Genomic DNA, 72,089 nt, shown 5'->3' with positions numbered 1-72,089 from the left:
TCACTCCTTAACTTGTGATATGTGATATTGTTGTGAATGTTGTACTTTGGTTTTTGTGAATGTTTTGCTTTAGTTTATTGCTGAATAAATAGAGAGTTTACTATATTATGTGATCAGAACCTTAAAGTTATTCACAGCAGCAGTCCTCAGGAGAGCTACTCCTAGTTGGCTTTACACTGTTGTTTATTTAGGAGAACATGATTACCAAATTGGACCCTTAACTCATATATTCTACCATGAATGAGGCTATGATAGTGAGTTCATAGATTCCAGAAGCATGGCTGATCCTATATCTGTTTCTTTTTGGCTTTATGTCTGTGAAACTTGTTTGCAAGATTTGTTTTCTGCAGGCTTAGTACCCTCCACCTTCAGATGCCTGATTGCTTAAGCCAGATGTCACCCGTCTATGACTATGATGTGTCATTCCTGGAACTGGCATCAACCAAGCTCAGATGCCAGCTAAATAAATAACCTTTCAAATGGGACCTCCTGGGCCTGGTATCAACCAAGCTCTGGATTTAGCGGACCTCTGGAATGGAATCTCTTGGGACAGGGACAACTCTATCTCCAATTTCAGCAGGAAGTAGCTATGGGAGAAGGGACCTTCACCCCTTACCCCAAGATTTTGAGCCCCATTCATTCGAGGGGGGAATGGTGGGGTGCTTGTGCTCAAGTCCCCACCCTAAGTTTTATGTGCTTATTTTCTGTTATCCCTGTTATATTGTTGTAAAGTTTTGTTGACAGCAGTTACCCCTAAACTGCCATTAACCTATGTAATGAAATGTATTGTTAATGTATTTTTGCTATGTAAGGAACATGAAAGATCTTGAACATCTTCCCTGCCCCTTAATAAGTCTAAGGGAATTTGAAGAGCTTTCCTTATTTGAAGATTTTCCCTGCCCCCTAACAGTCTGAATGTAATCACATGGAGCCTGTGGTGGGAGGAGTTTGCTGAAGGGTGGAGCAAAGTGCACAGGAAACTGGGAGTCAGAGCAGCTAGAGGGTGGGAGAGAGGGGATGCACCCAGGAAGACAGCTAGACTTGTGAGTGTGACAGTTAGGCTTGTGTTTCTTTGTGGGAAGGCTAAAGGAGGGTGTGGTTTCATGCTGTGCTATGGTGTATTAAAGTCTTTGTTACTATAATGGATTTGACTTTCTGGTGTTGGGATTTGGTTTTCTGGTGTCTGAATAAATGTTTTGCTGCTATCTTCTATGTGGAGAGTCTGTTATGTTTTGCAATTGAGAACTATGCTGCCATATTGACAGTCACTGTCGGCACTGTGAATATTGCATTGATGCTACAGTTAGATGCTTTTGCTACACTGTCTCTCCTCCTTCCTTTATTTTTTAATATTTCTTAAAAGGAATGACTTACTGGGTGAAAAAGGAGAAGAAGTTATTGTAGTAATATAGTTAGAAACAAATGGAACATAAAAATAATGAAATCAAAATATACTTATCCAAAAATGTAATCACAACAGCTTTAAGTTGAAAGGGAGAAAACTGCAAATGAATATTTAACACGCTAGATACCACAAGGAATACTCTATAGAATGAATAGTAGTAGAGTGACCTAGTAATTCATGGTAGACAAAGTCCAAGAAGGAAGCTAGCAATAAAGCCCAAGACCTCAGGCACCTTTATATAAATGTAAAAAATAAAAAGTATGGGCAATAATTTAGAGAATTTAGAAACCTAATACAAGGAAATTGGGCCTCCTAGTTCTTTGACTGAGACTGTTAGGTTGACACTCTTAACTAAAATTGGGCAGCTAGGCACAGTAGATAGATTGCTGGGTGTGCGGTCAAGAAGATGGATCTTTCTGAATTCAAATCTTACCATAGACACTTACTACTTGTGTGTTCTGGGGCAAGTCAATTAACCCTCAGTTTCCTCATCTGCAAAATGAGCTGGAGAAGTAAATGACAAACCACTCCAATATCTTTTCTAAGAAAACCTCAAATGGGGTCATGACTGAACAACAACAACCTGACTGAAATATGGGTTTGGAAGGATAGACCACATTTAAGGGAGAAAAAAAAAACAATTTTATTATTATTATTTTTTAAAGCAATAGGGGTTAAGTAACTTGCTCAAGGTTACACCGCCAGTTATTTCTGGGTGTGGTGCTGAGTATCTGAGCCCGGATTTGATCCAGGTCATCCCGACACTGGAGCCGGTGCTCTTACTCGCTGAGCCACCTGGCGGCCCCTAAGCAATTGGGGTTAAGTAACTTGCTCAAGGTTACACGGCCAGGTGTTTCTGGGTGGGTGCTAAGTGTCTGAGCCCGGGATTCGATCTCCAGGTCTTCTCAACACTGGAGCCGGTGCTCTTACTCGCTGTGCTACCTGGCTGCCCCTAAAAAAAACAATTTTATTGGAGAAAAAGCACATATTTTATATTAAGATATACATTACCAGATCTCAAATTATATCATGAAGTTATTGTTTTTTAAACTATCTGGGGCAGCTAAGTGGCACAGTGGATAGAGCACTGGGCCTGAAGTCACGAAGACTTGAGTTCAACTCCATCCTCAAACACTTAGTATGTGACCCTAGGCTAGTCACTTAACTTCTATTTGCCTCAATTTCCTTATCTGAGAAATAGAGATAATAATAACACAGGGTTGTTGTGAAGATCAAATGAGGTAATAATTGTGAAGTACCTAGCACAATGCCTGACTGTGACACAGACTGATATTTTACATTAGAGTATAATTAATTCCAAATAGATAAATGATCTAAGTATTAAAAAGTTATACCATTAAAAATTAGCATTAAATGGAAGACTCTACAACTACAGTTAGAGGGGAAAAAACATAGCAGATAAAGGATAGAAAAGATTATAAAAGACAAAATATACAACATTCATTACATAAAATTAGGAACTTCTGCACAAATTAATACATCCAGAAAAAGAATATGAACTAGAAAAAAAATCTGTGCATCAGACATCTCTAATAAAAGTCTGAGATCTAAAAAAGCTATGGAGAATTAACACAAGTCTATAAGACCTAATAGGTAAGTGGTCAAAAGATGTGAAGAGTTTTTAAGAAATGTAAATTATCCACAACCTTTGAAAAAATGTTCCCTATCCCTAGAAATCAGAGGAATGCAAATGAAAACAAGTCTGAGGAGGTATCACTCTCCTGCCATCATCAAACTGGCAAAGATAAATACATCAATGTTGGAGGGTCTGTGGGAAAAAAGCCACACTAACTTTATGCTGGTTGTGAATTGGTTCAACTAGTCTAGCAAACAATTTGAAATCATGGGCAAAAGTTACAAAAATGTTCATACATTTTGATTCAGCAATCTCTGAAGGATTGAGGATGCCAATAGCAGACAAGTTCCACATGTACCAAAATATTTATAGCAGCAGCATTTGTAATAACAAAAAGTTGGAAACAAATTATATGCCCAATAATTGGGGAGTTGTTAAACAAACTTTGGTATATGCTGTAATGAAATATAATTGTACCATATGGAAATGACAACATTAGAAGAAACCTATGAACTACTGCAGAACAAAGACAGCAGAACCACAAAAACAACATACACGGTGACCATTGTTTGGTTGTTTTTCAGCTGTATCTGATTCTTCATGACCTTCAAGAAGTTTTGGGGGTGCTGGGACCCTGACGACAAAGCAGAGTTGTCTGGAATAAATTCACACACTAAAGCCTTCTCTTAATCAAGTAGCAAAAAGTTCATTGTAATGTTGTAGCAAAAGTTGCAACAATTTATAGAACTGTAAGAGATTAAGGACCGTGCTGGGGTTTATATGGAAAAGGGACATGGGAAAAGAATACCAGGGATGCTAAACAGGTTTGCTAATCTAAGGATTTAGGTGTCTTTGGGAGCTATGGATGAGAAAGGGTAGGGAGAATACCAAACACTGAAAGAGTTGTCAGAGGTATGGACCTTTGGGATCTGGTGGGAGGAAGAGTCCTTGGGCCAACCAGGGACAAAAATCCTTGGGTCAGGCATCCCTCTGTTCTAAGACACTGTGTTCTGCAACAAGAGAAAATTTTCTCACAGGACAGGGGCTTACTAAGAAATTGGGAGGCTTCCAGAGACATGATGTTAGGGCTGGGGCCTCAGCACCCCATCAATCTCATTTAGGGTTTTCATGGGAAAGATACTGAAGTGCTTTACCATTTCCTTCTCTAGGTCATTTTATAGATGAGGAAACTGAGGCAAACAAAGTTAAGTGACTGCCCAGGGTCACACAGCTAGTTAACTGTCTGAGGCTGGATTTGAACCCACAAGGATGAGTATTACTGACTCCAGGCCCAACTATCCAATACACCACCTAGCTACCTTTATATACAATGACTATATTAATATAATTGAATACAACACTAAAATCCTACAGAATTCTTATCAAATAAAATAATATTGGTTTCAGATTACTGAGATTAAAAGACACTTCACTTCTTTTAAGAAATGGTATATATAAGAGTAGAAAGTGATGTGTCAAAAATCATTGTAAGTAAATGTAATTAATTAGTAATTGCTTGCTACGGATGCATATTACGGAATGATGGCATTATTGAGAACTGATTTATGTAAAAGCAAAATATCAATAATTTTTAAAAATATGCTCAAGACCCAAAAAAGGGCATAAATGAAGAGTTTGGGAAAAAGATTGGAAATATGATGTAATAGTGACTGGGGACATCAAATACCTGGAGTATTCTCCCTATCAAAAACTATAAGAATTATCAGTTGATAATTTCTTGGCTTTTCTTAATGTTAATTTCATCCTTCAAAAGCAGAAGAAATGACAAGGGGAAGCATGAGCAGAACACTCAGCTAATACAGTTGCCATATGGAAGAAGATGGGGGGTGGGAGAGTGGGGATAGGGGGTTCTGCTTCCAGAAAAGCAAGATAATGTGTACAGAAGGATCTTGTTTCCCTCCCCAATCTGAAGCATGCAGAGAGACATTCTATAACTGCTGGTGTCCTGCTAACTATGTGACGAAGAGAAACCTTTTTGATTGGCTGTGGAGATGGAATTGGATGCATTCAAAAAACACCAAATAGCAACAAGGCGTTCCTTGCTTTTCCTTTTCCCTATCTGGTTGGGATTGGAGCAAAGGTGAAGGAATAATGGAAATAACTATGACTCAGTGAGCTGCAGAAGGTCAAAATGGTGAGCCACTAGAGGACTGGGAGCTAGGGTCCATGCTGGGTTTTACAGTCACCTATTCCACCAGTGAAACCAGAGGAAGGACCTGAGAGGCACAGCCCAGAGGTAGCTGAAATGACAGATCCAGAATCTATACTGAATTTGGAAGTGAACATGGTGAGAAGAGCAGTATATAGAAACTGATTTAAATTTGAGCACGGTCTTCAGGGACCAAGATAGTATAGGGGAGAATGTACCCTAAAGTATTGGGGGGAAAGTTTATACAGTTATCCCTTCCACGCCTTGCAAGTTAGGATCAAAGTGCCTGATCGATCTGGAAAGTCCATGAAGTCCACATAAAATGTTTTTGTTCCTCCCTTTGTATCAGAGAAATCTGAATTATGATGGTATTAAAAGGCAAAATATGTTGATATTATATAATACTATACATATATTTTATGCGTTTCTAAACTTTTTCTGTGTCATCTGCTGGCTTTAGTTTGTTCTCTACAGCTTCCACAAAATTCCCCCCAAATTCCCATTTAATTTTTTATGCCTACCTGTGACATATCAAAACCTCTATGGGGAAAGTCAAGATGTAGAAGGGATAACTGTACTTCCATTCTTGCTATATCTTTGAAGTAAATATCTGCTCATAAAAGCTAATTGATGTTAATTGGTTAAAAGTGCCTGAGATGTCATTCACTAGCAGCTAATATCATCAAAATAGAGGCTTGAGTCAATAGCATTAAAGGAAGGCACCTCCAGTTCTTTAGGGGTGCCTCTAAGACCCCAAGGAGATATAGCTGGCATCACTCTAGAGAAGTGAGTTCAGGCTCCTAATACACACACAATGATAAGTTTCTTTTATATAGAATATATAGAAACAACATAGAGTACTGAGGAAAAAGAGGGCATTCTTGAAAAACTGATGTGGCTTATCATCAACCAGATTGGATTTTTTTAAAAAAGAAGCATAAAAAAGATGAAAGCAAGGGTGTAAATAAAGAATAAATAGCATCTAAGACAATTCCAAAAGACTCATGATGGAAAACACTGTCCACATCCCAAGAAAGAACTATGGAGGCTGGAATGCAGAGCAAAGCATACTATTTTCTTTCTTTTTCTTTTTTTTGTTTCTTCTTTCTTGTGGTTTTTCCCTTTGGTTCTAATTCTTTTTTATAACATGACTAATGTGAAAATATGTTTAATATGATTGTATGTGTATAGCCTATATAAGATTACATGCTGTCTTTGCAAGGGTGAAGCGGAACAAGGGGGAGAAAATTTAGAACTAAAAATCTTATAGAAGAAAATGTTGAAAACTAAAAACAAATAACATTTTTTAAAAAGAATATAGAGGCAGGGCGGCTAGGTGATGCAGAGTCAGGAGTCAGGAGGACCTGAGTTCGGTTCCAGACTCAGACACTTAACACCCACACAAAAAAACTAGTTGTGTACTGTGTAACCTTGGGCAAGTTACTTAATCCCAACTGCCCTCCAAAAAAGCAAAAAAAAAAAAAGAATACAGAGGCTTACTAGCCTTATGACCTTGGGCAAGTCACTTAACCCCAATTGCCCTGCCCTCCCCCCTCCAAAAGGCCAAAAAAAATGAATATAGAGGAAAAAGATAAAGGATAAATACAGAAATGTGGCATAGCTGCATAAGAATGGAGTCAGGAATGTTGGAAGCATAGAATGAACTGAGAAGGGCTTCAGTTTGAGGATTTGGTTTGGTTTTGGTTTCTGTTGTTGGTGTTTTTTGGGGGTTGGTTCGTTGTTGTTATTTGTTTTTAGTTCAGTTGGAGAAAAGGATGGTCAAAGAAGGGAAAGGTATTTACTACTACAATCAAGAGTTGCAAAGGGAGATGATTAATGATGTCCCAAGGGATTGGAAAGATTAATGTGAATAATTATCTCAGGAACCTTCTCTGTCTTACCATAAAATAGTTCTCTTGATAGAACTTCTGAATAATAAATCTTTATGTTCTCATATTTATCCTACCCTCTTCCCTCCCCCAATCTCATTTGGTCCATTGGAATATTCATACCAATACCTTTGGATGCTGCAACATGTAGTCCAGGGCTTCTTCAAAATATTCCAGATGTATATCATTCAACTCTTTAGGGAGATCTTCAAATCTGAAATAAGCCAAAGCTAGCACAGCAAAACCATGTCCAGCGAGCAAACTGGCTCTATATTCACAGAGACCACCTCCAGTTCCATATAGGTCAATGATTCCCGGGAAAGGCCCTGCTCCTGGAAGAGGTAACAAATTGGAAGGATTCCTTAGTCCCCAAAGACAAACTCAAATTACATTGCTAGGACCTGAAAGCAAAGACAACAGATTTAGACCATATCTTTGATTCTTAAAATTCAACATTTATGATATTTTATAAGGGTGAGCAAAGTCTCTTCTGGCATAGAACAAAATTGTTCCCCCATTTTAATAAAGGTCTCATGAATTGTTCAAGTCCCAAAAAAGTATCCTCTGGTGGCCAACGTTCTGCTCATGAATCTTTCTTAACTTTGTGAGGTTGGGCATCAATGGAGTCCATACTTAAAACTTGATAAGCTTACCGTGTTTCCCCGATAATAAGACACTGTCTTATTATTTTTTTTGGACAGAAAAACACCAGAGGGCTTATTTTCAGGGGAGGGCTTATTTTAATGAACATTGACAGCAATTTTAATAAACAGGTAAATGTGAACAAAAAAATGTACCTTTATTCAATAATGAATTCAATAAAGAACAGGATGATGCGCTCACTGCTGCAGCTCTGATTGGATGCAGCTCAGAGCGCATGTAGCCCAGGGGATCACCTTCACTACAGTAGCAATCTCAATAGGGCTTATTTTCGGGGGAGGGCTTATTTTAGAGGAATCTTACACAGTAAGGGGAGGGCTTATTTTCGGGATGGGTCTTATCGGGGAAACACGGTAGTATAAGAGCTGCCAGATCTTATAGCATACCTGCAAAGCCCTGGAAAACCCAGGGTCACCATGAGGTCCAAAGTTGGGCTTTAGTGAGGGGTCTTTAAATCACCTTCCAGAACGACCATGTGAATAGTTTCATTTGTATGTATTTTGTATCATCTGTGTACATATTATTTTATCTCATAGAGTGTAAGCTCCTTTAGGGAAGGGATGGGCATTTTTGTATCCCCAGAACCTAGTAAAATGCCTGGCACATAATACTTGTTGATTGATGTTGCAGAAATGTTGAAAGATTAGTTTAGGTGAAAGATTAGTTAAGTGCTTGCATGTAAATTGATGTACATAGTCATATTTCATTAGTAATAACTGTAGCAATAAGGTTAAACAATATAGAATAAAAAGTCAAGCTAATAACTTTTATATTAAGCTTCAAAGTTTACAAAGCATTTCATAAATACTATCTCATTTGATCCTTATAACAATCCTCAGAAGTAAGCACTATATATTATCTTCATTTTACATATGGGGAAGCTGAGGCAGTCAGATTTAGTGACTTGCCCAGGGTTATACCAGAATCTAAGTCTAACACTCTGTCCACTTTAGTTGTATTAATATTGCAATGTATTAATAGAAGCATAAAACACAAAGGGCCAGGAAAAATATTTCTGTCGTCATCCTCTGTTTGTTAGAGCTAAATTGTGGAGTGTTTCAAATGCCAGGATGGGGAAATTGGACTTTATTCTATAAACAATATGTAAACCATTGAGGGTGTCTTGTGGTGGGAATGGACATGGACAAAAGATACATATGCCTAGCAAAGTGTGCAGAAAAGATTGTAAAGGTTCAGGGGGAGAAACTGAGAGTTCCTTTAGTTTTCAAAAATGAAAAATCATAGAAAAAATTTTGGAGAAAAAGTTTCCTGTCTATATGCTGTCCCTCTGATCTCCTGCCTCTATCACACACATTCACATTCTACCTATGAATACCAAGGTGATCATTTATGTGAAAACTAAGTTTTATATAGATAAATGTCCCTAAACAGACAGTGCAATGTTAGGTCTCCCTAAAAGGGGGTAAATGGTTCCATATTTCACAATTTCCATTAAAAACAAACCAGGCCTTCCCCACCCATGATTTTTAATTTTCCCTAAGCCTTAAACCTTGCCTCAGTCTGATTAATAACAACTAAAGTTGTGAAAAGCAGATCTAGAGGAAGAAAAGAGACAACCATCTATTCTGAGTGGATTATATGTGTATAATTTAATTCCTGACAGGGATTCTCTGGACTTCAATCTCCTTGCCAATTTGGTCCTTAAGGAAGCAAGTATGGCATCCATGACTCAAATGATCATAAGAACATAGATTTAAAGTTGGAAAGGTCCTCAAAGACCATTGATTCTCCTTATTTTATAAATAACAAAACTGAGGGTAAATGACTTGTCCAAAGTCAGATAGGTCGTCAGGATATTCAATCACAGTATTCAATTGCAGATTAGATCTCTCTAGAAAAAGTGCTCTCTTCATAGTACCCAGTTATCTAAAAAATGGAACTGCTTCTTCAAGCACCTAATTAATAGAATCTGTTTAAGGTTCCTAAGAGAAGTGTAATGTCAGCAAGCATAAGGAATGAACTACACAATGGGATGCAGGCAGTCCTTCTGGGAGGAAATCAGAGAGCCTGGAGAATGCTTTGGTTGAATTTGAAACAACTACATTCCATCCCAGGAAAAAGAAAATGAGAAAGGCCAGATTCCAGCAACCCACCAGGAGGCAGGAAGAGGGTGCCCCGCACACTGCCCTCTCGCACCCGGATCCTCTTCACCCCTGGCCGCAGGAAGCTCCGCTCGTGGACCACCTGTGCCAGCAGCTTGGTGGGTTGGGGGTCTTGACCCTCAAACACCTCAAGGTCCACCAGGAAGGGGATCTGCAAGTCCCTCTTCAATAGTCTTTCAGAGGGTGTTTCAGGCTGCAGAGTCCGGAAGAGCCCCATGGGCTCCACGCCGCTGTAGCTGCCCCCCAGAGCAGGCGTCCGCGCCAGGTCCAGCTGCCCTCCCGCGTCCGCTTCGTAGTGGGCCGAGGCCCGGAAGAGCACCCCTTTCTCATCTCGGAGGGAGGCTCGCAGGGTGACCCGCTGGGCCGGGGCCAGACCGTGCACTGTGATCGCCACCGGCTCGTCCCACAGGCTGCGGGGCCCGGGAAACACGTTCAGTGTCACCGCCATGGAAACTGACCTTAGGTACCCAGGAACTCCTCCTAGACTTAGTGAAAGGGGCAGTCCTCTGTGTCCCATTGGACCCCTCTGGGGGCGGAATCTCTTGAGGGCTGTCCAATGGCTTTGTAGAAACGAGAAAGCTGCCCTTTTCCCGGCTTGCTGAGGCTAAGGCTCTTTGGACCCAAGAAACACCTGAAGCGCGTCGCCTCACCCAAGCACTGGATGCTGCAGAAGCTGATCCGCGTGTTTGCTCCCAGACGATCCACAGGCTGAGAGTGCCTGCCACTCATCATCTTTCTCCGAAACCGACTCAAGTATGCCCTCACAGGGTCAAGAAGATCTTCATGCAGCGCTTTATTAAGATTGATGGGAAGGTCCGCGCAGACACAACCTACCCCATTGGCTTCATGGTTTATGACACCAAGGGCCGCTTTGTTGTTCATCGAAACACAACTGAAGAGGCAAAGTATAAGTTGTGCAAAGTGAGGAAGACCTTTGTGGGAACCAAGGCCATTCCCCATCTGGTGACCCATGATGCCCACACCATCCGCTAACCCAGATCCACTCATCAAAGTGAACGATACCATTCAGATTGATCTGGATACTGCCAAAATCACAGATTTCATCAAGTTTGATACTGGGAATCTGTGTATGGTCACTGGCGGAGCTAACTTGGGTCGAATTGGTGTGATCACCAACAGGGAGAGATACCCAGGCTCCTTCTATGTGGTCCAAGTGAAGGATGCCAATGGCAACAGCTTTGCCACCAGGCTTGCCAACATTTTCGTTATTGGCAAAGGTAACAAGCCTTGGACTTCTCTGCCCCGAGGCAAGGGCATCCGCCTCACCATTGCTGAAGAGAGATACAAGAGGTTGGCAGTCAAACAGAGCAATGGGTGAATGTTGGGACGTTACCATGTATTTTCTCTGGCCAAATAAAGACCTTACAAAGTGAAAAAAAAAAAAGATGAAGAAGAAGCGAGAAAGTTCCTGGGAGGCGGGGAACCTGGGATAGACGCTGTGTGTAGTTCAAAGTCCTTCCCTTCTTTCCGTGGTTCTGTCGTTTTCAGGGAAAGCCCTGGAATTAAGAGTGCTTGGGAAAGCTTTCTTGAAAAGATGGGATTCTGCCAGGGAAGTCCGCAGGGGGAGGTGAGGAGGGAGAGCATGCCAAGCATTGAAGGCTGCCAGAGAAAACGTCAGGAGCAGGAAGGAATGGAGCGCTTAGTTAAAGGAATAACAAGGAGTCCAGTGTTACAGGCTCAGAAGATGGGAGGAGACTAGGTGCTAAAGGGCTCTTTGAATGACAAACAGGGCATTCTGCATTTGATCCCGGGGGCAACCAGGAGCCTCTGGGGTCTGTTGAGAAGGGAGTGAGGGTGTGACACCATCTAATTTGCGATTTAGGAAAAATCACTTTGGGGGCTGGAGAATGGATTGGATAGAGAGAGACTTAAGACAGACTGACCCTTTGACAGGTTATTGCTGGAGGTGCTGAGGGCTTGCCCTAGAGTGATGGCAGAGTCCGAGGAAAGAAGAGAGTGTACTTGAGATATGTTGCAAAAATGAAATCCACAGGCTTTGGCAACAGCTTGGGGTTCTGAAGAGGGTGGAGGGGGAAAAGGGGAGAAGGAGGGAAGTCCGTGGAAGAGTGAGCAGTTTAGCCTGACACCTAGGTTGAAAATCTAAGGGACTGGGAGGAGGGGATTGCCCTCCAGGAACAGTGAAAGAAGGAGCAGGAGAGTGTGCAGAGGGATAGAGTTCTGTTTTGAGCAAACTAAGTCTAAACTGTCTATTGGACAATTCCAATTTAAGATGTCTGAAAGGCAGTTGGAGAAGAGAGATTGGAGGTCAGGAGAGGATTGGGGCAGGATGAGCAGATTTGAAAAGCATCAGCATAGAGATGGTAATTCGACCCACGGTAGCTGATAAGATCACTGAGGGAGAAGAGAAGAGGGCCCAGGACAGAATCCAGAGGGACACCTACAGTTAGAAGCCATGATCTGGATGAGAACACAGCAAAGGAAACTGAGAAGGAACAGGCTGGTGAGTAGAAGAACCAGGAGAGAGTAGGGTTCCTAAAACCCAGAGAGAGGAGTGACTGACAGTGTCAGAGGCTTTGGACAGGTCGAGGAGAATGAGCATTGAGAAAAGGTTATTGGATTTAGCACCTAAGAGATCATTACTTACTTTAGAAAGATCAGTTTCAGTGGAAGGATAAGACCAGAAGTCACATTGTCAGAGGTTAAGAAGGGAGTGAGAGAGAGTGGAGTTGATGAGGGACGGAATCCCAATAGGTTCAGCAGGAATTTTGATCTTATCTAAGACCAGAAAACCTGCAGTGGCGTCTGGAAAGAGTTCAAGGTCTCAGGTTTAATTGAAGTGAGAGTTGTAGAAGTTTATTGTTGCGCTTCTATAAGAAGCGGGCAAGAGTCCTTTAGGGGACCAGTGAGTGAGAGGGGTACATGCTTTTACTTTTAAAGGGTAGGGCTGCCATTGTCAGGGCAGACTGGATGGAGGGAAGGGACCTCAGTGCATAGATGAAGGTTAGAGCTGACGGAGAGGAACTTGTGACTTTAGTGCATAGATAGTTTAGATCAGATTTGGGCCAGACCGGAGGAGACATGAAGAGATTAAGTAAGAACAAAGGAATCACAAGGTGCTGCCTAGGCAGAGTTCGGATAGGGGGAAGGGGCAGAGCCCGAGGCTGGGAAAGGGATTTTACAGATTACAATTTTACAATACAAATTGCAGTTACAATTGTACAAACTGGTTTAGACCCCAGGTACCCCATCATTGTCACCTATTGTAGACTACCTTTTTGAGGAGTTTAACTATTGTGTCTGTTCTTCCTTCTTGAAGAAAGCCATGACATCAGGGAGATGATGACATAACTTGCAGTTGGCTTTGATTTGAGTAAGGAAGGGCTGTGTAAGGTCACCAGTCTCACTTTCTCCTCCAGAACCATCTGGATCCAGTGGCCAGATATTCATCAGGATGACAGGAGATAGCCCAGGATTCAATGGGAGACACTGGCCCTTTTAGGCTAAGGTATTTGAAGGTTCTCACTTTGAGTGTGATAACACCCATTTAGTGAATAGACCTCTTTAAGAAGTGAGTCTAGGGAAGGTTCCCTTAACCAAACAAAATCAAACTGGGAGGGGAGACCCTTAGGGTTGTTGACCAAAAGAGAAACAGTTACTACTTACAATTTACATTGACTCTGGGCTAGGAGACCGAGGACCTATAGGACAGCAGTGGGGATGGAAAGGTCAAGTGAGGGCTTCTTCTGAATGGGGAGACATGAGCAGTAGAGAATGAACCAATAGACAGGGGAATATTGGACCAAGCAAAAGAGTGAGTCTGGCTCCTTCTTACTTTCAGGATCAAATACAAAATGCTCAGGGGAGCCTGGATGGAATGGGACGGCTTGAGCAGGTTAGTCTTGGTAAGAAGAAAGGCCCCCTCATCACATGAGAGGGGTGAAGTAAGAAATTGTGGCAGAAGGCCTCCGAGTGGCAAACAGAGATGAAGAGGGGAGGAGGGGGAACTCACAGTGAAATGATCTCATTTTTTTCTGTAAAATATTAGGCAAGGTTCTCAGCTGAGAGAGTGGGAGGGAGGGAGAACCATGGGAGGTTTGAGGAAATAAGAAAAAGTTCTAGATTCAAAGCTAGAAGGGACAGCAGAGGTAATTGTCCAAATCCCTTATTTTATGAATGAGGAAACTGATGTCTAGAGAGCAGGAATTGACTTGTCTAAATTCATCATAACCTTGGTGGTGGAGAAAAGTTTTCTGGGAATCCAGTTTCTGGACTTGTGGAAGAACTGGGGAGCTGACGAGAAAAGAGTACACTACTAATTAGTACTTTTTAAAAAAGATCTAAAGCAAAGTAAATAAGTTTTTTAAATTGTTTTATTAATTTGAGTTAACTTTGAGGGCAGCTAGGTGGCACAGTAGATGGCATGTGGGTCCTGGATTCAGGAAGATTCATCTTCCTCAGTTCATAACTAAACAATAACACAATACTTTAAACTGATAAGATTTGATCTTTTAGGTTAATCAGGTTTGTTCAGAAAGTGGGTGATGGGTAGGGTTACAAAGGTGGAGGTAAAGCTTGACCTTTAGGCAAGTTTCTCTGGGATGTGAGTGGTAGGTGAAGTTTGTAAGGAAAAGTAATTACAAAGGGAATATTAAATCTAGCTTGAATAAATCTTTTAAAAATAGAATTAAAATCAGTTTTTAATTTTATGGTCTATTAGAGGTCTTGGGATATAGAGACAGGCTCTTATGTCTTGGATAGAATGGGTTCGTTAGTATGAGAGGTCCTGTTGGGGAAAGGAGCAAAGAGGCTTGGAGTCAGGATACTAAGTCATAGACACTAAGGCACCAAGGTGCTGAGGGGGAGGGAAAAGATATGATCAGACATTCATCTCCCACACAGAAATTCCTTCTTCTTAGGCTCACAAATAGGGGAGGACTGGAAAAGAATACATTTGCTCACTGTTCCATACAGGTGAATGCATATAATAGACCAGGCCTAATCCACACTGGTTTGGTACCTGAGGAGTGAGATTGAAACAAAATGGGATACTCACAAAATAACATACAATTCATTGCAGGGCAAAGACAATCAGAATAGAAAAAGAATCTTTGATGAGGATACATCTGTAATTTAGATGGGCACAGCTTTCCTGACTTTGGTGGTCCACTTGTCCAGCCTAAGGAAGTGGTTGAACTATCTCATGCCCTACCTTTTCTGTATTTTTTTTGTATATCAGGGCCATCTAGCACCAAATACGCTTGGGTACCATAGCCCCTGGGATCGGATGCCACACTTGGACCACTTCCATAAACAGGTAAGGATAAGGCTTTTGCTATGAACAGCACATCAAGTTTGGTACCAGATCCTAAACCTAACATCTTATTTGTTTTTGTTTTGTTTTTTAAAGCAATCGGGGTTAAGTAACTTGCTCAAGGTTACATGGCCAGTTATTTCTGGTTGTGGTGCTGAGTATCTGAGCCCAGATTTGATCCCCAGGTCATTACTCTTCTAAATGGTGCATTACAATTTGGGGGGATGTGTTATCTAATCATTTCCTAAATGTTTGTGGAAGAAGGCTTGGAGCTGTTTCCAAGCATCAACTTGGGCCATGGAGTGAGCCCTAACTTCTCCCCAGATCACATGTTTGCCTGGCAAAGGGTGAAAGGAAACCAGGCACACAAGGACATATGGGGGCTCAGTGTAGTGTCCTGTTGCAGGGAAGCAGATAATCTCAGGTTTTTTCTTCCCATGGGCTTGTAACAATTTGGCAGCTTCATTGGCAAAGAATTCACTTTTCCAATTGTGGTCATCCAGACAAACAAGAAACAAGAAGCAGCTCTCAGCCTTCTCAATAGAAATTAAGCTTTTTTGGTTGGGTTCTTCAAAAGGATTGTTGAGAGCATCAATGATGTCCACAAACCCATCTTCAGTCATCTTGATATGTTTTGGGTCACTCTTCAATGGGGGAATGGTCATACCCTTATAGTGTAGCACACACCCTGCATTTGCCACTGAGCCATTGATGGTGGATATGGCTGTGATGTCCTTCAAATGGGAAGCCATGGATCACCCCCTTTAGAAAGTCCAAGTAGCCCAACTCCTGGACCCTTTACCTGAGAAAAAAAGTCAGAGAAGGAATGAGAATAATGTTGTGACTTAAGAAAAAGGGGCAGATAGGAGGTGTAGTGGAGAGAGCACCAGCCCTGGAGTCAGGAGGACCTGAGTTCAAATCTGGATTCAGACACTTACATTGAATGCCTCAAAAAAAAAAAAAAGGATAAACTTAGCAATAGCTTTACTTTTGCCCTAAGAGATATTTTTGGATCTTACTAAGTTTTGCAATAACCCCTGCTCATATCAACATGAAATGTAGATATCATGTTAAAGAGCATTTTCATTTTGACCCTATATTAGAAATATTATCATTTCCATTTTTCAGATTAGAAACTGAGGTACAAATACTTGCCCATAATCACAGAATGACATAAAATTCAAGAAAGTTGAGTCATACAATGGATGTCATACAACTTATGTTAATAGGATATAAAATTTTCCCCGCCCATTAATACACCTCATGTGGAGCCCACTAAAGGAAGCTTGCTTAGGGGAGCCTTGCTTTTGCTAATTCTAAATAGGCACTGAGTCCCTAGGCATGTGATGCCATCTGGCTCTGAGAAGTGTATATATACTCTGAGTTGGTATTTTGCTTTGGGGGTTCGATTATGAGAAGGATCTTGTAATTTCCTGGTCAAGATTCTGAGTGGCCCTATATTCAGAGCTCCCCTTACTGCTCATATGTGATGGCTCTCTCGATTCAGGGAAGTATGTAAAGTATATAGTAATATTGCTTTGATTCAGGCAGTCAGAGTCCTATCTGTTGGTCTTTATTTCTCTGCTTGTATTTTCTCTGAAGTTCATGGTGCTGACTTTCCCCTGAACTAGTGAATGTAATTTAAAAAAGGATTGTTCATCCCTTCAATAGCTATTTTTTTCCTGGCAAAGCAGATCTAAGAACCTATACTAGCACCCATCCTGGGCCAGTGTGGTTGCGTTATAGTACTTAGTACCTCCTACAGTCAGGAAGAACTGAGTTCAAATACTGCCTCAGGTACTGATCAGTCACAGGATCCTCAAAAGTTCACTTGCCCTCTGTTTGCCTCCGTTTTCTCAATTGTAAATTAGGGATAATAACAGCACCTACCTACCTCAAAGAGTTGTTGTGAGGATCAAATCAGATAATATTTACAAAGCCCTCAGCATGGTACCTAGTAGGCATTTAATAAATCCTTCCTTCCCTCCTTCTGACCCACAGTGAATCCCATACCAATGGTAGAGAGCTGATTATGTATTTAATTTGAGGCCTTTGGGAGAAAACTCTCCCCTCACTTCTTTTCCAATCTATTAATGACTGTACTAAGGACACTGGCAGGCTGATGATAAAATTTGGGGCAGGTGGACAGTCTGCATACAACAAGTCATTCCTCACTGATATTCTTCCTTAGGTCCTGGATCTGAAGAGATATCTACCCTAATTCACTCATTTTATTTATTTATTTATTTTATTTTTATGTTTTGGAGGGCTATTGCGGTTAAGTTACTTGCCCAAGGTTACACAGCAAGTTTTGTGTGTGTGTGTGTGTGTGTGTGTGTGAGTGCCTGAGGCCAGATCCTAACTCAGGTCCTCTTGACTGTAGGGCAGGTGCTCTACTCACTTCGACACCTAGCTGCCCCATAATTCACTCATTTTAAAAATAAGGAAACTATAGCCCAGGGAGGTTAAAAACCTGTGTCTTCCAAAGGTCACACAGATAATCATTAACCAGAGGTGATTTTCATTTGTCTCAGTTTTCTCTTTCCAAACAAGAGAACAATTCAACAGTGTTAAAATAAGCTTTGAAATAGGGAAAATTTTCAAAGAAAAATATGCACTTAGGTGACAAAGTTGATAGAATGCCTATTTTGAGTTCAAATCTGCCCTCAAACACTTAACCAGCTGTGTGACCCTGGACAAGTCACTTAACCCTCTTTGCCTCAGTTTCCTCACCTATAAAATGAACTATAGAAGGAAATAGTAAACCCCTCCACTTCCCAATGAACACTTATAATAGGAGGTTTCATTCCTGGTACAATTTCTAAAAATGAAGACCAATCAGGGAAAGCATCTACCCCCAGAATCAAAGAAACCCAGAGAAGAGAGAAGTCACAAAATGAGAAGACAACCTGGGGGTGGTTTTTCAGGTACTGGACAGCCTCTTCAAAGTATTCCAGATGAAGTTCCCTCATGTCTTTGGGGAGGTCCTCAAAGGCATAGTATGCCAGGGCCAGCACAACAAAGCCATGTCCAGCCAACAGGCTGGCTCAAAACAGGCCTCCTCCAGCTCCAAAGATGTCGATGATCCCAGGGAAAGGCCCTGAACCTATAAGAAAGTCAAAGTCATAAAGCATTCCCTTTAAAGTCTTCCCTCTGAATTCTAAGGATAGTCAAGTTGTTTGCTCTTAGGTAACACATTCTGAGACACCATAAGACTCCTTGTTCACTCCTGCATGTGCACTGGAAAGAATGTACCTGGTTACATCTGCACACTGTGATTAAAAACAACTTAATTAACTGGAAAATAAATAGCTAACATTTATATAGTGCTTACTATGTGCCAGGCAATGTTCTAAGCATTTGATCCTCACAACAATCCTGTGAGGAAGGTTCTATTACTATCACCTTCATTTTACAACTGAGGAAACTGAAGTATCAGAGGTTAAGTGACTTTCCCAGAGTATATAACTAGTGTCTTGTTTCAATGGAAAATTAAGGAAAGGATAAACTGAGGCAGATCTCTGAGAAAGATAGCATTTATTAGCATAGGCATGCTGTCAATAAATGAGTCAATGACTAGTGCTCCATTAATGCCAGTCCTCCAAAAAAAGGACAGTTTACTTTTTTTGGGGGAAGTTCTTGGTCCTTCATTCTCTAAGAGGACCAATGACATCAGGAGGGTGATATTTTGACTTGTTTGTGACCTGTATTTAAGTGAGGCAGAGCTAAACAAAGTCATTAGCCTCACTTTCTCTTCCAGAGTCATAGAATTCCAGCAGCCAGACAAAAGTTCAGATGACTGGAAATGGCCTGGGATGCAGGGGCAAAGGTTAAGGTTGGAAGGAAGGGCACTCAGCTAGGATAAAAGCACCCCTCCTCCAAGGCTGCATGCCCTGGAGACACAGACCTATTTGCCCAACCCAAACTGCAGCTCTACCACAAAGAAGTTTTGGATGTGTAAAACAAAGAACAGAACAGGGTAGAGACATGGAATTAAGGGCATCACGAATGGTTACAGAGGTGAGACATAGGGACCAACATGATTGCCTGGAATTTTGGTAATGGGGACTAGCAATAAACCCCCTGCTCTCTCATGAGTTCAAGAAGCACTCTTTGTTTGAGTCTAGGTGTGAGATAGTGGTCCACACTTTTAGACAACAAGCTAGAAATCCTTGAAGGATAGTTTGGTGGAGGAAAGATATATATATCAGACCCAAACTCTCTTGCTTTCTCACACATTCCCCAATGTTAGCAGAATTCCTTGAGCAAGAAAGCTGGATTTTTTTTTTTTACTTAAGCCATTATGATTAAAGTCCAGCTGAACTTCTGAACTAAGTTCAAAGACAAAGAGCCATAACTTAAGTAGTTATAAGACAAAAGCAGTTATAGGGCAAAATCAATTACTTATAAAAAAGGATTAATGAGAAAATGTTATAGGATCAATTTTTTTTATTATTTTTTAAAAATCTAGGACAATTTATTTTTTGTCCTGTGCAGTTTTCATTTTTTATTTCTTGAAATATAGTTCTGAAAAGACAGGTTTTTAAAAAGCTCATTGTCTTTTAAATGGAGATACCAGACAATGCCTTCAAAGCCAAATCGTTCTGGCTTTCACTGAATGGCCAATAAGAGCCCCAATGGAGCCTCTGCGGCTTATTGTTTAGGTTTTGCTTAGAATAAATAGCAATTGTTTTTGTTTGGTCCAGAAACTATGAGAGTCTACCTCTCCTAGACTGACATCTTTGTAAGGATAAATTGGGCCATCTTTGTTTCAACTCTAAGTCTTTGAATGGGTGCAACTATCTCATCTCCAATTAATTTTTAATCCTTACTTCAAAAAATTTAAATTTTTATCTGGAATTTAGACACCAGAAAAGGCATTTATATATAGATATATAGATACACACCTGTATTTTAGAACATATAATAGAGGATTATATATGAAATCAGGAATTTCCATTTCACAAAGGATATAATAAATTCCACATGTCACTTTCAATAAAAATTCCCTCAATTTGTCTCACTTTCCTGCCAAAGTAATTTGTTACCTCAATTTTTTTCTCCATTCTCTTAGATTTTCAAAAAAATACAATCACAATATCCACAGGTAGTTTAACAGCTTGTTTGCCCGTTTATTCCTGTAATTCCTTTTTATGTCCCCACTTTTTTTATTGTTGTTGTTAACTGACTTTAACATTTCAAGTAGCAATGATCTTGTCTCTGGGGGGGACAACTTTCCACTAACATAAAACACAATCCCTGTATAAATGAGGGTCTTCAAATTGTTAAAAGACTCATTATTGAAAGCTGTACTTTGGTCAGGAGTTTCCCGAGGTTGGGATTTAGACAACAGAGACTTGTGTTATCAGTGTTTGATGATGCCCCACGTAGCTTAACCTTCCACGAATAGCTTAAGCGTAATAGACCATCACAAATGTTTGCTTTATGGAATTGAGATTTGGAGCGGTCTAGTGGTGGATTGCTGGACTTGAACCTGGGACTTCAAACCCCACAGTTATATAGCAGAAATCAGGATTTAGAATTGGAAAGGACCTTAGACTGATTTCCAAGCCAGCTCCTTAATGCTTCCCTCCCCAAACCCCGAGAGATGTCCATCCATCCCTCTGATACCTCGAGATTCTTTTAGAATGTCAGGGGGATCCAGGGAACTTCAGAATGCCAGAAGTTCCTGCTCTTGGAGATGGAAAGAAAGAAGGATGATCAGTGTTTAGATAAGGAGTCAGAGAAGAAAAGCAGAGTGGGGAGGGAGAGGGATGTACAGTGGAGGGACACTCACCGGGAGGCAGGAAGAGGGTGCCCCGCACGCTGCCCTCTCGCACTGGGGTCCTCTTCACCCCTGGCCGCAGGAAGCTCCGCTCGTGGACCACCTGTGCCAGCAGCTTGGTGGGCTAGGGGTCGTGACCCTCATACACCTCCAGGTCCACCAGGAAGGGGATCTGCACGTCCCGCTTGACTAGTCGCCAATAGAGCTTTTCAGACTGAAAAAGAAGAGCCCCATGGGCTCCACGCCGCTGTGGCTGCCCCCCAGAGCTGGCGTCCGCGCCAGGTCCAGCTGCCCTCCCGCGTCCGCCTGGTAGCGGGCGGAGGCCCGGAAGAGCGCCCCTTTCTCATCGCGGAGGGAGGCGCGCAGGGTGACCTGCTGGGCCGGGGCCAGACCGTGCACTGTGATCGCCACGGGCTCTTCCCACAGGCTGCGGGGCCCGGGAGTCAGATTCAGGGTCATGGCCATGGAAACTGACCCTAGGCACCCTGGAGTTAGGCTAGATAGAGTGAAAGGGGAGGTCCTCTGGGTCCCCTCCCCCCGGGCGCGGAGTCTTTTGGGGGCTGTTCTGCGACTTTGTAGAAGTGAGAAAACTCCTGGGGAGGATCGGTTCTGTCATTTTCTGGGAAAGCTCTTAAATTACAAGGGCTTGGGAAAGATTTCTTTATTTGGGAAAGAAGGGATTTCATCCAGGGAAGTCAGCAGAGGAAGTTGAGGAAGGAGAGCATGCCGACCATTGGAGACAGAGAAAACGCCAGAAGCAGGGAGAAATGGAGCACCTCTTAAAGGAATAGTAAAAAGTCCAGTGTCACCGAACTTTTGTCAGAAGATAGGAGGAGACTAAGTCCTAAAGGGCTAAAAACAGAGTGTTCTGTATTTGATCTTGGAAGGAATAAGGAGCCTCTGGAGTTTATTGAGAAAGTGGTGAGGGTGAGACACGATCTGATCTGCACATTAGGAAAATCATATTGGTATTGAATGGAGAATGGATTGGAGGGAGAAAGACTTAAGGCAGGCTGACCCATTAGCAGGATATAGCATGAGGTACTGAGTGCTTGCCCTAGAGTGATGACAGTGTCAGAGGAAAGAAGGGAGTGTGTTTGAGATGTTGCAAAAGTGAAATCAACAGGTCTTGGCAACAGCTTGGGAGGTTGGGGAGGAACCAAGGGGGTAAAGAAGAGTGAGCAGTCAAATATGACACCTGGGTTGCAAATAGGAGGGACTGGAAAGATAGTGTTGCCTTCTACAGAAATCGGGAAGGAAGGAGCAGGGGAGGATTTAGGGGAAAAGATAGAGTCCTGTTTTGAGCAGATTAAGTTTAACCTGCCTACTGGACCATCCAATTTAAGATGTTCTGAAAGGCAGTTGGAAATGAGAAATTGGAGGTCAGGAGAGAGATTGGGTCAGGATGGGCAGATTTGAAAAGCATCAGCATAAAGATGGTAATTCAATCCATGGTAGCTGATGAGATCACTGAGTGAAGTAGTATAGAGGGAGAAGAGAAGGCCCAGGACAGAATCCTGAGGGACACCTACACTTAGAAACCATGATCTGGATGAGAACACAGCAAAGGAACTGAGAAGGAGCCGGCTGGTGAGTAGGAGAAGAACCAGGAAAGTGTAGTGCTCCTAAAACCCAGAGAGAGGAGTGATCAGTAGTGTCAGAGGCGTTGGACAGGTCAAGGAGAGTGAGGATTGAGAAGAGGTCATTGGAGTCAGCTCCCAAGAGATCATTCATTAATAATTTTGAAGAGATCAGTTTCAGTGGAAGGATAAGGCACATTGTCAGAGGTTAAGAAGGGAGTGAGAGGAGAGAAAGTGGAGTCACCTATTGTTGACGGCCTTTCTGAGGAGTTTAGCTAGAAAGGGTAAAAGACATATAGGACAACTGTGGGGATGTAAAAATCAAGTGAGGGATTTTTCAGAATGGGGAGACAGGGGCAGTAGAGAATGGGCCAATAGATAGGGAAAGACTGAACGTAAGGGACAGAGGGAAGCTGACTCCTTATTGCCTCCAGGATCAAATACAAAATGCACAGTTTGGCAGTAAGTTGGAGGAGCCTGGAAGGAATGGGATCCCTTGAGCAGGTTAGTCTAGAAAAGAAGTAAGGTCCCCTCATCACATGAGAGGTGTGAAGGAGGAAATAGAAGGACTCTGAGTGGTAGAAGATGAGGAAGAGGGGAGAAGAGGAGCTCACAGTGAAATGGTCACATTTTTTTCCTGTAAAATATTAAGCAAGGTTCTCAGCTGACATAGTGGGAGGGAGGGAGAACCATGGGAGGTTTGAGGAAAGAAGAAAAGGTTCTAGATTCAGAACTGAAAGGGATCTCAGAGGCAATTTAGTCCAAACCCCTTATTTTATGAATGAGGAACCTGAGGTCTGGTGAGCATGAATTGACTTGCCTAAAATCATGACCTTAGTGGTGGGGAAAAGGTTGCTAGGAATCTGCCTTCTGGACTTGTGGAAGAACTGGGCAGCTCAGGAGGGAAAAGAGTACTAATTGGTACCTTCAAAAGAGACCTAAAGTAAATACATATTTTATTTTTGTTGTTGTTTTATTATTTTTTTTACGAGCTTTGAGGATAGCTAGGTGGCCAGTGTATAGCGTCTGGGTTCTGGAGTCAAGAAGATTTATCTTCCTGAGTTCATATCTGACCTCAGACACTTAATTAGTTATTTGATCATGGGCTTCTCACTTAACTCAGTTTGCCTCAGTTCCTCATCTGTCAAGTGAGTTGGAGAAGGAAATGGTAAAACCCTGTGGGAAACAAAAGAAGGAATTCTGTTTCCACAGTATTAAAACTTCTCCCAACTTTGAATGATAACAGAATGTAAGTCAGAGGTGACTGGTTCTAATCAGAGCTGTGACCTAGCAGATCCAGGCTTCTAATTAGGTAAAAGGTCAGAAGCTTGTGCACATGCTTAACAAACTGTTTCAGGGGGAACATATCAAGTAAGGGAAGGTGAAGTGGGTGGTTCAGGAGGTTGCATCTAGGCAATAGAGAACAAGCGGGGAAATTCGTATTGGGAAATTTGTAAGCATAAAACAGCTTACATCTGTCTGAGAAAGCATACTCTCCATTCACTCAGAATGTAAAATAAATGTAAAATAAAATGCAAACTTTCCTGGCTTCACAACAAGTACTGTTCTTTCTAGAATAAGCATGTTTCCCACAATTTGAGGGCTCCTTACGAAGATTTAGTTTTGGAAAGGGGAACCCACTATGGAGAACAGGTAGCACCCAGTTGGTTTCCAAGGGCCTGAATATGCCCAGACAGGGGTTTCCCCTCGTTAGACTGCTAACTTCCTGGGATTATTTTTGGAAATTGCTGTGAACCTGATGAGGGATGGCTCCCTCTAGGTTCAGCAGGAATTCTGATTTTATCTAAGACCAGAAAACCTGCAAGAACGTCTGGAAAGAATTCAAAGTCTCAGGCTTAATTGGAGTGAGAGTTGTAGAAGTTTATTTTTACACTTCTTGGGCATGAGTCCTTAGGGGACCTGAAAGTGAGAGGGGTACATGCTTTTACTTTTAAAGGGTAGGGCTGCCTTTGTCAGGGCTGACTGGATGGAGGGAAGGGACCTCAGTGCATAGATGAAGGTTAGAGCTGACGGAGAGGAACTTGTGACTTTAGTGCATAGATAGTTTAGATCAGATTTGGGCCAGACCGGAGGAGACATGAAGAAATTAAGTAAGAACAAAGGAATCACAAGGTGTTGCCTAGGCAGAGTTCGGATAGGGGGAAGGGGCAGAGTTTGAGGCTGGGAAAGGGATTTTACAGATTACAATTTTACAATACAAATTGAAGTTACAATTGTACAAACTGGTCTTACAAATTGATTTAGACCCCAGGTACCCCATCAAACCTAGGAATGTGGGTAATAAGAGGCATTTGTGCCAGGCAACCAGAAGATCCGGTGCACAGGTCAGGGTGAGCAAATTGACAATTTAAGTATCACCTTGATGATTAGGGAATCCTTCAGGTTTGAGAAAGTTTCTGGTAATAGTGGACCTTAAAAGTGGCAAGCCAAAGGTGGGTGGCTTATCCTGAACCTGTAAGAATAGAAGAGGGAAGTCACAGTGAATTTATAAAGCAAAGTCTCAGGTCAGGAAGGTAGGATGAGAAGAAGGAGAAAAAGGCACCCCTCCAAAAATAGTCCCTTAGGGGACGGTTTGGAAATATCCCAGCATGGCACTGGTGCTGGGGGAGGCAGAGATCTCTGGGAATGATCCTTTTCAAATTGGCTAGAAGTCAGTCAGTAAAATTACAAATTTGAGTTTTTGGCCAGTCTGAATTAGAATTCTAAATTAGTTTCTAAGTTGGTGGGCACTCTGTAATGTCTTATCTGCGTGTTTGTGAAACATTTCATGGTTTGTGTTGAGAGATGTTTTAAGAAGCAGCTAGGAGGGGTGGTCAGGTGGCTCATCGAGTAAGAGCACTGGCTCCAGTGTCCCGATGACCTGGGGATCAGATCCGGGCTCAGATACTTAGCACCATACCCAGAAATAACTGGCCTTGTAACCTTGAGCAAGTTACTTAACCCTGATTGCTTAAAAAACAAAACAAAAGAAGAAGCTAGGAAAACCTTTAGGGATTATTTTTTTTTTAAGACTGAGAGAGCATGTGAAGGTGGAACTAGAAGCTTTTGGAACTGATAGAGAATCAGAACCCAGATAGCCCAGAGGAAGCAAGGGCTGGGAGGGAAAAGAAAGCTGAAAGTTTTAATCCAGGTCTAATTACATCTCAAACCTAAAGTTTGTATTTTCTATGTATCTGATATCAGGCAATGTGTTTAAAACTTCAAAATAAGGTGGGAAAATGCCTTTCTCTTGGGGCATAAATTGTTAGACATTTAGCTCACTCTAGGTTCTACGGTGCAGAAAAGCAGGATGAAAATTGGTGAGTATGATTTTTTATTTATTTGAAATGAAAAGGAGGGTGGACTAAAGTCTGAGGCCAAATTTGAACTCAGGTCCTCCTGCCTCCAGGGCCAGTACTCTGTTCACTGCACCACCTAGCTGTCCTGGAATCTCACATAGATAGTGAATGTGGTAGTCCATAAACCTCCAGGTTAACATAAGTAAATATATCCTTAGATGAAACAAGCTTGAAAATCACATCCCTATTATTTTTTCAAGAAGTCTCATTTTCTGAATAGGAATTCTACAACAAAAAAATTTTGCACAGAGTTCATAAGAAGTTTAGGTGAAACTTCCTCTGAAATATAGAAAAAAACTTGGAAGTTTATCCTAGCTCATTCATTCTCTCCTATTTTTTTTTTTTTGCACAATTCTTAACCTAACATCTAGATTATAAGAGAAATTGTTTGATCACACAAATTAGAAATGTACAATGCCTAAATCATTATTATGTATTTAAAACTTGAAACAATCCATTATCAATATAGGTGAACAAATTTCCAAATCACCTTGCACAGAAAATCATTCATCTCATAATTAATATGTGGAAATTATCACCCTAAACCACTGTATCCATTTTCATAATAACCAAGATTTCAAATGGGAAATCTGTCATCATAGCAAACATCTGTATTAACATCACTACTTGTTTATAACCAAATATGACAGTTTCAAATTATCCAATTTTTATCACATCTTTTTAAAACCCATTTGTATGCAACAAAATTCAGATTAAACATTGCTTTAACACCATTTCTACTTCAAAATGTTCTCTCACATTTCCTTGCTGACAACTGGCAGAGTCCTGGCTCAATGATGCAGTTTGCAGTTTGACATACCTTCCGCCTGGAATTGACATGAAGTTGGGGAGATGGTATTCCCTTACTCTCTTAATGGCAAATTTCTGTAATCAAAGATTTTGTAAGCAAAGTATCAAAAGTTTTTTAAATAATTGATTCTGGAACATCTTAGGTTATGATGAGATTGAGTTGTTAGGCTTAGGATTTTGGCACAAACAGCAATAAATAGTTATTTAGACTTAATATCTGTTGTTGGTATAGGTATTCCTGTATAAGTCAGGGTCCATTAGGTTTTTGTAATAGGATGGGGACAACTGGGTTAAATGTGAGGCTTGTGAGGATATTATCCTGTTACCTAGCTAATATCATTCTTGTCTCAGTTTTGTTATAATTAGTTAATGTTAAAAGAAGAATGGTTTGTGGTCTATTTTGTAACTACTATAGAAAAGCATAACATGACCAGAGACTGGAATTGGGTTTTTTTTGTTTGATATGTATTGTGTTAAAAATTAATTTCTTAATGAATTTATGTATGTGTTGGAGCCCGTTAATAATTCCATAGTGATCCCCCAGTGGAGGAATTAATAATGGATTAATATAAAGTATAAGAAAGTGGGTTCTAATGTGATTTTCTTGAACAAGACGATTGGCCAACATTCCAGTTTTGATTTTGTAAAAATGATAAGGGTATAAGGTAGGAGTGATAATTTAAAATTGTTCCAAGGTCACTTTTGTAAGAGAATGGACAAAAGAAGGCAGAAGACAAGGAGTCTGAGATGCAGGGTTGAAAATGACTGGAACAAACAACTGAAGGACCAGAGAACTTACATCACATAATTCTGCCTCCCCCCAGACAGTTGTGTGAGAAGAGAGTTTTGGACTTTGAAGGGACAATTGATTATTTGCTATTATTTTCTTTTGAGCCTCTGTATCCTTACTCATAAAGTGGACTGCCCCCTTATCATTTGTCAATGAGTCAATCTTACCTAGAGGGGAGATGGGAATTAGGACTCCCTTTTACATAGTAAACAGGTTCATGAGGCTTCAGACAGTAATAGAGACTTTTACTAACCAAACTGCCAGAGCTTTAGACCTGTTAGCTGATCAGTCCACTTAAACAAGAGAGGCAGTCATTCAGCAGTGGTTAGTGTTAGACTATTTGCTAGCAGAAGAAGGAGGGGTATGTGGTAAGCTGAACTGGTCAAACTGTTGCATAAAGATTGATAATAATGGAAAAGTGGTAAAAGAAATAACTAATAATATTAGAAAACTAGCCCATGTCCCTGTTTGGCACATCCTGGATGGGCTGGTTCACTGGATCTTTGTGGAAGCAATTGTTAGGAATCGTGTTGTTAGCCTTGGGCAGAGCAATCTTGCTACCCATGTGTTTACCTTGTATTATTTGGTTAATAACTTGAATAGTACAAGAATCTGTCAATAAGATAGGGTAGACACATGTGTCCAATAATGGAGGGGTAAAGATTCTAATAGAAAAGACTCATGATTGCACTAGTGATGAGGAATTCGAGCTGATGTTGAAACAGTTTGAGGAAGGGGTAGCTTAAAGGGTGTGGAAAACAAATCTTTATTAAAAAGAAAATGAGGGAATTGTGAGAAATGCTAGTAGTTTGGTTCCTACAAAGTTCTATAGGAACAATGGGTGTTTCAAAAACAGATCCTGCACAGGTAATGCAGGAAGGTGTAAATCAGGATGTGGGGAGGAAGGACAGAGGGACCCAATTCAATCATATAGCTGGGAAAAATCTGTAAGTTTCCTCCTGGAAAGGGCCTGAGCTAAGCAGGCTTAGACCAGATGGGGGTCAAGGGATGGTCACCAACTTTTCATTAACATGCATGCTTAACTAGCCTATGTAATGGGCAGGTCAGAAAGATTGTAACCCAGAAGAGCTGGGACCAATCCTATAGTTCAGAAGGGAGAAACAAAGCAGGAAATTCAAATGGAAGCAGCATAAAATGGCTTGCATTTGTCTGATTCTTTGTAGTCTTTTGAGGAGGCTATCCATTTATTCAGGACAAAATAAATGTAAAATAAAGATAATGAAAACCTTTCTGGCTCTCCAACAAGTATTGTTTTTTCCTAAACTGAGCATGTTTATAACACACCCTTTTGTCTCTCTCACCTGTTTATCTTCAACACCCCACCCCCACTCCCATTTCAAATCTTAAGACCACATTTGGACAAATAAAGTGTCCTCAAGGTATCCCAGATCAGGAAAATGGGGAGTGGGAGTGGGGATGGGGTGGAGAGAGGTGAAGTTTCTCATCCTGGTTCAGGGATGAGAAATTCAGAAGAGGGTGGACTTCCAATTAATGCTAAAAACAAACAAAACCATGAGACACAGTTGAATAAATGATGTTTGTCTACTGCCTTTTAATTTAAATAGTTCTGGTTATTTGGTTACATGAAATTTCTTGGGGGAATCCCCACCCTTAAATTGTTATACAAGCTGCTTATAATAATTTTTTTAGATATTAAAACCACAGGGGGCGGCTAGGTAGCACAGCTAGTAAGGGCACCGGCCCCAGTGTCGGGATGACCTGGGGATCTAATCTGGGCTCAGACACTTAGCACCCACCCAGAAACACTGGCCGTGTAACCTTGAGCAAGTTACTTAACCCCAATTGCTTTAAAAAAAAAAAGAAATTAAGACCACAGGGGGGCAGCTAGGTGCCTCAGTGAATAGAGCACTGTCCCTGGAGTCAGGAGAACCTGAGTTCAAATCCTTAACACAAAAAACTAGCTGTGTGACCTTGGACAAGTCACTTAACCCCAATTGCCCTTCCTTACCACTTCCAAAAAGCACCAAAAAAAAATTAAGACCACAGACATATAGATATATACATATCATACATACATACATATATGTAAACAGCCTTGTAATCTTCTACCTTTATACACACACACACACACACACACACACAGCCCAGACATACAGGACCAGACAGGGCTGCTTCACCTCTTCTTAGGGTGAAGCATCTCTGCTTGACTCCTCAGGCTCCTTCTTCAATGGGCAGCTGCAGTCTTTACCATCTTCTGCTTCTGGATCAGGTAGACATGATGATACTCTTGCAATAACCCTTACTTAAATATTAGATTGGCAGAAGGCTCTTGTCTAACCACTTCTTCAGAGTCCTGAGATTGCTCACCTCTAGAACAGAGATGAGCCTCTCTGCTTTGACCATCATTCTTGCTTCAGATTGAGACTTCCTAAATCAAGAGATTCCATTTTGACTAATGATGATCAACCAAGTTTCCCTTCACAGACTCCAGCAGAGTGACTGGGGACCAAGCTAGGCCAGAAGTCTATGTCCAGGGGCAGATGCCTTATCTCAACGGTCCCTTTTTATGGAACTGAACTTTTCCTGCTTCAGACCCCATCTGAGGTATAGAGTGTTTTTTTTGTGCCTGAAAGGCCTTCCTTTTTCTAGCTCAAAGTCTCCAACTCTAGTAACCTACAACCTGACAGACATACCCCAACACTCTTTTTTTTGTTTTTTACTAAATCCCAGACCTTAGTGTTCTAACGGTCAATTTCTTCACTGCAGGCAAAGTAAAAATGTATTATATTTTAGTTTGTAACAAAATCAAACTGTTTTGAGGAAAAGATAATCATCAAATCAAGAGAGGTAATGTTATTAATTCTCCCTACCCCAGAATTGGTGACTAGATCCAAAGAAGGAGGGAGTTTAAGTTTTTAATAATACCAGTGACATACATATATGTGTATATACATACATATATAAATATACTAGACATATACATATGTGTACACACATATCTATTCACATGTGCTTATATCACACTTTACAAATATCTGATTTGATCTTCACAATAATCCTGTGCAGCAGGTGATATTATTATCCCATTTATAGATGTGTAAACTGAGGCAGATAAAGGTTAAGTGACTTGCCTGGGGTCACACAGCTACTAAGGGTTTGAGGCAGGATTTGAACCCTGATCTTCCTGAATACAAGTCTACTGTTCTATCCACTGTGCCACCCAGCTGTCTAGATTAGATTAAGATAATGTTTTTTGTCCTCAAGGGCAAGATGCATTTTGATTGTTCCGTTTTGCTAAATAATTCAATAGACATTTGAAAACAAGGCAATTTTTTTAGGCACCCTTGTGATACAATGTATAGAGAGCTAAACTTGGAGTCAGGAAGACCAGTTCATATCCAGCTTAAGACCCTTATTAACAGTGTGGCCCTAGACAAGTACCTTAACTTGTCTTACTCTCATCTGTAAAATGGGAACAGTATTGGTCCATACAAGATACAGAATAGATGAACAGTAACCATAGAGAGGAAGACTCTTGGCTACTCTAAGCAGCTGAGCAGAAAATGACCACAGTGAAGATAAGAAGGAACTAATTCATCCTAGGGATGGCCTGCCAAGGACTGATTTAGTGGGTGGAGGAGGAGCAGCTGCAGCAGCAGCAGCAGCAGCAGGAGGACGATGGGAGATGGCAAGATGAGAATCCAAGGTGTCAAGGAGTTCAGAGCTGAATGGGTTAATTATGTCCAGGCAGGACTCCAGAGAGGCTTTCAGGAACTATCCCATCCAAGCCATACACAAAAGGAATCTCCATTAGAGCATAGCAGCCTCTGCTTCAAAATCTCCAAGGAGGGAGGGAGGATCCATTTTTCTCTCCAGGCAAGTCACTTCATAAACTGTATATTAATGTGATTTTTAAAATACAAGAAGTAGGTGGTTTTCTTCTTCATGTGTAAGGACTGCTAATCATGCATTATTTAGTTTTGGTTTTTGTATCCCCAGATACAAATAGGATAGCTACAGATAGGACAGAGTACACACTTAACAAGTGCTTTGTCCATCTTTATTTTAACTGTATTTCACCAAATTTCATTTGTTTCTTGTCCTTTCTCATCTGGCTTCAAAACATCAATAGCTTTTTCCACCTCTACCCTGGCTATAAAGTTTAACTACTGGGAGCAGAGTCAAGATGGTGGAGTAGAAGCAGGACCTCCGCCTGGCTCCGGCTTCCACTTTCCCTAATCCATGTAAAAGGGGTCTCTAAACAAACTTTGGAGCTGCAGAACACACAAAATGACACAGAGAAGCTAACCTCCCGCTGAGGACAGCCCAGCAGGCTGGCAGGAATCGGTTAGCACAGCACTCTGGGAGCCCAGCCCAGACCCCTGTGAGCTCCAGGTTTTAGCCCCAGAGCCGGCCTGACCAGCCGCTGGCTGGAGGGACTCCAGATCACCAGCAGCTGTGGCCATTTCCAGATTCGTCAACACATAGATGCATAGGACAAAGTGAGAGGTCAGTGCACTGTGGACTTTGGGACCAGTAGTTGGGAGTGCGTCAGCTTTTGCCCCAGGGCAAGAAGCCGCTGAGACCCCATGCCAGCACCACAATGCAGCTCCTGGCCTGCAGAGTGTAGGGGGACCAAGCGACCAGTCTGAGGGGTAATCACTCTTGCTTTAACCTGCTTGGATCTGGATTGCAGTCTAGGGTAGAGGTCCTGGGGTGTGTAACCAGCTTTCCAGAGTGTGTGGAGGCATCAGAGAGGGCACCCAACTAATACCTCCAGCAGCTGAGAAAACCCCAGCATTTGAGACGAAAGCTCCCCTGTCTGGTGGCAGAGTCCTACTGTGGTAAAAAGCCCAGGGTTCAAGTGACTGAGTGGCAACATGACCAGGCAAAGGAAGCAAAACAAACAGAAGATTCCAACATTAGACTCCTATTTTGGGGACAAAAAGGAGCAAAGCATGGAACAGGAGGATGACAGTGAAGTCAGAACTCTTGCACCAAAGCTTCAAAGGAAAATACGAGCTGGTTACAGGCCATAGAGGACCTTAAGAAGCAGATAACAGAAGTGGAGGAAAAATTGGGAAGAGAAATGAGAACGATGCAAGAAAATTATGTTTTTCAAGTCAACAGCCTGACTTGAAGAAAATAACATCATAAAAAACAGACTAACCCAATTTACAAAAGAGGCTCAAAAAGGCAATGAGGAGAGGAATGCCTTGAAAAGCCAAATCTGCAAGATGGAAAAAGAATCTCAAAAGCTCAATGAGTTTAATCTTTCCCTAGGATTTAGATTGGAGTAAAGGGAAGCTATTGACTTTAAGAGAAATCAAGATGATGTTAAACAGATCCAAACAAATGAAAGAATAGAAGGCAATGTGAAATATCTCATGGGAAAAACCACTGACCTGGAAAATAAATCCAGGAGAGATAATTTAAAAATTATTGATCTACTTGAAAGCCATGACCAGGGAAAGAATCTAGAAATCATCCTCCAAGAAATTCTCAAGGAAAATCGCCCTGAAGTTCTAGAACCATAAGGCAAAATAGAGGTTGAAGGAATCCACTGATCACCTCCTGAAAAAGATCCCCAAAAGAAAACTCTTAGGAATATTATAGCCAGGTTCTGGAATTCCCAGATCAAGGAGAGAATACTACAAGCAGCCAGGAAGAAACAAATTGAATATTGTGGAAACACAATCAGGATAACTCAGGACCTGGCAGCTTCTACACTGAGGGATCGAAGGGCTTGGAATATGATATTCTGGAGTTCAAAGGAGCCGGGATTAAAACCAAGAATCACCTACCCAGCAAAACTGAGTATCATGTTTCAGGGGAAAATATGGTCATTCAGTGGAATAGAGGACTAGGTGGTGCAGGGGATAGAGTGCTTGGCCTGGAGTCAGGAAGAGTCATCTTCCTGAGTTCAAATCTGGCATCAGATAATTACTAACTGGGTGATCCTGGGCAAGTCACTTAAACCTGTTGACCTCTTTTTCTTCATCTACCAAGAAAACTGCAAATGGGATCACAACTGAAGAACAACACAATACTTTAAACTGATAAGAGTTTATCTTTTAGATTAATTAGATTTCTCCAGAAAGTGGGTGACAGGTGGGGTTATAAAGGTGAAGCTGAAGCTTGACCTTTAGGCAAGTTTTTCTGAGGCACCATAAGACTCCTCCTTCACTACTGCATGTGCACTGGAAAGAATGTACCAGGTTACATCTGCACACTGTGATTAAAAACAACTTGGTTAACTGGAAAATAAATAGGGAGCATTTATATAGTGCTTACTATGTGCCAGGCAATGTTCTAAGCATTTGATCCTCACAACAATCCTTTGAGGAAGGTGATATTACTACTTCCTTCATTTTACAGTTGAGGAAACTGAGGCATCAGAGGTTAAGTGACTTGCTCAGGGTCATATAACTAGTATCTTGTTTCAATGAAATTTAAGGAAAGTGTTTACACTTTTTTTTGAGGCAGATCTCTGAGCAAGATAACATTTATTAGCATAGGCATGCTACCTGTCAATAAATGAGTCAGTGTCTAGTCCTCCATTAAGGCCACAGAGCTCTAACAAAAGGACAATTTACCTTCTATAGGTTTTGGGAAGTTGTTGGTCTTTCATTCTCCAAGAGAACCAACAACATCAGGAGGGTGATATTTTGAGTGTTTGTGAATGGGATTTAAGTGAGGCAGAGCTAAGCAAAGGCATCAGCCTCACTCTCTCCTCCAGAGTCATAGAAATCCAGTGACAAGATAAAAGTCAAGACCACTAGCAATGGCTTGGGATTTAGGTACAATGGTTGAGTTTGGGATCAAGGACACTTTCCTGGGGGTAAAAGCACCCTTCCTCTAAGGCTGCATGCCCTGGGATCACAGCCCTATTTGTCCAACCCCAGTTGCAGCTCTACCAGAAAGAAGTTTTGGAAGTATAGAACAAAGAACAGAACAAGGTAGATGACTTGGAATTAAGGGCATCATTACTGGGTTACAGAGCTGAGACATGGAGATCAACATGATTGGTTGGAATTTTGGTAACAAGGACTAGCAATAACCCCCCTGCTTCTCTCATGAGCATAAAAAGCAATCTTTGTTTGAGTCTAGGTGTGAGAGAGCTGCCCAGACTTTAAACAGCCAACTAGAAATCTTTGAAGGATTGGTTGGTGGAGTAAATATATGTGTGTGTGTATGTATATATATGTGTGTGTATATATATATATATATTAGGTCCAAACTGCCTTGCTTTCTCACACATTTCCCAAGGTTAGCAGAATTTGATGAACATTTAAACCACTATGGTCCAGCTGAACTCTGGACTACGTTCTGAGACGAAGAGCCATAACTGAAGCAGTTACAGGATAAAATCAATTACTTATAAATAGGATCAATAAGAAAGTGCTATAGGATCAATTCTTCATTTAAAAATTTTTTTTAAATCTAGGACAATTTACTTTTTGTCATGTGCAGTTTTCATTTTTTATTTCTTGAAAGATAGGTTTTATAAAGCCCATGGTCTTTCACATGGAGCTCCTAGACAATGCATCTAAACCCAAATCACTCTGGCTTTCATTGAATGGCCAATAATCGCCCCAACCCAAGCCTCTGTGGTTTAGGTTTGTTTAGGTTCTGATGGCTTAAAATTAATAGCAATTATTTCTATTTGGGCCAGAAACTATGAGAATCTACCCCTTCTCGTCTGACATCTTTGTAAGGATAAATTGGTCCATCTTTGTCTCTACTCTGACCTAGCCCTTAGTCATCGAATGGTTGTAACTATCTAATCTCCAATTAATTTTAATTATTAAAAAAATTAATTTAAAGAAATTAATTTTTTGTCCAGGTCTTAGAGACACCAAAAAGGGCATTTATATGAATAGATATATAGATACACACACACACACACTTTACACAGGCGCACACACATATACATGAATATCTTAGAACATAAATAAAAGGATTATATGTAAAATCAGGAATTTCCATTTCATAAACAAAAGAGATAATAAATTTCACACATCACTCTCAAAACTCTCCTACTTATCCTTCCTTCTGAAATTCTTTCTGTACTCTTCTGAACTTAAAAAAAATGTTTCAATGGCTCTTTTGGCAAAGGCAAGGATCACTATTTTTATCATCTCTCTTCCTCCTGTCCCAAATGAAAAACTAAGACAGAGTGGGGAATACATCTTTGTAACAAATAAACATAGTTAAGCAAATGAATCCATACCGTGTCCATGTCAAAAAATTTTTATCTCTGTACCTTAAATAAATAACCTCTCTGTCTCTCAGAAGGTTGTTGGCATGCATCAAGCTGAGATATAATTGGTCGATGCATTCATTGGAGTCTCTAAGTCTTTCAGATGTAGGTTTTGTTTTCTTCTTTACACTGGTGCTATATCCCCTTCATCCATATCTGTATGTTCTTCAGGTAGCACCGTTGTGGGGAATAGCATGTTCTACCACCTCTTATTCCTACTATATACAATAGTGTATTCTGTTCCCTTTATTCTCTTCTCTTTCTCCTTTTAAAATCCTCAGAATAGAACCAATCCATCACCAACATCTGTTTTCCTAATGTAATTCCCTGAATATAGTTTGACTATGTTAAGATTCTTTACAGAAATTTGTTTCTTCTCTTCCACGAGGATATTAGCACTATAGAATCCTATAACCGCTTCCAATTACTAAAATAAATATACTTTTCTAGATTCCCCTTGGTTCTTGTTTTGTACTTCAAAGTTCTTACTCAGTTTTTGTCTTTTCCTTGAGAAATGCGTGAAAATCCTCTATTAAAAAGATCAGCTTTTCCCTTGTTGCATTATCCTCCGTTTGGCAGTTACTTGTGGTTTTAAGCTAAAACAGTTTACCTTTTGATATATTGTATCTCAAAGTCTTCTCTCATTGATGGCAGGTTATAGGTATGGTTTGATCCTGAGTGTGGTTCCTTGCTGCTTGAATTGTTTCTGAATACTTGCAGTGCATTTCCTTTGATGTGAGAGCTCTAAATTTGGGCCCTGATACTCCTAAGATTTAGTATTTTGGAATTTCTTATTCAAAATATGTTTTCTTGCTTTTATTCACTTTTTCAGCTCAGCATCACTTAGAACTTTAAAAAAAATAGACTAGGGCCCAGAGATGTTTCAAACAGACATAAAAGGTAGAAGACTATTCAATATACTATTTATAGACCATAATGCAATACAAAGAGTAATTGGTTCAGAGCCTACAAACAAAAGATACGGAACCAAATAGGGGTCTAGGTGCAAGTATTGGATATGCAATCATTTCATCTCTGGATCTCAATTTCTTCATCTGTGAAATAAGAGGGGTGGATCACATGCTAAACAAAGAATCTCTTTCCCAGATACTAGAAGCTCTCCACTCAGAACTGCTCAGATTTCTTTGGTCTGAACCCTGCTACAGAGAAGAAAAGCCACTTCTAATCCCATCTAATCAGCACTTATTAAAGCAATAGCAATAAGCATTTATATAACACCTTCTCTCTGCCAGGCACTGTGCTACAGACTTTTAAATTAGGACTTACAAACTTACTTTACAATTGCTTCATTTAATTTATTTAACTAATTTATTTATTTTGCTTTTTTTTGGATGGGGGGAGGTAGGGCAGTTGGGGTTAAATGACTTGCCCAAGGTCACATGGCTAGTAAGTGTTAAGTGTCTGAGGCTGGATTTGAACTCAGGTCCTCTTGACTCCAGGCCTGGTTCTCTATTAGCTCTGCCACCTAGCTTCCCCTATTTCTAATTATTTTCTAATTATTTACAATTATTTGATTCTCCCAACAACTCTGCTAAGATGGGTGCAACAGATGAGCAAACTGAGACAGGCAAAGGTTAAGTGACTTGTCCAGGGTCACACGGTTAATAGCTTTCTGAGGCTGGATTTCAACTCAGTACTATCTGACTCCAAGGCTAGCACTCTTCTCCATTGCATCACCAGCTGCCTTTACTATATATGAAGCACTGTATTAAATTCTAAGATTATAAATACAAGCCAAAAATAGTCCCTTTCCCTTAAAGAATTCTACAGATGATACATTTACCCAGATGAGTCTCCTGCTATTGCTTCCCCCACCCACCCTGAACTTTTATTTACCCTTTATTTGCTTTTAATGGGCAGCTAGGTCTCACAGGAGAGGGCTAGACCCTAGCCAGAGTCAGGAAGACTCTCTTCCTGAGTCCAAATCTGACCTCAAACACTTACTGGTTCTGTGACCACAGACAAGTCACTTAACCCTGAAATGGCAAACCCCTCCAGTACCTTTGCCAAGTACAACACCAAATGGGGTTGTGAAGAGTAAAAAATGATTTAACAACAGTAAAAATTTTCTTTTTACATATTTTCTAACTACCTCAATATTTATGTATTGGTTCCCTAAGTAAGCTCCTTGAGAGCAAGGCATATTTTATTTCTATCTTTTTAATTTCCTTTCTTAGCACTAGTAACTCCTCTGAGTTTAAGGAAAAACCCTTTTTTTTACCTGTCATACTGTAAACCTATACTTTATTTAGAAAGTGTCAACACTGTTGCTATATTATTGTCTTAGCTTAACCACATGAATGAGATACCTCAAATATTTACTTCTTCCTTTGTTCCTACCATTATCATTTTATAGTTGTATTTTTATAGATCTTATTTGTATTGGTAATTTAAATGTCTAAATATTCTGTTTTGTCACCAAAATAAATATTTCTCCATCAATTTTTCTACCTGTCTCAATTTGTCTCATTTCCCTGCAAAACTAAGTTATTACCTCAATTTTGTTCTCCATTCTCTTAGATTTAAAAAAGCACATAAACACAAAATCCACAGACAGATAATTTAACCACTTGTTTGCCCAATTATTCCTGTAATTCCCCCACTTTTTTTTTTTTTTACTAAATTGACTAAATTTCAAGTGATTTTATCTTCATGGGGGATGCCTTCCAGTGACAAAAAAAAAAAAAAACACAAAACCAAACCCAAACATTTCGTATATAACTGGTGGTATTCGAATGGCTAAAAAAAAAAAAAAAAGAAAAGAAAATCACTGAAAGCTTAACTTTGGTCAGGAGTTTACCAAGGTTAGGATTAGTATCAGTGTCTGATGATGCCCCAAATAGCTCAACCTTTCAAGGAATAGCTAAGGGTAAGAGAGAATCACAAATATTTGCTTTGTGGAACTGACATTTGGAGGGGTTTAGTGGTGGATTCCTGGACTTGAACCTGGGACTTTAGACCCCCAATTACAGACCAGAAATCAGAGGATTTAGAATTGGAAGGATCTTAGAGCGATTTCTAAGTGAACTCCTTAGTGCTTCCCTCCCAAACCCCTGAGAAGATATCCGTACATCCCTCTGACATCTCAAAATACTTTTAGAATGCCAGGGGGATTCTGGGGTCTTCGGAAGGCTAGTCTTGCTGGGGGAGATGGAAAGAGTGGTGGTCGTTGATTAGATGAGGGGTCAAAGAGGAAAAGCATGGGGGAGCCGTGGTGAGGGGAGGGGCACGCACCCGGAGGCAGGAAAAGGGTGCCTCGCATGATGCCTTCTCGTACCGGGATTCTCTTCACCCCTGGCCGCAGGAAGCTCCGCTCGTGGACCACCTGTGCCAGCAGCTTGGTGGGTCGTGACCCTCATACACCTTCACGTCCAAGAGGGAAAGGGTCTGCACGTCCCACTTGACCCAATAGGGCTTTTCAGATTTCCTGCTCCAGAAGAGCCCCATGGGCTCCACGCCGCTGTAGCTGCCACCAGAGCTGGCGCCCGCTCCAGGTCCAGCTGCCCGCCCGCGACCACCTCGTCCCTTTCTCATCGCGGAGGGAAGCGCGCAGGATGACTGGCTGGGCCGGGGCCAGATCATGCAACGTGATCGCCAGGGGCTAGTCCCACAGGCTGCGGGACCGGGGAGTCAGGTCCACAGTCACGGCCATTGAAACTGACTCTAGGCACCCAGGAGTCAGTGTTGATATCGTAGAAGGGGCGGTCCTCTGGGTCCCCAGAGGCTCCCCCCACAGGGTGGGGAGGTGGAAAATCTCGGGGGCTATCCACTGACTGACTCTGTGGGAGGCCAGAAAGCAGGGAGCCTGGGATGGACCGGTTTCCGGTTCAAAGTTCTTCCCTCCTTTTCGTTGTTCTGTCGTTTACAAAGAAAGCCTTAGAATTAAGAGTGCTTTAGAAAGGTTTCCTGTAACGATGAGATTTCTGCCAAGGAAGTTAGCAGGGGGAGTTGACGAGGGAAAGCATGCCACACATGGGAGACAGCCAGAGAAAACGTCGGGAGCAGGAAGAATGGAGAGCCTTGTTAAAGAAATGACAAGGAGTCCTGTGTTACTGGCTCAGAAGATGGGAGACTCGGTTTAAAGGTCATTGAATGACAAAATGAGCATTTTGTATTTGATCCTGTAGGAGTTTACTGAGCAGGTGATGAGTGTGTGACACAATCTGATCTACACTTTAGGAAAATCACTTTGGTTGGCGGCTGAATGGAGAATGCATTGGATGGACAGAGACTTAAGGCAGACCGACCTAAGAGCAGGTTAATGTATGAGTCCAGACATGAGGTGCTGAGGGCCTGCAGCAGAGTGACAGCAGTGTGAGTGGAAAGAAGAGAATGTATTTGAGGGCCGTTGCAAAAATGAAATCTACAGGCCTTGCCAACAACTTATGGTAGAGGTGGAGAGGGGTCGGAGGGGAAGAACAGTGAGCAGCTAGCCTGAAATTCTTTTGAATTTCTGAAGTACTTGGGAGGATGGGGTTGCCCTCTACAGTAACAGTGAAAGAAGGAGCAGGAGAGTGTGCAGAGGGATAGAGTTCTTTTTTGAGCAGATTAAGTTTAACCTGTCTACTGGACAATTCAAATTTAAGATGCCTGAAAAGATTGGAAAGGAGAAATTGGAGGTCAGGAGAGAGATTGGGTCAGGATGGGTAGATTTGAAAAGCATCAGCATAGAGATTCAATCCATGGGAGTTGATGAGATCACTAAGTGAAGTAGTGTAGGGGGAGAAAAGAAGAGGGCCCAGACAGAATCCTGAGGGATACTTGCAGTTAGATGAGATTTGGATGAGAACACAGCAAAGGAAACTGAGTCTGATAAGTAGGAGGAGCAGTCTCATAAGTAGGGAAGAACCAGGAGAGAGTAGTATTCCTAAAACTCAGAGAGAAGAGTAATCGATTAGTGTCAGAGGCTTTGGACAGGTCAAGGAGAAGAAGGATTGAGAAAAGATTATTGGATTTAGCACCTCAGAGATCATTCATTAGTAACTTTGAAGGGATCAGTTTCAGAGGAAGGATAAAGCTAGAAGTCACATTGTCAGAGGTTAAGAAGGAAGTGATAGTATAGAAAGTGGAGCCACCCATTGTAGAGTGCTTTTTTGGAGGAATTTGGAGGAACTATAAAAGACAAAACATGTATAGGACAACAGTGGGGATGGAAAGAACAAGTGAGGGCTTTTTCAAAATGGGGAGACATGGGCAGTAGAGAATGAGTCAATAGATAGGGAAAGATTGAACATCCTGGATAGAGGGATACTAATTGTATGTCCTTATTTACAATATGTCCTTATTGTCTCCAGGATCAGTTACAAAATGCAGTTTGGCAGTAAGTTGGAGGAGGCTGGAAGGAATTCGATCCCTTGATCACGTTAGTCATATGAGAGGTAACATATTAGGCAAAGTTCTCAGCTGAGAGAGTGGGAGGGAGGGAGAACCATGGAAGGTTTGAAGAAACCCTTTTCCCCAATACTAAGGTCATGATGAAAGTACTCAAGTCAATTCATGCTCACTAGAACTCATTTCTTTATTCATAAAATAAGGGGTTTGGACTAAGTTGCCTCTCTAGTGTCTTTTCTTCTTTCCTCAAAACTCCCATGGTTCTCCCTCTCTCCCACAATGTGTATAGCTTTCGTTGTTACACTGATGGATTTAGCTTACTAATGTTTGAATAAATATCTTGGTTTCATCTTCAAGTAAAAGAGTCTGTTATATCTTGTAATTAAAACTTGGAAATACACCTGTATATTCATAGCAGCCACTGTGAGTATCCCATTGGCGAAATAGGATATTATTCTGTTACTTAGTTAAGGTCATATCCTTGATAGAATTCATTAATGTTAAAACAAGAATGGTTTGTGGTTTGTCTTGTAAATGCTTTAAAAGAAGCCTAACATGACCAGAAGTTGGAATTGTTTTATGACTTAATATGTACTGTGTTAAAGTTGGGTACTACTCAATGTATTTATATATGTATTGGAGCCTGTTATTAATTCCTTAGGGGAATCTCATCTTCCTGATGGGGGAATGAACAATGGACAATTGACCAAGGTTCCAATTTTGATTTTATAAGAACATAGGCATAAGGGTTGATCAGTTTTGTAGGAGAATGTGATGGGGTGCTTGGGATCTATGTTTGTAAAATCTATTTGTAAACTCAATTTGTAATACCAATTTGTAACATCAGTAATGATGGGGTGCTTGGGATCTATATTTGTAATGCTTGATTGGACTGTTTTGGTCTGGGCAGACCAGAATCTGGTCTATTTTTTAATAGACCTGGGACACATCCCACATGGACGGGGGGACACCCTGTCTAGGGACAAGTGTCTACACGTCTAAAAAAACACATAATATACACATATATTTTTTTTAGGCAAGGCTTTTCTAGTGAGATGTCAGGGAAAAGCAGCTGCAGTGACTTTAGTTCGGGGGCAGTAGAAATGATGGGTCAGTCTCACTCCATACCCCATGACTCACCTCTGAAATATCTTTTGTACAACTGAAAAAACTCAGTCTTCAAGACTTCAAGTAGAAAGGATGGGCCACCTTCCCCCTACACTTGGGGATCTGTGCCGAGGTTATCGCAAAGCAATTTTACCTGGCCCCCACATTGGCATCTATCTGGGGGCCAAGCCAATGTGATTTGTGCTGAGGGTTTCAGAAATCCTCTGTGAGCTTTCTGAATCTGTCAGTTTTTCTCTCTCTTTCTCGGCTTCTGTGTGAATGAGTATGTGTGAGTAATCTGACACCTCTAAGCTTTAAACTGCAGCTGGACTGCAGGACATTCCTTTGAAATGCTGATATCTCTTTCCCTCCTCCTCCTTTCCCCTGCTGCTGAATGCAGGCTGGAGAGGGAGAGAAAGAGAGCAAAATATTGTCTTGTTTATGAACAGAAGTTTTAATATCTTTAAAAGTTTGAAAATCTCCTCCTCTTCATTCCACTCTGGCCAAGTGGAGTGAGGAGAAGTCTATAAGAAAGGGAGGGAATCTTCTCCCTCAGATCAAAGAGGCAGGCAGACCAACATTTAACTATTTCCTGTTTCACCTAAAAGAGGAAAGTTTTGTGTAACAGAATGCAACTGAAAGGCAACTGAATGCATTCTGATCATCTTTGAAAAGTGTCACTCCTAATTTGATGCTAAAGATAAGTCAGAATTCATTTTACTATTTGGCATTTGGGCAAATTGGAACATTTTCTAAGATTTGATACGAAAGGTGAGGTTTTTGGGTTCTCTAGAACTGGGGTAAGGGAGTAGGTGCCACTCTCCCTCCCCTTACTAGAGAAGTCAAAGCTATCACTTTCAAAGAAGTTTCTAAGGAGTGGACACATAAAATTTATTGGAGTAAAAGTTAGAACAGCTAAAAACATTTGAGCAAATTTTGTTAAAGCCTCTCTCACCAGATCAGATAAGGAAAGAGAGTGCTGAAGAGTAGTAGGGAATTTGAGTTACTCTCCCCCACTGAAAAAAGAGGGGGGGAGGCATAGCAGCTATATTGAGGGCCCCCCTGGCAACAGCCCTGGGCCCCTGGGTACCCTGAAGTCCACTCTAGGCATGCAGATGACCCTTTCTCCTTTCAAACCCTTGGGTCCACAACCAAGCTCTGCAACTGTGGGGAGAGGAGAAAAGCCTCTGCACTTGGTAAGCCTAATTTTCTATCAATAATTTTTGCTTGTGATGAATTGGAAATGCAATTAATGTCATTGTGTTATTATGGTATCTCTAAATTGTAAAATCCTCTTATAATGTAAAAATTGAGTGACATAAAGCAGTTTTCAATCTGAATTTTGTTGAAACAAAAAGATGGAGAAAAAGTTGTGTAAAACTAGCTATGTTACTTTATCAGTTCTGCTAACCCTATGTTATAATTATTTCATGTGAATTGGATTTTTTATGTAATAATATCTGATGGTTTAAAGCTGTTATATTTGGGATACAAACAAGTAGTAATAATACTGCTGATACTTACTGTGATAGCTGATTGTCCATTTAACTTTTTGGCTATTCTGGAAATATACAGTGATTTAAAGTTATAGTTTCCACATTACTAATGATGAAATGAATGATTCCCTGCACAGTGAATTGGAAAGGCACTTTTGTAGAATTCTTATTGAGCAAATAAGAACTTCTGAAAAAGGGAAAGAAAAATATAGGGATGTAGTTTTCAAGCTTGCTTCATCTAAGGATGTAATTATGTTAATTTGAAGGTTTATGGATCACCACATTCACCATCTATGTGAGATTCCAGAATGTAATTGGTTTCTAGTGATAAGTTGATTGGTTGTATGGCATAAAAAAAAAAGATTTTAGTTCTGTGTAACTTCATGTGGACTTTTAAGGTCATCAGATTGGTAATTCATTTGTTTTTATTTCAAAGTTCAAATTTAAGAACATGATAATTGTTCATGATATTGTTACTGGTAAACAGCTGTACTATCTATGCTGTATGATAATTAATGACAAATTTTTTTAAAGACAAAAGAAGAGAATGAACAACAAAAAATAACCTAAGGAGTAGAGGGGTGGAGAGAAGGGAATCTATGACTATTGGTCTAAATGTTCTTAGGAAAGTAGCAGGTGAGGTTCTATGTTGAAAGAAGTATGCCCCTTCAAATGTGAGGTTGAGGAAAGAGTAAACACTTTGGCACAGCCACTGTGGGTAGTTAATGAGAAATTAATAAAAGCATAGTCTTGTAGGGTTAAGGGATCTATTTGGTGTTTTCTCTAACACTACTACTTTTTTTCTTTCATGTTTAACTCTCGGATCTATCTTTTTGGAAGAAGGTAATGAGAATAAAAGAACTGACCCATGGCAAACATTTTCCAGTGTCACAGTTCTCCCTTGGCCTGCTAATGATCATTTTCTTTTTCCATTCACTGTAGTACCTCCTCTCTGGGTCTTTTTATAGAAACCCCCCCCCTTACCTTTCTAGATGTTGGTGTCTGCCAAAAACTTTAATTTCTCTTCTCCTGATGAATGTTATTCTTAGAAGCACAGAACTCAGGAAGTCATTTTCCTATTTAAAAACTTCCCCATATGAGACTCATTGTAAGGTTTCTATATCCCATTATGGAATATATTTCTCTCTCCCCTTGTCCATGTCATTTTCCCCATTTGATCCCCACCTACCAATAGGTTATTTGTTCATTTCTTTCATTCTGTTCCAATCCCTCCTTTGCCAACTGATCAACTCTGCCAACTCTTGTAGCTCTTCTTCTTGTGGAAAGAGTACAAGAGTTTTCTTCATTTTTATCATATTGGAGCATTGTAATTTGGGAAATCATAAGCTTCCAAGTCTGTCCTTGTTTAAAAGGAAGTTTCAGTCAAGATTGTTTAAAATTGTAAGACTGTTAAGTTATTGGGCTAATTGGGTTTTAATGCTAAAACCTAAAACTGTGACAACTTTATTCTGACTAGTTCCGACCATTCAGAACAGTCCTCCTGCTTGTATGAGAATTGGCTAAACAGGGGCATCATTATTAGCCCTTCCCCCATTCACTCCTGCATTTATGATGTTGTAAAACTGCCAAATTCCCTGGAAACTATCTCTGTTAAGCAAGGTCATTGGGAAAAGAATTTTTTTTTCAGTCATGTAGTTTTTAAATGAACCTAACTTGCTAAGAAGTTGCAAGGATTAAAAAGGATTTCTATAAATTGGCTTTTAGATTTCAGAAGGAAAGATGGTAAAAGCAATTCCTTACATTTGTGAGACCTGATAAATCTTTATTGCTTATTGCAGCTCCAAGAGAATAGAAATAATTATAACTGGCTCTAAGCTGTGATTGGTGAGGCTTGTTGTTTAAGGTAAAAGGCATTTGGAACCATAACTAAATTTTATTTTGAGTTTGAATTTGGGTATAGTTATCTGCATTAAATCAGTATCAGAGGGAAAATGCCACAAGCTACTCAGAGGAAATGTGATCCTGTACTGTGGACAGGTGGAAGTCTGCATTTGGTAAAGGCCGGAGGGACAATCTTAGCCTCCATCTGGGATGGGATCCCTCCTGGCTCAGTTTACCCATGGGGTTCCTTTGAAAAGGAATGTTCCCCACCTATTCCTGAGTCTAGCTTTGAGGTAGAATGGATACTGCATGGTTGGATATCTGTAACTAACCTGAATTTAAACAGAGTCCAGGATTTTATCCTGTCATATTTGGAATGTCACAGGTCCCTGCTTTTTCCTTCTATAGCAGGTTTCTATGATCAGAGCAAGTAGTCAGTAAAAGATGTGAGCTCTTTTGTGTTAGCGTACTGGAAAATCTAATATTATTTTCATCCAGAATTAGAACATGTGCAGAAAGTTATGCAAACTGCTTAAGATCATTTTTTAAAGTTTTCAACTTACTTTCTTCACAAAAGTTTAGTGATCATTTATGAATCTTGAAACTGTTTTAAAAGAAGGGAAAATACTTTTAGAAGAAATTTTAAATCTCTAATTTTTTAAAAAGGCCTACTAAAACATTCCTTTGCAAGATAAATTTATTGCTAAATTAATGTCATGAGTTGTAAAGCAGAAGAGATCTTACTGTTTTGATCTGAATTTGTAGTTATTCCATTATCTAAGCAAAAGTTAACATTTGTAACTGAATGTACATGTAAAAGATTCAATTTCTGAAGTATCTCTTTCTTCCAGAGTGAATATAATATGTATGTCTACTATCTAGCTGTGAGGTTCAAGTCAGGAACCTCTTTTGTTAAAGGCAGTAAAACATTATGTTAGTAAAAGAATAAAAACATATGAGGTATCTTGTTGTAGCAGCAAGCACCCCAAACGTCCCCAGGGTTTGCTGCCAACACAGGTTCTTGGATCTGCTTTGATAAAGGAAAGCAACTCAAAATGGGTTAACAAGCTTACTTTAATCAGTCAAACATATATCGTTTACCTTGTTCAGGGGAAAAAGGTCAGCACCCCGAACTTCAAAGTATACAGGCAGAATTATCAAGACAGAAACAGATCAAGTAGACATCTTTCCAAACTGTCCAGTCATTACATCCATACCAAATCACCATCTGGGTTTCAACATCTGGGTTTTTCAAAGCTGGGGGGCTCTGGACAACAACTTCCCAGAATCCATATCAAATCACAGAACACTTCTCAAAGTGAGCCCCAAAACAAAGCTACACATCAGGGCTTATATAGCCTTCTCCTGGCTCAGAGAATGTAACAACCTTATTGACTCACTGGCCAATCAAGAAGTATCTACTGAAAAACAAGCCTCCCACCCCAGGCTCCAGGTGCACTTTAGCCTAGGGGCAGGGAAGATCTTTAAATTTGCATTTCCATTACACTTGTCTACGGGAAAATATAAAGGACAGTGAAATAGTCTGAGTAATGGATTATACTAGCCCATATATATATATACTACCCCACTTCTGGTCAATTTTCTCTTACTCCTTTTTGACTCTTGTTTGTTTAATCTCTTTGCTTGATTTGTGTCTTTTAGGCTCAGCACCCTTCACTTGTAGATGATGTCTCAGGCTGAGTACCAACCACTCTCCAAGTCCATGACCCATCACCCTCTGGACCTGACATCGGCCAGGCTCTGGACACTGGCTACAGACCCCACCCCTTGAACAATGGTACCCTGAGAGGCAGGGACAGCTCTACGCCCCTTCCCAGCCAGAAGCAGATTGGGAAGCTGAGATCATCACCCTTGTCCCCAAATGAATTTGGGTATCATCTGTTTAAGGGGGGAATGATGGTGCTTGGGATCTATGTTTGTAAAATCTATTTGTAATACCAATTTGTAACATCAGTAATGATGGGGTTCTTGGGATCTATATTTGTAACATCATTCTGTAAAACTTTGTAGCATCAATTTGTAAAACCAGTCTGTAAAATCACGTGTCCCTTCCTCGGCCTCAAACTTTGCCCTTCCCCCTATCCACACTCTGCCTAGGCAACAACTTGTGACTCCTTTGTCCTTGCTTAATCTAGCCCTATTGTGGTTGCCTCATGTCTCCTCCTGTCTGGCACAAATCTCATCTCCAAGTTAAACTCCTCAAACTTTTATCTATGCACTGAAGTCACAAGTTCCTCTCAGTCAGCCCTAACTTTTATCTATGGTCACAAGTTAGCCTTGGTTCCCTTACATCCATCCGGTCAGCCCTGACAATGGCAGCCCTACCCTTTAAAAGTAAAAGCCTGTGCCCCCTTTCACTTGCAGGTCCCTTAAGGATCCTTGCCCGCTGTAAAGCGTATAATAAACTTTTTCAACTCTGACTCCAAGTAAGGCTGAGCTGAATTCTTTCCAGACTGAATTGCAGGTTCTGGTCTTAAGATAAGATCAGAGTCCCTGCTGAACCTATTGGGAGCCATCCCTCATCAAATGGATGTAAGAAAGCAGATGTCCACAGGAAGATGACAAGAAGATGATGTGATGATGTGCTGAACCAGAACACTTTATCAGATGATGTTTCAGCCCCCCCCCCCCCGACAGCTACATGAATCTCAAAGGGACAATTTCATTATTATTTTGCTTATTTCTATATTTATGAAGGGGACTGCCCCCATTGGTTTGTCAATGGTTCAATCAACATCTCACCCTTCCTAATTAAAGGGGATATGGGTAAGGGGTAGAATTCATAGGAGAAAGAGAGTGAGGAGTGTTAACTAGAAGTAAGAAAAGATGTGGAAACAATTTGAATTAAAAAAAGGAAGAATTTGTGAGAAACAAAAGAAGGAATTCTGTTTCCACAGTATTAAAACTTCTCCCAACTTTGAATGATAATAGAAAGTAAGTCAGTGGTGACTGGTTCTAATCAGAGCTGTGACCTAGCAGAACCAGGCTTCTAATCAGGTAAAAGGTCAGAGGCTCCTACACCAGCCTAACAAGCTGTTTGAGAGGGAACATATCAAGTAAGAGAACATTAAGTGGGTGGCTCAGGAGGTTGCATCTAGACAATGGAGAGCAAGAGGGCAAATTGGAATTGTCTAGGGAGGTGGTTGATTTCCTCAATAGCTAGAAACTTGAGGTCTCTGGATAGTAGGGAGGGGTTGTCCTTGTCTAATAGAAATTCTGAGAATCAAAGTTCTGAGCACAGTCAATTTATTAGGTAGGCTACCAATAACCAATGAATTAGGTCAATCTCCTCTCTCAATGACTAAAGACCTTGAGTGAGGACTGACAGGGTCTTTTATACTAATTAGCAAGTGGGAAGAGCAAAATATCCCCCAACATAGGTTTGTCTTCTTCTTATTGGCTAGTAATGACAGAATTGAGATTACATAATTTGGACCTCCCCTTCTGGAAGGCTTTTAACCACAGCCAAGACACGAGAGAATTTCACAAGGCAAAGGTTCTCAGGAGATAGGAGTTGCTATAATACTTTAAGGGCAGCTAGTTGGATCAGGGGATAGAGTGCTTGGCCTGGAGTCAGGAAGAGTCAGTTATCTTCCTCAGTTCAAATCTGGCATCAGACACTTATTGGCTGGGTTATAAAAGTACAGTTGAAGCTAGAGCTTTAGGCAAATTTTTCTGGGATGTGGGTGATGGGTGAAGTTTACAAGGAAAAGGATCCACAAAAGGGAATATTAAATCTAGCTTGAATACATCTCAGCAAAATAGAATTAAAAACAATTATAGGGGTGGGTAGGTGGGGCAGTGAATACAGCACTTGCCCTGGAGTCTGGAGGAGTTAAAATCCTACCTCAGACTTACTAGTCGTATGACTTTGGGCAAGTCACTTAACCCCAATTGCCCTGCCCTCCCAAAAAAAAACAATTATAAATTTTATAATTTATTAGAGGTCTTGGGATATAGAGATTGGCTGTTATATATTGGTATGGAATGGGTTTGTTGGTATGAGGTCCTGTAAATGGTAGAGTGAACTGAATTGGTGCAGAAAGGAACAGAGAAGCTTGGAGTCAGGGAACAAATACCAAGGCACCAAGGTGCTGACAAGGAGGGAAAAGAAATTATAGGGCATTCCCCTCCCACACTGATATTCCCTGTTCTTTGGCTTACAAGTAGGACAGTGTTGGGAAAGAATCCATTTGCCCACTTTCACCTACAGGTCAATGCATATAATAGAGCATGCTGGTCTGGTACCTCAGGTTTGAGATTGAAACAAAAATGAGATGCTCATAGGAAAACTGACAATCCATGGCAGGGGAAAGACATTCAGAACAGAAAAGGATCTTTGGTGAGGATACATCCTTAATTCAGATGGGCACAACTTCCCTGCCTTTGGTGGACTTCTCGCCCAACCTAATGAAGTGGCTGAACCTTCTCATGCCCTGCCTTTTTGTATTTTTTTGTATATCAGGACCATCTAGTACCAAATACACTTTGGTATCCTAGACCTTGGGATTAGATGCCATATTTTAGACCACTTCTATATACAGGTAACACTAAGGTTTTTGCTGTGGCCAGCACATCAAGGTTGATACTAGATCTTAGACCTATTTTTAAGATCTAATAACTTTATTAAGGCACAGAGAGAATCTTTCTAGGAAATTTATTTGCAACTTGTATTGGCTTAGGAGGTCCTTGCCATTTCTATGAATTTATAAAGTTTATATTATATGTAAGGAGAACACTCTCTCACTGTTCTTATCTTTCACAAAATTATTCTTTGGCAAGATGACTTACTTAAAAACAACAACAACAACATTGAGAGCTTTAACATTGTTGAAGTGATCAACTTTATCTTAATGATGAGAAAAATATCCTATTCCAATTGTTCTAAAAATAATCTCTTTAGTTGGTATCATCTTAACACAGCCTTAGTATTTGCCATTTTAAATTCTAAATGGTGTTACAATTTGGGGGGATTTGTTATCTGTTCATTTCCTAAATGTTTGTGGAAGAAGGCTTGGAGTTGTTTCCAAGCATCAACTTGGGCCTGACTTCTCCCCAGATCACACATGTGCCCACCAAACCATGAAAGGAAAACGGGCACACAGGGAAATAAGGGGGCTCAATATAGTGTCCTGTTGCAGGGTAACAAGATAATCTCAGGTTTCTTCTTCCCACGGGCTTGTAACAATGTGGCAGCTTCACTGGCATAGAATTCACTTTGCCAATTTTGGTCACCTAGACCAGCAAGAAACAAGAAGCAGCTCTCAGCCTTCTCAATTGGAATTAAGGTTTTTCTGTTGGGTTACTCCAAAGGATTGTTGAGAACATCAATGATGTTTATAAACCCTTCTGCCATCATCTTGAGCTGTTTCAGGTCACATTTCAAAGGGGGAATGATCACACCTTTATAGTGTAGCAGACATCCTATGTTTGCCAGGGAGCCATTGATGGTGCAAGGAGCTGTGATGTCCTTCAAAAGGGAGGCCATGGAGAGGCACAGATCACATCCTCTAGAAAATCCAAGCAGCCCAACTCCTGGACCCTTTACCTGAGGAAGTGAGAGAGTCAGAAAGGGAAGGAGAATAATGTTGTGACTAAGAAAAAGGGCAGGTAGGAGGTGCAGTAGAGAGAGTACCAGCCCTGGGGTCAGGAGGACCTCACTTCAAATCTGGCCTCAGATGCTTGACACTTACTAGCTGAGTGACCATGGGCAAGTCATTTAATCCTGAATGCCTCAAACTGATGGGTCATGTAATTTGGAGGAAGTGGACATTCTGCATACCTCAAGTCACTCCTCACTGATATTATTACTTGGGTCCTGGATCTGAAGAGATGTCTCCTTTAACTCACTCATTTTGTATTTTTCTCAGCTTTCTCTTTCCAAACAGGAGAAGGATTGGCCAGTGTTAAAATACCCTTTGCAAGTAGGGAAAATTTTCAAAGAAATACAGGCATCAAGGTGACAAAGTTGATAGAGTGCTTGACCTTAGTTCAAATCTGACCTCAAATGGTTACTAGCTATGTGACCCTGGACAAGTCACTTAAATTAACCCTGTTTGCCTCATTTTCCTCATCTGTAAAATGAACTGGACAAGGAAATAGCAAACCATTCCACTTCCCAATAAACACTTACCATAGGAGGGTTCATTCCTAGTACAATTTCTAAAAATGAAGACCAATCAGGGAAAGCATCTATCCCCAGAATCAAAGAAACCCAGAGAAGAGAGAAGTCACAAAATGAGAAGACAACCTGGGGGTGGTTTTTCAGGTACTGGACAGCCTCTTCAAAGAATTCCAGATGAAGTTCCTTCATGTCTTTGGGAAGGTCCTCAAAGGCATAGTATGCCAGGGCCAGCACAGCAAAGCCATGTCCAGCCAGCAGGCTGGCTCTATATTCAAACAGGCCTCCTCCAGCTCCAAAGATGTTAATGATCCCAGGGAAAGGCCCTGAACCTATAAGAAAGTCAAAGTCAAAAAGCATTCCCTTTAAAGTCTTCCCTCTGAATTCTAAGGATAGTCAAGTTGTTTGCTCTTAGGTAACATATTCTGAGACACCATAAGACTCCTCCTTCACTACTGCATGTACACTGGAAAGAATGTACCAGGTTACATCTGCACAGTGTAATTAAAAATAACTCAGTTAACTGGAAAATAAATAGCTAACATTTATATAGTGCTTACTATATGCCACACAGTGTTCTAAACATTTGATCCTCACAACAATCTTGTGAGAAAGGGGCTATTACTATCACCTTCATTTTACAGCTGAGGAAACTGAGGCATCAGATATTAAGTGACTTTCCTAGGGTCATATAATTAGTGTCTTGTGTCAATGAAATTTAACAAAAGGATAAGTTGAGGTGGGTCTCTAAGCTAGATAACATTTATTAGCATAGGCATGCTACCTGTCAATAAATGAGACTATGACTGGTCCTCCATTCATACCACAGACCTCTAAGAAAAGGACAGTTTATCTTATACATGTTTTGGGAAGTTATTGATCCTTCATTCTCTAAGAGGACCAATGACATCAGGAGGGTGATATTTTGACTTGTTTGTGAATTGCATTTAGGCAGAGCTAAGCAAAGCATTAGCCTCATTCTCTCCTTCAGAGTCTAGAAGTCCAGTGGCAAGACAAAAGTCAAGACTACTAGCAATGGTCAGGGATGCAGGCACAATGGTTGAGGTTGAAAGGAAGGGCACAGTCCTGAGATTAAAAAAAAAAACCCTTCTGCAAAGCTGCATGCCCTGGGGGCACAGCACTATTTGTCCAACCCCAGTTGTAGCTCTCCCACAAAGAGGTTTTAGAAGTATAGAAAAAAGAATAGAACAAGGTAGATGACATGGAATTAAGGGTATCATGACTGCTTACAGAGCTGAGATATAGGGGCCAACATGATTGGTTGGAATTTTGGTAATGGGGAGTAGCAATAACCCTCCTGCTTCTCTCATGAGTCTAAAAAGCACTCTTTGTTTGAGCCTAGGTGTGAGAAGGTGGCCCAGACTTTTAGACAGCAAACTAGACATCCTTGAAGGATAGGTTGGTGGAGTAAAGATATATAGCAGGCCCAAACTCCCTTGCTTTCTCACACATTCTTCAAGGTTAGCAGAATACCTTGAGCAAGAAAACTGGATTTTTTCACTCAAGCCACTATGGTGCAGCTGAACACTGGACTAATTTCAGAGACAAAGAACCATAACTGAAGCAGTTACAGGACAAAACCAATTACTTATAAATAAGATCAATAAGAAAGTGCTACAGGATTAATTCTTTTTTTTTATTTTTCAACAATCTAGTACAATTTTAGTTTCATCCTGTGGAGTTTTCATTTTTGATTCTTTGAAATATAATTCTGAAAAGACAGGTTTTTTTTAAAAGCCCATTGTCTTTTAAATGGAGCTACTAGACAATGCCTTTAAACCCAAATCACTCTGGCTTTCATTGAATGGCCAATATAATCCCTAACCCAAGCCTCTGTGGCTTATTGTTTAGGTTTTGCTTAGAATAAATAGTAATTGTTTCGTTTTTGGTGGTTTTTTTGAGGGGCAATTAGGGTTAAGTGACTTGCCCAAGGTCACACAGCTAGTTTTTGTGTTAAGTGTCTGAGGCTGAATTTGAACTCAGGTCCTCTTCACTGCAGGGACGGTGCTCTATTCACTGAGCCACCTAGCCTCGCTATAGTAATTGTTTTTGTTTGGGCCAGAAACTATGACAGTCTACCCTTCCTAGACTGACATCTTTGTAAGGATAAATTGGGCCATCTTTGTTACAACTTTAACCTAGCCCTTAGTCATTGAATGGTTATATCTATCTAATCTCCAATTAATTTTTAACCCTTTTTTTAAAATGTAATTAAAATTAATTTTTTTATCTGCGACTTAGACACCAAAAAGGGCATTTATATCAATAAACATATAGATACACACAAACACACACACACACATTTTACAGAGGCACACACATACATATTAGATCATATAAAAGAGGACCATATATGAAATCAGGAATTTCTATTTCATAAACAAGAGATAATAAATTCCACACATCACTCTCAAAACTCTCCTACTTAATTTCTGAACTTCTTCCTATACTCTTCTGAACTTAAAAAAAAAGTTTCAATGGCTCTTTTGGGCAAAGGCAGGAATCACTATTCTTATCATCTCTCTTCCTCCTGTCCCAAATTAAAAACTGAGACAGTGGGGAACACATCTCTGTAACAACATAAACATAGTTAAGCAAAATGAATCCATACAGTGTCTTGTGAAAATTTTTTATCTCTGCACCTTGAATAAATTACCTCTCTGACTCTCAGAAGGTTGGTGTCATGCATTAGGCTGAGATGTCACTGCATTCATCAGAGTCTCTAAGTCTTTCAAAGAAGTTTTTTTTCCCCTCTGTACAGTGGCGCTATAACCCCTTTATCTATATCTGTATATTTTTCAGGTACCTCTGTTGTGGGGAATAGCATGTTTTACCACCTCTTATTCCTCCTATACACACTAGTGTATTCTGTTTTTTATTCTCTTCCCATTCTCCTTTTGAAATCCTCAGAATAGAAAGAAGCTATTGCTAGCATCTCTGTTTTCCTAAAGTAATCCTCTGAATACATTTTGACTACATTAACATTATGAAGGGAAACTTGTCTCTTCTCTCCCATAAGGATGATACACTGTATCATACCATAACTGCTTCCAGTTATTAAAATAAATTTACTTTTCTAGATTTCCCTTGATTCTCGTTTTGTATTTCAAAGTTCTTACTCAGCTTTTGTCTTTTTCTTGAGAAATGCTTGAAAAATCTCTATTTAAAGGATCAGCTTTTTCCCTTGTTGCATTATCCTCAATTTGTCAGAGTTACTTTCGGTTTGAAACTAATATAATTTACCTTTTAATATATTGTATCTCGATGTCTCTCATTGACAGTATGTGTGATCCTGAGTGTGGTTCCTTGGTACTCGAATTGTTCCTGAATACTTGCAGTATTTTTCCTTTGATGTGAGAGCTCTGAATTTGTTCCTCATTTTGGAGTTTCTTATTCAAAATGTGTTTTCTTGACTTGATTCACTTTTTTCATCTCAGCATCACATAGAACTTTGTAAAAAAAATTTTTTTGACTAGTGGCCAGAGATATTTCAAACAAATATAAAAGGCAGAAAGAATATTCAATGCATCATTTATAGACCATAATGCAATACAAAGAGTAATTGGTTCAGAAACTACATACAAAATATACAGACCCAAATGGGGGTATGGGTGCATGTCTTGGACATACAAGTCATTTCATCTCTGGATCTCAGATTCTTCATCTGTAAAATGAGAGGACTGGATCACATGCTAAACAAATACTCTCTCCTTCCTAGATACTAGAAGTTCTCCAATAAGAACTGCTCAGATTTCTTTGGTCTGAACCCTCCTACAGAGAAGAGAAGCCACTTCCAATTCCATCTAATAAACACATAATAAAACAATAGCAATAAGCATTTATATAACACCTTCTCTCTACCAGGAATCGTGCTAAGGACTTTTAAAATAGCACTTACAAAATTACTTTACAATTATTTAATCTTATACCTGTATTTTTATAATCTTATATATATATATTAGTAATTTAAATGTTTATATATTGTTTTGTCACCAAAACAAATATTTCTACATCAATATTCCCACCTGCCTCGATTTGTCTCACTTTCCTGCTAAATAATTTATTATCTCAATTTTGTTTTCCATTCTCTGTTCTTAATTTGTCACTGAATAAAATGGAGAGTGGCTATGTTGGTACTTTGAACCTTTGGAAGTTGCCTTTGCTTGGCATTACATAAAACAATACCACTTGTAAAAACTACCCCTCCTTCCAAAATAACTATCAGAGGAACTGAAAGATTTGTTTCTACTGATAGAATAAAATTGGGAGCTAAAGTATGGGTAAAATGGAAGCCAGATGATATTCCAAAGGCTGTGGAGATTATAGCACATGGGAGGGATAACACTGTAACTATTGTTTATTCCGGAGAAAATGATTCCAAAATTGTATCCTTAATTCATATATTCTACCATGAGTGAGGCTACAATAGTCTGGTTATTGTCTCTGCTTCTTCTTGACTTTTTGTCTGTTCACCTTGTTTGATAGATTTGTTTCCGCAGGCGTGGTACCCTCCACCTGTAGATGCTTCATAGCTTAAGCTAGATTTCACCCCCTGTCTTCAATGGTGATGTGTCATCCCTGGACCTGGCATCAAGCACATTAAGAACAGACCCCTCAAATGGGGCCCCTTGGGACAGGAATAGCTCTATGTCAGATTTTAGCAGCAAGTAGCCATGGAAGAAGAGACCTTCGCCCCTTACCCCAAGATTCTGGGGCACCATTTGTTCAGAGGGGAAGATGGGGAGCTTGTTCTCAAGCCCCACCCTAAAATATTGTTTTCTGTGTTTATTGTGTGCTATCCTTGTTATACTGTTGTAAAATTCTGTTGACACCAGTTACTCTTAAAACTCCTATTAACCTATGTAATGAAGTGTATTGTTACTGTATTTTTGCCAAGTAAGGGACATGAAAGATGTTGGGGCCGAATGTAAGGGTTATGGGATTTGAAGATCTTCCATGCCCTGTTGGACTTGCTGATGTAGCAGGAAGGGGTAGGGCAAGAGGAAGCAGAAGCCAAAATAGCTTGCATGAGGTGACTGGTGACAGCAGAAGCAGCCATAGCAGATGAGGTGGAGGTGGAGATGAGAACACCTTTTTTTGAGCCAGCCAGAATTTCTGCTAAGGACTCCTGTTGAGGACTGCCAGGGACAGGTAATGGGGGGGGGGGGGGGGGGGAGGGCGAAGCTGCTAGGAGCACCCTTCCTAGATGCTGAGCAGTTGCCATGAGTGAGGAGAGGAGGATCTTTGCCTGAGGTAGCCTATTCTGTTTGAAGGCTTGAGAATGTGGGTGTTTATTTACTACATTAACTACATGTGCCAAGTTTATACCGTGTTTCCTCGATAATAAGACCTATCCCGAAAATAAGCCCTCCCCTTACTGTGTAAGATTCCTCTAAAATAAGCCCTCCCCTGAAAATAAGCCCTATTGAGATTGCTACTGGTACCCTCTGTATGCACCGTCCCCCCGTGAAACACACGCTGCGCTCCAAGCTGCATCCAATCAGAGCTACAGCAGTGAGCGCATCATCCTGTTCTTCCCCAGTGATTTGCTTATTGAATAAAGGTACATTTTTTTGTTCACATTTACCTGTTTATTAAAATTGCTGTCAATGTTCATTAAAATATAAGCCCTCCCCTGAAAATAAGCCCTCTGGTGTTTTTCTGTCCAAAAAAATTAATTGTCTTATTATCGGGGAAACACGGTAACTACTGTTATGGCTTTGACTCTCTGGTTTTGGGACTCAGTTTTCTAGTATTTGAATAAATGTTCTAGCTTTATTCCCCATGTAGAGAGCATGGTACATTTTGTGATTAATAACCATATCAGCATATTTATAGTTACCATAGGCATTGTGGATACTGCATTGTTGATATACCCAATTAATAGCTCCAGCAGCTGAGAAAATCCCAGTGATTTGCGACAAAGCTCTCCCTCTCTGGTAGCTGAGTTCTACTGTGTTAAAAAGCTCAAAAGTCAAGTAATTGAGTGGCAACATGAGCAAGCGAAAGAAGCAAGGTAAGCACAGCGGTCTGACTTTTTATTCCTTTTTTGAGGACAAAAAGGACCAGGGCATGCAACAGGAGGAAGACAGTGAAGCCAGAACTCCTGTACCAAAAGCTTCCAACAAAAGAATAAGCTGCTTACAGGCCATAGAGGAGCTAAAGAAGGATTTTGAAAACCAAATAAGAGTAGTAGAGGAAAAATTGGAAAGAGAAATGAGAATAATGCAAGAAAATCATGAAAAGAGAGTCAACAACCTGACTGAAGAAAATAACACCTTAAAAAATAGATTAACTCAAATGGCAAAAGAGGCTCAAAAAGCCAATGAGGAGAAGAATGCCTTAAAAATCCGAATTTGCCAGATGGAAAAAGAATCTCAAAAGCTCATTGAAGAGACTCATTCCTTCAGAATTAGATTGGAGCAAATGGAAGCTAGTGACTTTATGAGAAATCAAGATACTATTAAACAGATCCAAACAAATGAAAAAAAAATAGAAGGCAATGTGAAATATCTCATTGGGAAAACCACTGACCTGGAAAATAGATCCAGGAGAGATAATTTAAAAATTATTGAACTACCTGAAAGCCATCATCAAAAAAAGAACCTAAAAATGATCCTTCAAGAAATTCTCAAGAAAAATTTCCCTGATGTTTTAGAACCAGAGGGTAAAACAGAGGTTGAAAGAATCCACTGATCACCTCCTGAAAAAGATCCCAAAAAGAATACTCCTAGGAATATTATAGCCATGTTCCAGAGTTCCCAGATCAAGGAGAAAATATTACAAGAAGCCAGGAAGAAACAATTAGAATACTGTGGAAACATAATCAGGATAACACAGGATCTGGCAGCTTCTACACTGAGGGATCAAAGGGCTTGGAGTATAATATTCCAGAGGTCAAAGGAGCTGGGATTAAAACCAAGAATCACCTACCCAGCAAAACTGAGTATCATGTTTCAGGGGAAAATTCAATCAAATAGAGAGAAGACTTTCAAGAATTCTTGATGAAAAAACCAGAGTTGACATTCAGATACAAGAAAATTTGACATTCAGATACAAGAAGCAAGAGAAGCATGAAAAGGTAAACAGGGAAAAGAAATCATAAAGAACTCATCAAAGTTGAACAATTTACATTCCTACATGGAAAAACGATGATTATAACCTATGAAACTATTCTAGTTGAAGGGAATAGAAATGTATATGTATATATACACATATATGTAAATGTATATATACATACATATATATGTAAATGTATATGTATACACACATATATGTCTATAAGAGGGCATATGGGCATATGAATACATATGTGACTATGTGTATATATGTGCACAGGTATACATAAACAGAGGGCACAGGACCAATTGAATAGGAAGGGATGATACTTAAAAGGTGAAATTAAGAGATGAGAGAGAAATATATTGAGAGGAGATGAAGAAAGATAGAATGGGGTAAATTATCTCATATAGAAGAGGCAAGGGAAAACTTATAATGGAGGGGAAGAACAGGAAGGTAAAAGGGAATGGGTCAACCTTATTCTCATTGAATTGGGCTTAGGGAGGGAATGACATACACACTAAATAGGGTATCTCACTCTACAGGAGAGTAGGGGGGAAGGGGATAAGTGGGGGGTTGATGGAAGGGAGGGCAGGATGGGGGGAGGGAAGTTGGAAGCACCCACTTTTGAAAAGGGACAAGATCAAAGTAGAGAATTGAACTTGTGGGGGGTGGGATAAGAGGGAGGGAAGTATAGTCAGTCTTTCACAATATATCTGCTAATAAATGTTTTGCATAGCTGTACATGTACAACCTATATTGAATTGCTTATCTTCCCAGTAAAGATGGGTGACGAGGGAGGTAGGAAAAGAATCTGGAATTCAAAGGTTTAAAATAAAATGTTTAAAATATATGTATATTATTATTATTATCATTATTTTACATGTAACTGGGAAATAAGATATATAGGCACTGGGGCATAGAGATCCACCATGCCCTATTGGAAAGTCGGAGTGGGGATGGGGGAAGATATGGGAGAGAGCAGATTGTGGGAGGGGATCTTGAGTGGATAATCACTGTTTTGGGGTGGTGGGGAGGGGAAAAATGGGGAGAAAATTTGTAACTCTAAATCTCGTCGAAATGAATGATTTTAAAATTTTTTTTAAAAAGATAAAAGAAAGTAAAAAAAATAAACTATGCTTTTCCAATTATTTAGATCTGACTTTATTTGTATGAAAAGTGTTTTCTAATTATGTTTATATAGTTCCTGAGTTTGTTTTGGCAGGTAGATTCCTAAATATTTTATAATGTTTACAGTAACTTTAAATGGAATTTCTATTTCTTGCTGTTGAACTTTGTTATAAATATATAGGAATGCCGAGTATTTATGTGGGTTTATTTTATATCCTGCAACTCTGCCAAATTTATTATCTCAAGTAATTTTTTACTTCATTCTCTAAGTATATCATCATATCTGCAAAGAGTGATAACTTAGTCTCTTCTTTACCTAATCTAATTCCTTTGATTTCTCTTATTTCTACAGCTAACATTTCTAGTACCAATTTGAATTAGAGGGTGATAGTGGACATCCTTGTTTCATCCCTGATCTCATTGAAAATGCTTCTAAAGGGGCAGCTAGGTGATGCAGTGAATAGAGAGCATTGGCCCTGGAGTCAGGAAGACCTGAGGTCAAATCCAGTCTCAGACACTTGGAGGTCTAAAGACTCCTGAAAGGGGCTTAATACTAATGTGGCCATAGCAAAGAAGGGGGAAGGGTGAAAGAAAAACTCAAACCTGCCACTAGATTCCAGGACAAAGTCTGAGAAGTTTTTCACATCCCCCACTTACCAGCTCTTAGTTTTATTAATTAGTTCAATTGTTTTCTTATTTTCAGTTTTATTAATCTATCCTTTGGTTTTCAGTATTTCTAATTTAGTATTTAATTGGGGATTTACAATTTGTTCTTTTTCTAGCTTTTTTAGATGCATGCCAAATTTATTCATCTCCATTTTCTCTATTTTATTCATGTATGCATTCAGAGATATAAAACTTCCCCTAAGAACTGCTTTCACTGCATCCCACAAGTTTTGGTATACTGTCTCATTATGGTCAATTCTCTTGAATGCAGTTACTGATTGTTTCTATGATTTTATGATTTTGCTGCTCTCTGCAAATTCCCCTGATTGTGTGAAGGCATGCCTGGGGTTTCGGTGTCAGTGCTTACTGCCTCCACCCCACTGGGGTTCAGGATCTCTTGCTGTTAGGCTGAGATGGGACTTGATAGGAAGCCTCCCATCCTTCACTTTAGCCTAGGCACAGCCACAGCCTCATCTTTCCTCTAGGACTCCCAAGCCTGTTGCTGGCTCCACTATTTCAGGATTTTGCCATGGGGCAATATTCTCTGGGTTTTCAGGATCAGAGAGGGGGGACTAGCTAGAGTTTCCTCCTCCATCTTGATTCCAGGAAGTTCAGGTAGGTGGTTTTTAAACATCCAGGCTGTGGATTGATAGTCCCAGGAGTAGCTGTTGTCACTGGCACAGGCCCTGGGCTTGTCTCTTACTCAGCTCCAGCAGATCCCCTGTCCTACTGTGAGAGGTCTGGGAATTGCCCCTGTGGTGGGTGAATCAGCTCACCTAGGCTAGCTCTATCTCTGTGCTGGTGCAACCCCTGCACTTCTGATAACTTTTTTTAAGACACAGAGAGAATATTTCTAGGAAATTTATAGGCAACTTGTATAGGCCTAGGAGGGCCCTGTCAATTCTATGGGTTTATGGAGTTTATATCCTATGTAATGAAAGTACTCTCTTACTGTTCTTATCTTTCACAAAATTATTCTCTTGTGGTTTTGTTTTATTTCTGCTTTTTGGAGGGCAATTGGGGTTAAGTGACTCACCCAAGGTCACATGGCTAGTTTTGGTGTTAATTATCTGAGGCCTGATTTGAACTCAGGTCCTCCTAACTCCAGGGCCGTTGCTCTATTCACTGTGCCACCTAACTGCCCCATCAAAATTATTCTCTTATTCCTTGGCAAAACTGCTTACTTAAAAAAAAAAACACTCAAAGTTTTAAAATTATTATTACTTTCAACTTTATCTTAATGGTGAGAAAAACATCTTATTCCAATTATTCTTAAAGTAAGCTAATTAGTACCATCTCAACACACCCTTAGTATCTATCATTTTAAATTTTAAATGGTGAGTTACAATTTGGGGGAATGTATTATCTGATTATTTCCTAAATGTTTGTGGAAGAAGGCTTGGAGTTGTTTCCAAGCATCAATTTGGGCCATGGAGTGGGCCCTGACTTCTCCTCCCCAGATCACATGTTTGCCCACCCCACTGTGAAAGGAACCTGGACACAAAGGGAAATATGGGGGCTCAATGTAGTGTCCTGTTGCAGGGTAGCACATAATCTCAGGTTTCTTCTTCCCATGGGCTTGTAGCAATTTGGCAGCTTCATTGGCAAAGAATTCACTTTTCCAATTGTGGTCATCCAGACCAACAAGAAACAAGAAGCAGCTCTCAGCCTTCTCAATGGGAATTAAGCTTTTTAGGTTGGATTCCTCCAAAGGATTGTTCAGAGTATCAATGATGTCTGCAAATCCGTCTTCAGTCATCTTGATAAATTTTAGGTCACGTTTCAATGGGGGAACGGTCATACCCTTATAGTGTAGCAGACACTGTACATTTGACAGGCAGCCATTGATGGTGCAGGTGGCTGTGATACCCTTCAAACGTGAGGCCATGGAGAGGCACAGATCACCTCCTTTAGAAAATCCAAGCGACCCAACTCCTGGACCCTTTACCTGAGAAAGTCAGAGAGTCAGAGAGGGAATGAGAAGAATGTTGTGACTAAGAAAACGGGGCAGGTAGGAGATGCAGTGGAGAGAGCACCAGCCCTGGAGTCAGGAGGACCTGAGTTCAAATTTGGCTTTAGAAACTTGACAGCTAGGTGACCGTGGGCAAGGCATTTAACCCTGAATACCTCAAAAAAAACTCACCCCAAATTTTAAAATAGCTTTACTTTAGCCCTAGGAGACATTTTTGGACCTTACTGAATTTTGAGAAACTCCAGCGCATATCAACAAGACTTATAAAGTTAGCATATTCGTTATAGCCATATATTAAAAATATTATGATATCCATTTTTCAGATAGGAAACTGAGGACCAAATAATTGTTTACAGTCACAGTGAACTAAAATTCAAAAAGGTAGGTGGTACAACAGATAAAGCACTAGATCTCCTGCAGTCAGGAAGACTTGAATTCAAATCCTACCTCGGGGACTTTCAAGCCATGTGACCCTGAACAAGTCACTTAACCTGTTTGCCTCAGTATTCTTAATTGTAAATTAGGGATAATAAGAGCACCTACCTACCTCAAAGGATTGTTGTGGATCAAATCAGACAATATTTACGAAGCACTCAGTTTGGTACCTAGTACAGAGTAAGCACTTAATAAATTCTTCCTTCCTTCCTTCCTTCCTTCTGGCCCAAGGCAATACCCATACCTATGACAGAGAGCTGATTATGTATTTTAATTGAGGCCTTTTGGAGAAAACTCTCCCCTATAAAATGACTGTACTAAGGAGACTAAAAAGCTGGTGGATGATGAAATTTGGAGCAGGTGGACAGTCTGCATACCTCAAGTCACTCCACTCATGTTTGTCCCTGGATCCTGGATCCGAAGAGATGTCTACCCTAACTCATTCATTTTACAAATAAGGAAACTATAGCCCAGAGAGGGTAAAAGCCTGTGTCTTCCAAAGGTCACACAGATAATCATTACCAGAGGTGATCTGAATTTGTCTCAGTTTTTCTCTTTCTAAACAAGAGAGGGATTGGCCACTTCCCCTTTGGAAGTAGGGAAAAATTTCAAAGCAATACAGGTATCTAGGTGGCAAAGTTGATAGAGTGCCTGGTCTAGAGTCAGGAAGACTTCTCTTCCTGAGTTCAAATCTGACCTCAAAATCTTACTAGCTGTGTGACCTTGGACAACTCACTTAATCCTGTTTGCCTCTGTTTCCTCATCTGTAAAATGAACTGGAGAAGGAAATGGCAAACCACTCCACTTCCCAATAAACACTTACCATAGGAGGGTTCATTCCTGGTACAATTTCTAAAAATGAAGACCAATCAGGGAAAGCATCTACCCCCAAAATCAAAGAAACCCAGAGAAGAGAGAAGTCACAAAATGAGAAAACAACCTGGGGGTGGTTTTTCAGGTACTGGACAGCCTCTTCAAAGTATTCCAGATGAAGTTCCTTCATGTCTTTGGGGAGGTCCTCAAAGGCATAGTATGCCAGGGCCAGCACAGCAAAGCCATGTCCAGCCAGCAGGCTGGCTCTATATTCAAACAGGCCACCTCCAATTCCAAAGATGTCGATGATCCCAGGGAAAGGCCCTGAACCTATAAGAAAGTCAAAGTCATAAAGCATTCCCTTTAAAGTCTTCCCTCTGAATTCTAAGGATAGTCAAGTTGTTTGCTCTTAGATAACACATTCTGAGACACCACAAGACTCCTTGTTCACTACTGCACGTGCACTGGAAAGAATGTACAAGGTTACATCTGCACAGTGTAATTAAAAATAACTCAGTTAACTGGAAAATAAATAGCTAACATTTATATAGTGCTTACTATATGCCACACAATATTCTATGCATTTGATCCTCACAACAATCCTGTGATATATGTGCTATTACTGTCACCTTCATTTTACAGTTGGGGAAATTGAAGAATCGGCCATTAAGTGGCTTGCCTAGGGTCTTATAACTAGTGTCTTGTTTCATCTGAAAGTTAACAAAAGGGTAAACTGAGGCAGATCTCTGAGCAAGATACCATTTATTAGCAAAGTCATGCTACCTGTCAATAAATGAGTTAATGGCTAGTCCTCCATTAACGCCACAGACCTCAAACAAAAAGACCTAAAAAAAAATGGGGTGGCAAGGTGACCCAGTGAATAGGGCACTGGTCCTGGAGTCAGGAGGACCTGAGTTCAAATCCGACCTCAGACACTTAACACTTACTAGCTGTGTGACCTTGGGCAAGTCACAACCCCAATTGCCCTCCAAAAAGCAAAAAAAAAACAAAAAAAAATATGTTAAACTTATAGAAGTTTGGGGGAGTTTCTTTGTCCTTCATTCTCCAAGCAGACCAATGATGTCAGGAGGGTGATATTTTGACTTGCTTGTGAATTGGATTTAAGTGAGGAAGAGCTAAGCAAAGTTATCACCCTCACTCCCTCCAGAGTCATAGAAGTCCAGTGGCAAAAGAAAAGTCAACACTACTAACAATGGTCAGGGATGCATGTGCAATGGTTGAGGTTGGAAGGAAGGGCACTCTCTTGGGGTAAAAGCACACCTTCTCCAAGGCTGCATGCCCTGGAGGCATAGCACTATTTATCCAACCCCAATTGCAGCTCTACCACAAAGAGGTTTTGGAAGTATAGAACAAATAACAGGACAAGGAAGCTGACTTGGAATTAAGGACATCTTGATTGCTTACAGAGCATGACTGCATAAGGGACCAACATGATTGGTTGGAATTTTGGTAATGGGGACTAGCAATAACCCCCCTGCTTCTCTCATGAGTCTAAGAAGCACTCTGTGTGTTTGAGTCGAGGTGTGAGATAGAGGCCAAGACTTTTAGAGTGCATGATATATATCCTTGAAGAATAGGTTGATGCAGCAAAGATATTTATCAGGCCCAAACTCCCTTGCTTTCTCACACATTCCCCAAAGTTAGCAGAATTCCTTGAACAAGAAAGCTAGATTTTTTTTAACTTAAGCCATTATGGTCCAGCTGAGCTCTGAACTAAGTTTAGAAACAAAGAACCATAACTTAAGCATTTATTTACAGGACAAAAGCAATTATAGGGAAAAATCAATAACTTGTAAATAGGGTCAAGAAGAAAGTATTATGGGATCAATTATTTTTCATTTTTAAAAAATGTTTCAAAAATCTAGAACAATTTACTTTTTGTCCTGTGCAGCTTTCATTTTTGATTTCTTGAAATATAGTGCCGAAAAGACCGATTTAAAAAAAAAAAAAACCCATTGTCTTTTAAATAGAGCTACTAGACAATGCCTGTAAGCCAAAATCACTCTGGCTTTCTTTGAATGGCCAATAATAGACCCAACTTAAGCCTGTATGGTTCATTTTTTAGAACTTTATGGCTTAGAATAGATAGCAATTATTTTCTGTTGGGGCCAGAAAGTGTGAGAGTCTACCCCTCCTAGACTGACATCTTTGTAAGGATAAATTGGGCCACCTTTTGTCTCAACTCTGACCTAGCCCTTCATCATTGCATGGGTGTAGCCTCAAAGAAAATGAGACCTAGGAAAGATCTTCAGTCATTGACAGTCACTTTGATTTTGTCTTCTCACTGGATTTTAATGACTTTGGAGAAGACAATGAGCCAGAAGACTTTGCTCAGCTCTGCCTCACTTAAATCCAATTCAAGTGCTAGTCAAGACATCAACTTCATGATGTCATTGGTCCCCTTCCAGAACTGGATCGATTTTAATCTTCTCTGGCTGAGGCCACATCTGAACTCAGGTCTTCCTGACTACAGGTGCAGTGCTCTCTTCACTGCAATCCCCAGCTGCCACCACCATGCCTGGCCTTTCCGATGTCTGGATTTCCGTGGCTATACTGCCTAGACTTGGGAAATCCTCTTCTCTCCTCAGCTGATACAAGATTGGAATTTTCAAGAGGGGCTTTTTCTAGGAAATTAAAGGAAAAACAAAACAAAGAAAGAAAAAAGCACTGACCAAAATTGATTTAGAGTGAAGATTTCTTAACTGATATTGAACCACAGACTGACTGGTTTGGTTAACACACAACTTACTAGCGATATGTTCCCAGAACCTAATGGAAAGGCTGGGTAGAGTACTAAAAGGAATGCTGGCCTTGGGGATGGCTAGGTGGCACAGTGAATAGAGCACAGGCCCTGGAGTCAGGAGGACCTGAACCTGAGTTCAAATCCAACCTCAGACATTTAACACTTACTAGCCATGTGACTTTGGGCAAGTCACTTAACCCCAATTGCTCCTCCAAAAAAAAGGCAAAAAAAAAAAAAAAGAATGCTGGCCTTGGTGTTAGAAGACCTATTTTTAACCCAGGCTCTAACACTTATAAGTGATGCTAAACAGAGCCTTAAAGTTCATTTCTTCCATTCCCTTTTTTGACAGGTGGGGAAATTGAGATTCACTGAGAGTAAGTCCCATACTCAGTCTTTCGGATGATTCTCAGATCTGTATTTCCAACCCTAGTCTTTCTCCTCAGCTCCCACCTCACCAACATGAAGTTGGAAGCCCTATAGGTATGTTAAATACAGTGTTTCCAAAGAGAACTCATGACCTTTCATCCAGATTATGGCTTCTAACTGTAGAGTTAAACTCTCTTCCTGAGTCAAAGAAAATGGCAGCAATTGGACAACATTCCTAATTATTTGTGATGACCCAAAACAGTCATAAAGACGAAATATATATTTCCAAACATTTTCATCAAAAAAAGAGAAAGAATGGGGAGGCTAGGTGGTGCAGTGAATAGAGCACTGGCCCTGGAGTCAAGAGGACCTCAGTTCAAATCCAACCTCAGACACTTAACACTTACTAGCCATGCGACCTTGGGCAAGTCACTTAACCCCAATGCCCTGATATCCCCCCCTCCAAAAAGCAGAGAGAGAGAGAGAGAGAGAGAGAGAGAGAGAGAATAGATTAATAAATTGGACCTTGGACCTGCAACTTTAAAAAACAAGCAATAGACAAAAAGAAATTGACCTGCCAAAACAAACCCAGTACCTATATGAACACAACTACAAAACACTTCTCACACAAATAAAGTCAGATTTAACTAATTGGAAAAACATCAATTGCTCATGACTGGGTTGAGCTAATATAATAAAAATGACAATTTTACCTAAATTAAATTACATATTTAGTGCCATACCAATCAATCTACCAAAAAATTACTTTGTAGATCTAGAAAAAATAGTAGCAAAATTCATTTGGAAGAGCAAAAGGTCCAGAATATCAAGGCAATTAATGGAAAGAGATGCTAGGGAAGGTAGCCCAGTCATACCAGATTTCAATATGTAATACAAAGCAGCAGTCATCAAAAGTACTTGGTACTGGCTGAGGAATAGAGTAGTGGACAAATGGAATAGACCGGGTACAGGAGACCCAGTAGCCAATGAATATAGTAATCTCCTGTTTGATCAACCCAAAGACCCCAGTTTTGGGGATAAGAATGCACTATTTTGACAAAAACTGCTGGGAAAACTGGAACATAGTATGACAGAAATTGGGCATAGACCAATATCTAACACTGTACACCAAAATAAAGTCAAAATGGGCTCATGATTTAAGTATTTAAGTATTAAAGGCTGATACTTTAAACAATCTGGGAGAGCAAGGAATAGTTTACCTGTCAGATCTATGGAGAGGGAAAGACTTTATGACAAAACAAGAATTAGAGAACATTATAAAATGCAAAATGGACAATTTTGATTACATTAAATTGAAATGCTTCCGTACAAATAAAGGCAATGTCACCAAGATTAAGAGGGAAGTGGAAAATTGGGAAAGAATCTTTACAACCAATGTCTCTGATAAAGGCCTCATTTCTAAAATATACAAAGAATTGAGTCCTATCTGTAAGAATACAAGCCACACCCCAATTGTTAAATGGTCAAAGGATATGAACAGGCAGTTCGCAGAAGATGAAATTAAAGATATCTATAAGCATATGAAAAAATGTTCTAAATCACTATTGATTGGAGAAATGCAAACCAAAACAACTCTTAGGTACCACATCTCACTAGTCAGATCGGCTAAAATGACAAAACAGGAAAATGATAAATGCTAGAGAGGATGTGGAAAAATTGGAACACTAATACATTGTTGGTGGAGTTGTGAACTAATCCAACCATTCTGAAGACCAATCTGGAACTATGCCCAAAGGACTATAAAGTGCAAATCCTTTGACCCAGCAATACCACCTCTAGGGTTATATCCCAAAGACATCAGAGAAGTGGGAGGAGCACCCATATATACAAAAATATTTATGGTGGCTCTTTTTGTGGTGGCAAAGAATTGGAAATCAAGGTGATACCCATCAATCGGGAATGGCTGAAGAAGTTGTGGTATATGAATGTAATGGAATACTACTGTGCTATAAGAAATGAGGAGCAGATGGACTTCACAATAACCTGGAGAGACTTATATAAACTGATGTTGAGCAAGAAGAGCAGAAACAGGAGAAATCTCTACACAATCACAGACACAATGTATGTGTGACAACCAACGTTGATAGATTGGGTCCCTCTCAGCAATTTAAGGTTATAAGACAATTCCAAAAGACTCATGACTGAAAGAGATACCCACACCCAGAGAAGGAGATGCAGAGTCTGAATGCAGAGTGAAACAAACTACTTGCTCTCTTTCATTTTCTTGTTTTTTTTGTGTTTACTCTTTCCCATGGATCATTCCATCAGTTATAATCCTTCTGTACAACCTGACTAATGGTTAATGTGAAGATATTTGTAGATCCTATATTCGAGTGCATGCTGCCATGATTGGGGCAGGGGGGGAGAAAAAATGAAACTCAAGGAACTGTGGAACTGAATGTTGTAAAATAAAAGTAAATAAAGAAAGAAAAAATAAAAGGAAAATAATACAATCACAACATCCACAGATAGTTTAACAGTTTGCCCATTTATTCCTGTAATTCCTTTTTATGACCCCACTTTTTTGTTTTGTTTTGCTAAACTTACTTAATATTTCAAGTAGCAATGATCTTGTCTTTGGGGGGAGGGGAGGCCCTCCACTGACATAAAGCACAATCTCTGTATAACTGATGATCTTCAAATGGCTAAAAATTGGTCAGGACCTTACCTAGGCTGGGATTTAGAGGAGAGAGACATGTAGTGTCTGAAGATGCCTTACCATTTTGGGCTTACCCCAAATAGTTTAACCTTCCATGAATAGCTAAGAGGAAGAGCGAATCACAAATGTTTGTTTTGGGGAACTGACATTTGTAGGGATCTAGTGGCGGATTCCTGGACTTGAACCTGGGACTTCAGACTTCAGAGGATTTAGAATTGGAAGGACCTTAGACTGATTTTCAAGTCAACTCTTTAGTGCTTCCCTCTCAAACCCCTGAGAAGATGTCCATCCATCCCTCTGACATTTCAAGAGTCTTTTAATAATGCAGGGGTATCCTGGAAACCTCAAAATGCCAGAACATCCTGCTGTGGGAGATGGAAAGAAAGAGGGGTGGTCGGTGATTAGATGAGGGCTCAAAGAAGAAAAGCAGAGTGGGGAGGGAGAGGGATGTACAGTGGAGGGACACTCACCAGGAGGCAGGAAGAGGGTGCCCCGCACGCTGCCCTCCCGCACCCGGATCCTCTTCACCCCTGGCCGCAGGAAGCTCCGCTCGTGGACCACCTGTGCCAGCAGCTTGGTGGACTGAGGGTCGTGACCTTCATACACCTCCACGTTCACGACGAAAGGGGTCTGCACGTCCCGCTTGACCAGCCGCCAGTAGGGCTTGTCTGGCTTCATGCTCCAAAAGAGCCCCATGGGCTCCACGCCGCTGTAGCTGCCCCCCAGAGCTGGTGCCCGCGCCAGGTCCAGCTGCCCTCCCGCGTCCGCCTGGTAGCGGGCCGAGGCCCGGAAGAGCGCCCCTTTCTCATCGCGGAGGGAGGCGCGCAGGGTGACCCGCTGGGCCGGGACCAGACCGTGCACCGCGATCGCCACGGGCTCGTCCCACAGGCTGCGGGGCCCGGGAGTCAGGTCCACAGTCACGGCCATTGAAACTGACCCTAGGAGTTCTCCTAGGCAGTAAAAGGGGCGGTCCTCTGGGTCCCTCCCTCGGGAGGGCGGAATCCAATGGCTGTGTAGAAGCTCCTGGGGAGGCGGGGAACCTGGAATGTGTCTAGTTCAAAGTGCGTGTCTAGTTCAAAGTTCTTCCCTCCTTTCCGTGGTTCTGTAGTTTTCGGGGAAAGTCCTAGAATTACGAGGGCTTGGGAAAGAAAGTTTTCTTGTAAAAATGGGATTTCAGCCAGGGAAGTCAGCAGGAGGTGAGGAGGGAGAGCATGCCAAACGTGGGAGACAGCCAGAGAAAACGTCAGGAGCAGGGAGGAATGGAGGGCTTTGTTAAAGGAATAGCAGAATCCAGTGTCACTTGCTCAGAAGATGGGAAGAGGTTAGATCCTAAAGGGCTTTGAATGCCAAGCTGAGCATTCTGTATTTGATCCTGGAGGCAATAAGGAGACTCTGGAGTATATTGAGAAGGGAGTGAGTGTGTGACACGATCTGATCTGCACTTTAGGAAAAATCACTTTGGTGGCTGAATGGAGAATGCATCGGATGGAGAGAGACTTAAGGCAAACTGACCCATTAGCTGGTTATTGCATGAGTCCAGGCATGAGGTCCTGAGGGCCTGCCCTAAAGTGATGGCAGTTGTCAGAGGAAAGAAGGGAGTGCATTTGAGGTGTGTTGCAAAAATGAAATCAATAGGCCTTGGCAACAGCTTGGGAGTAGGGGGGTAAATCTAGGGGGAAGAAGAATGATGGTGTTGCCCTCTACAGAAACAGAGAAGGAAAGAGCAGGGGAGGGTTTAGGGGGAAAGAGTTCTGTTTTGAGCAGATTAAATCTAAGCTGTCTACTGGACAATTCAATTTGAGATGTCTGAAAGGCAGTTGGAAATGAGACTGGAGGTCAGGAAAGAGATTGTGTCAGGATGGGCAGATTGAAAAGCAACAGCAAAGAGATGGTAATTCAATCCATGGGAGCTGATGAGATCACCAAGTAGAAGTAGTATAGAGGGAGAAGAGGGCCCAGGACAGAATCTTGAGGGGCTCAGAGGAGTTACCAGTGCTAAGAAAGGAGATTAAAAAGACAAAAATAAAATACACTGCTCTCAAGGAGCTTACATAAGGAAACAATACAAAAACATAGAAGTAGTCAGAAAGTATATAAAAAGCAAATTTTTATCATTGTTGAGTCAGTTTTTACTCTTCCTGACACCATTTGGCGTTTTCTTGGCAAAGATGTTGGAGTGGATTGCTATTTCCTTCTCCAGTTCATTTTACAAATAAGGAAAGTGAGGCAAGCAGGGTTAAGTGACTTGTCTAGGGTCAAAGAACTAGTAAGTGTTTGAGGCCAGATTTAAACTCAGGAAGAGAGTCTAACTCTACAGTTAGAAGCCATGAGCTGGATAAAAACACAGCAAAGGAAACTGAGGAGCAGTGTGGTAAGTAGGAGAAGAACCAGGAGAGAGTAATGTTCCTAAAACCCAGAGAGAAGAGTGATCAGCAGTGTCAGAGGCTTTTGGACAGGTCAAGGAGAATGAGGATTGAGAAGAGGTTATTGGACTTAGCACCTAAGAGATCATTACTAGCTTTGAAAAGATCAGTTTC

The 72,089-nt window shown here is 40.6% G+C and overlaps 2 protein-coding genes and 3 pseudogenes across 2 annotated transcripts in view; 1 reads left to right on the top strand and 4 right to left on the bottom strand.

Moving 5' to 3' along the window:
- Nucleotides 1-10,324, bottom strand: part of LOC138164383 (acyl-coenzyme A thioesterase 6-like) — a 24,860-nt gene extending 14,536 nt beyond the window's left edge. The window contains exons 1-2 of the mRNA XM_069092134.1: nucleotides 9,836-10,324; nucleotides 7,191-7,393 (exon numbers count right to left, since the gene is read on the bottom strand). Coding sequence (XP_068948235.1) covers nucleotides 7,191-7,393; nucleotides 9,836-10,292 — 660 coding nt within the window. The 5' untranslated portion in view covers nucleotides 10,293-10,324. The remainder of the gene's footprint in view (nucleotides 1-7,190; nucleotides 7,394-9,835) is intronic.
- A 134-nt stretch (nucleotides 10,325-10,458) lies between these two features.
- On the top strand, nucleotides 10,459-11,255 carry LOC138164384 (small ribosomal subunit protein eS4, X isoform-like; annotated as a pseudogene).
- Nucleotides 11,256-14,178: 2,923 nt separating this feature from the next.
- On the bottom strand, nucleotides 14,179-21,448 carry LOC138164048 (acyl-coenzyme A thioesterase 1-like; annotated as a pseudogene).
- Nucleotides 21,449-48,259: 26,811 nt separating this feature from the next.
- On the bottom strand, nucleotides 48,260-52,005 carry LOC138163941 (acyl-coenzyme A thioesterase 1-like; annotated as a pseudogene).
- Nucleotides 52,006-61,736: 9,731 nt separating this feature from the next.
- LOC138164382 (acyl-coenzyme A thioesterase 1-like) lies at nucleotides 61,737-70,555 on the bottom strand. The gene is made up of 3 exons (XM_069092133.1): nucleotides 70,023-70,555; nucleotides 63,870-64,072; nucleotides 61,737-62,470 (listed from the first exon to the last, which is right to left on the bottom strand). Exons 1-3 carry the CDS (start codon nucleotides 70,477-70,479, stop codon nucleotides 61,865-61,867), a joined length of 1,266 nt encoding a protein of 421 aa, XP_068948234.1. The 5' UTR covers nucleotides 70,480-70,555; the 3' UTR covers nucleotides 61,737-61,864.
- Between the last annotated feature and the right edge of the window lie 1,534 nt (nucleotides 70,556-72,089).

Source organism: Petaurus breviceps, unplaced genomic scaffold (genome assembly GCF_028583685.1).
Source record: "Petaurus breviceps papuanus isolate PSGF00001 unplaced genomic scaffold, PetGlider_PUasm1.0 189, whole genome shotgun sequence".
In the NCBI taxonomy this organism is placed as follows: domain Eukaryota; kingdom Metazoa; phylum Chordata; class Mammalia; order Diprotodontia; family Petauridae; genus Petaurus; species Petaurus breviceps.
This window is presented reverse-complemented; position numbering and strand designations above follow the sequence as displayed.

Coding starts and splice junctions, on each gene's coding strand:
- LOC138164382 (XM_069092133.1), bottom strand. CDS start 70,479: ATGGCCGTGACTGTGGACCTGACTCCCGGGCCCCGCAGCCTGTGGGAC. Junction 64,073..70,022: donor CACCCTCTTCCTGCCTCCTG/GTGAGTGTCCCT, acceptor ACTTTCTTATAG/GTTCAGGGCCTTTCCCTGGG. Junction 62,471..63,869: donor ACCTGAAAAACCACCCCCAG/GTTGTTTTCTCA, acceptor TGACTTTCTCAG/GTAAAGGGTCCAGGAGTTGG.